Here is a 72,089-nt window from a genome sequence, read left to right as displayed (position 1 = left end):
AAATTAGCCCTGGCTGATGATAGCTTTTTCAGAGAAGGGACACAAAATTACTAAATTTTCATGGTTAAGGGCAGCTGGTCCAGAAAGGCAGGACACAGGGAGCCCTGGATGCCAGCGGTCTCCTGGGACCCCTGTGCAGGAGCAGGAGACCCTGAAGAGGAGTGTTCTGTGGGGAGGGGTCCAGCTGTGTCTTCATTTGGCGTGTGGCCTTGTCCACTGACTCTTCTCACCTCGAGCCACGCTGTCTCCAGGACCCCTCAGCCAAATATTCCAGCCTGTCTTGAAATGCAAATGTAGAGCAAGGTTCAGTGAGGAGTAGCTTTGGGTAAATAGCTTCAAATAAAATAAAGGTGGGGCTGCCAGAAGGAGGAAAATGAAAGGTCAAGTTTTGATTGATGAGGCAAATAATGCAACTGAAATAGGCCAGTTTAGTAAGGGAGCAGGGCTGCTCTACACTTCTGGGCATCCCCCAGCTGAATAACCTCAGACAGGCAAGGAATGAGGCCAACTGACATGTGTACTGATCCTAAACCAGAGATGAGAAGTGACTCTGGGTTTTAGTCTTTTATCACATACAAGGTAATAAATTTCAGGTATAAAGACCCTTCTGACTGTAAAATCTGATCTTGGGTCTTACATTAAATGCAATATTTAGACACATTTTTCTTAGTATATGAAAAACTTGGGATTAGGTACAGCTTTTGCACTGGGTGTATATCAAACAACTGGGGGTGAATATTATGCCTTTAGGAAATACCATCATCAGGCTGAAGTCTTTCACTTTGAGGTCAAAGTGATCTTTTCCAGAAGAGTGGTGAAAAAGAGGGTAAATTACTTTCTCTCTTAATATCACATTGAGTTAATAACTTTTTGTTATAAATTATACATGGTTTTATTTCAGTTCTTCTTTGAAATTGTTTTTGTATGTGCAATGCAGTTCAAATGACAAACAGTTTTGTTTTATATAGTGCTAGAGTGCCTTTCAGAACCATTGATACCATCACTAGGGTACAAGATCTTTCCTCCATGTTCACTAACATTTTATTTTATTATTCTACTTTATAGTCACCAGTTTGGGGAATCATCCATGGCAGCTTGCAGTTGACCTAGTCTATTTTTTTATTGCTCCCTACAAAGGCTGTGGACTTGGGGCTCCAGCTGGGGAGTACACTAATTTCCCTGCCTTGGTGGAAGGACTGATCTTCTGTAACCAGGAAGGCTGTCCACCTTAAAGGAGTCCGCAGCTCCCAGAATGGTCCTGGACCTTGTGGATGACCACGGATCATGCTTTGATTGGGATATTCTTGGTTCAAACCCGTCATCCCAGGATGGTTATTAATCACATCCCAGGATGGTTATTAATCATCTCCCCTGCTGTTTAAAATTTATGAACATGAAAATCATATGTCAGACTCTTGTGGTTGAATGTTCCAAAACACTTATATCAGCAAAATCCAGACAATATTATTAGATCTGGAGATCATTACCAAAGAGGTCTTAATAGTTCTCGACATATATTGTCTTACTTTTTAATAAGTCTTTAAAATAACAGTCTTGTGGTTCAAAGGTGATGCATATTAAAGACAGAAAAGTTGGAGAATAGAGGTAAGTATAAGGGAATAAAAAACCAACTCTTACCCCTATTGTCTCTAAATTCAACTATAGTTATTATAAACACTATTGCACTTCTTGCCAATCTTCATTCTATAGCAATTTCTGTTTCAAAGCAAAGTGTGTGTATGTTCATAGCTGATATCGGATTGTTTATCATTTTTCATGTTGTGTCATGATAGTTACACACCTCCAATTAGATTATAACCCCTATTTATAATTTGAGTGAATTACTGTGTGTGCTAGGTAGACATCTTGTAGACCGTGTGTTTCAATATTTTGGGTATATGTCTCTCTTCATAGATAAGCAAAGCAATAACTACCTACGTCTTATTACATCTAGGTTTTTATGTGTTGAGAAGTGATATTACTTTGAAGATGGAGACAACCTTTTTTTCCATTTCCTCTGAAATAGAGCATCTCAGAAAGCCTCAAAAATTATGAATAAAGCTTGGTGAAAGTTAGAATGATGGATGGAAGCAGGCACTTGTGATGGCATCTGACTCCCGGTCAGAGATGTTCCATGAGGAAGATGCAGGGCATTTGGTTCAACAAGTTTTAATGGGGGGCTTTTCAGACATCATTCATTCATCCCTCGGATTATCATTATACCATCTACATATTTACACAAATTTTGATTTGTGAATAAAATGAGTGAAACCATGCTTGAAAAACTAAAGTAAAAATTACATTAATAATGAAAATTCTTTTTAAATGTGCAGATTTTAATTACATAAGTGCATTTGAACCTCTTCTTTATTCACAAGTGGGATACAGCAGTTTCCCTTCCAAACAGGTTGCTCGAAATGTGTGAATTGGTGTCTTTTTATGATAACCATTTTTACAAGTAAATTCAATAATATCTTTTGTTTTACTATAAAGTTTCTTCTGGGAACTCCATCTTAACTGTATGTTATGCTTTTCCATAATTTCTTCTGATATTACACATGCCTCTGAAGGTAAAACATGAACATAAGACATTAAATAGTATACAAATATTTTCCACAGAATTTCCCACTTTCAAGTAAATCTACTCTGGCCCAGGGCTTCATTCTCAAAACCTTTTCCAAATCAACTAATTGCAAGTGCATCATGTAGATTTAAATCATTTTAAACAGTCAGTGATGTAAAAATGAGATACTACATTTAATGTGTGATAATTAAAGGTTATAATTAGAAAAGCATAATGCCAATTTTATAAACAGTTTTCATTAAAGAATCTTTTGTTGCTGTTGTTTGAACAATTATTTTCAAACTTTACTTCCTCATGTGTTAATAATTTGTAGTCAAGTACTCAACAGAATGTTTGCTTGTTAATCCTTGAAATTTCTATTATAAATAGCAAAACATCATGCCCATTACACTGATTTTCCCAGAATCCATGAGAATATTAAAATATTTACCTAAACACTTTGGTGGTTCTGACCACTGTCCATTGCTACATATTATATTCCTGTTTCCCAGAAGTTCATAGAAGGATTGGCATTGATACTCAACTGACGATCCTGGAGCATACACTCGTAGTGGGAATGAGGTGATGTCTCCATTGTTAACAGTTGGAGGGGGCCCACATTTTCCTGCAGAGTCTAAAAACAATTTTGATTTATTGCAAGACCAAAGAAAAACACAGATTAAAAATAAAGCAAATAAAAATATAACATGCTATGTAATATCAAGATTTGTTATTTCTATTGACAGAAATGATCCCTTAGGAACAACAAAATTAAAATTTATTTAGTCACTTAAACTAGAGTCACATTTTTAAGTCCTTCCTTTCTCCTCATATGAAAGCATATGTTAAATATTAACAAATATGTCTGCTTTGCAGTATTCTGTAATTAAAAAATGGTTTTCTCAGTGAATATATGAAAGATGGATAACTAATTATACAGAGAAAAATTTTTATTCTTATATGCAACAAACTATGGTGTCTATTAGATCTTCAGTCATTTTAATTGACTTTTGTTTTTATTATAAAAGAAACATCAACTCCTGTAACAAAATTTAAAGAACTACAAATTTGTATAATATGAAAGGGAATTGCTGGCTTCTTATTTGGAAAAGGAGAAGTAGAAACACTTCTGCTTATTCCTTCTACTAAGTGTAAAAATCCTGAACACATTATACAAACCAACATAAAAGATGTATGAGGATGTAGAGAAGATATTGATCTGGTTAGACTTTGTGATTCATGGAATTACACTGCAATGAGTTGTATGGGTTTTCATTTTGCTTCCTATGTATCCTGGACAGGGCATTGAAGAAAACTGTAACTCAGGAGTGATATTATATTCAAACAAAGAAACAGACCCAAGAGCCTGCTCTCTTTAGCCAAAGGCCCAGGAGAGGAGCAGCCTCACAATACCCAAATTACTCTAGAAACACCAAAAAAAAAAAAGCGAGACCAATCTTCTCACCATTTAGATTGACAGGGTTTAAGTTAGGAGCCTAGACTTCTACTCACTCTCTGAAAGAACAAGACACCTCTCTCTTTCCTGTGATTTCAGTGGAAGCCGAGTGAGAAACCTGGACTTCTACCCTGCATGGAAGTAGTGGAGGCATCATAAATAAAAGATTTCAATAAAATCCAGTCTTAAAACATAACTTAATTTCAATCCCTAATTTTTCAAAATTTTCAAGTTAGAAATTTCCCCAAATTTTCAGGATATATTTGAAAGTGACTCATCATACCAAGAACCTGGAAAATCTCAAAAGACAAGAAAATCAATAGAAGATGGTACAGGGATGGCCCAGACATTGGAATTATTTGACAGTGGATTTTAAAAATCCATTAGGAATCCATGCTCATGGATAGGAAGAATTAATATTGTCAAAACAGCCATCTTGCCTAAAACAATCTACACATTAAATGCAATCCCTATCAAAATACCAATAGCATTCTTCAATGAATTAGAGCACATAGTTCTAGAATTCATATGGAACCACAAAAGACCCCGAATAGCCAGAGCAATTCTGAGAAGGAAGAATAAAGCAGGGGGATTATGCTCCCCAACTTCAAGCTCTACTACAAAGCCGCAGTAATCAAGACAATTTGGTATTGGCACAAGAACAGACCCATAGACCAATGGAACAGACTAGAGAGCCCAGATATAAACCCAAGCATATGTGGTCAGTTAATATACCATAAAGTATCCATGGACATACAATGGGGAAATAACAGCCTCTTCAAAAGCTGGTGTTGGCAAACTGGACAGCTACATGCAAGAGAATGAAACTGGATTATTGTCTAACCCTATACACAAAAGTGAACTCAAAATGGATCAAAGACCTGAATGTAAGTCATGAAACCATAAAACTCTTAGAAGAAAACATAGGCAAAAATCTCCTGAATATAAACATGAGCAACTTTTTCCTGAATGCATCTCCTCAGGCAAGGGAAACAAAAGCAAAAATGAACAAATGGGACTACATCATGCTGAAAAGCTTCTGTACAGCAAAGGACACCATCAGCAGAACAAAAAGGCATCATACAGAATGAGAGAATATATTTGTAAGTGACATATCCAACAGGGGATTAATATCCAAATATAAACAGAAATCACCTGCCTCAACACCCAAAAATCAAATAACCTTATTATAAAATGGGTGGAGGTTATGAACAGACACTTCTCCAAAGAAGAAATTCAGATAGCCAACAGGCACATGAAAAGATGCTACACATGGCTAATTATCAGATAAATGCAAATTAAACCACAATGAGATATCGTTTCACACCAGTTAGGATGGCCAACATAAAAAAGACTGGGAACAACAAATGCTGGTGAGGATGCAGAGAAAGGGAAACTCTCCTACACTGCTGGTGGGAATGTAAACTAGTTCAACCATTGTGGAAAGCAGTATGGAGGTTTCTCAAAAAACTCAAAATAGAAATACCAATTGACCCAGGAATTCCACTCCTAGGAATTTACGCTAAGAATGCAGGAGCCCAGTTTGAAGAAGACATATGCAGCCCTATGTTTATCGCAGCACTATTTACAGTAGCCAAGAAATGGAAGCAACCTAAGTGTCCACCAGTAGGTGAATGCAAAAGAAGATGTGGTACATATACACAATGGAATATTATTCAACCATGAGAAGAAAACAAATCCTACCATTTGCAACAACATGGATGGAGCTAGAGGGTATTATGCTCAGTGAAATAAGCCGGGTGGAGAAAGACAAGTACCAAATGATTTCACTCATCTACAGAGTATAAGAACAAAGCAAAAACTGAAGGAACAAAACAGCAGCAGACTCACAGAACCCAAGAATGGACTAACAGTTGCCAAAGGGAAAGTGACTGAGGAGGGTGGGTGGGAAGGGAGGGAGAAGGGGAATAAGGGGCATTACAATTATCACACATAATATGGAGGGGCATGGGGAAGGCAGTATAGCACAGATAAGACAAGTAGTGACTCTATACCATCTTTCTACGCTGATGGACAGTGACTGTAATGGGGTATGTGGTGGGGACTTGATAATGGGGGGAGTCTAGTAATCACAATGTTGCTCATGTGATTGTATATTAATGATACAAAAAAATTAAAAATTAAAAAAAAGACTTTAAAACATTGGTTGAGTAATACCAAGCTTTAGTCTTTCAACAAATATTTTGTGCCTATTACCAGACCCCATATCCAGATCCTGCTCTTAATTTCCTCCACTTGCTAGATGGAAGACTTGGTGATCATGAAAGGAAGAAAACAGGGTGGTTGAGAATCCTGGTTTTCAAATAAAGAGTGCCTGAGACTAAACTTCAGCTCTGTCATTTTCTAGTTCCATGACTTAACTAATTTCTGTGAACCTCTGTGTCCTCATCTCTAAGTTGGGGTTAATAATATCATCCCCTCTTACAGTCATTGTGAGGATTAAGTGTAATAATGCATGCAAAACACTTAATAAGTTGCCTGGAACATAAAGAGAGTTCAATAAATGTCATTTGCTGTTTGTAAAAAAAAATCCATTGGGAATTCAGAACTAAAAAATATGACTTACAGAATTAAAAAACTCATTAGGTGGGCTCAGTAATAGATTGCAGATGACAGGTAAATAAACATGAAGATAAGCAACACAAATTATTCACTTTGAAAATAGACTGAAACTCCAAAAATGGATAGAGCTTAATGGACCTGTGGAAAGACAAAAAAAGACTGGATACCCACAAAGAGAAGAAGGGGTTGAAGATTTTTTTTAATTCAAAAAAAAAAGGCCAAAAAGCCCCCAAATGTATCAGACATAAACCTACATATTAAAAGAGCTGGGTGAGCTCCAAGCAGGATAAACCCAAATAAATTAATGCCTAAGATACATAGTATTCAAACTGCCAAAAGCTAATGAAAGATAAATTCTCAAAAGCATCTAGGTAGAAATTGTGCAAGCCTGCTTGGGAAAAAGTATTCAAACTTCAGTAGAGTTCTCATCTGTGATCATGCAGCCAGAAAAGACTGACAACCTCTAATTCTATACCCAATGACACTATCTTTTAGGATTTAAAGGAGAAATAAGATATCCTAAGGCAAAGGAAAACTGAGAGATTTGTCTACACAAAAACTATCCTTAAAGAACTTCTAATGAATTATTCAAATAGAGAGGAAAAGACAACAGAAGGAGGATAGAGACTTCAGAATGGAAGAAAAAACATTGCAAATAATAGAAATGGGGTAAAATAGATTGTCTTTTTAAAAATTTTTTTATTAAGGTATGATTGATATACACTCTTATGAAGGTTTCACGTGAAAAAACAATGTGGTTACTACATTTACCCATATTATCAAGTCCCCACTCATACCCCAATGCAGTATAATAGATTGTCTTTTTCCTAATTCGTTTTCTATGTTTGATGTTTGAACAAAATGTTATCATTTGATATGGTTTGATGTCTGAGCAAAAGCATGTATCTTCATATATAGCAAAATAATATCATATTATACTGTATGTAGAGGACATATTAAGACTTCTATGTTAAAAATATGGGGAGAGTAAATGGATCTAAATGGAAGTTAAGTTTCTGCATTTCATCTGATGTACTTGATGTGATAAATGTCAATACCAGGAGGCAGTGATAGGCGGTAAATGTATATCTTAGTACTTAGAGCAACCACTAACAAAACTATGCAAATGACAATGTATATTTATCAAAATAAAATCACTGTAAAGTGTTCAAGAAACCCAGAATTAAGTCAAGGAAAGTAAACAGGAATGAGAAGCAGAGGAAACACACACGACACAAATGATAACATGGCTGAGAGAGCCTCTAACACAGCACGATCACTTTCAACATAAAGGGTCTACGTACTTCAGCAGAAAGACTGAAGATGGCAAGTGGACACATAAGACCCAACTCTATGCTGTCTACAAGAAATGCACTAAAAACATGAAAACATAGGTGAGTTGAAAGTAAAAAAAGAACAGAAAAATATATACCACGCAAATGTTAGTTTGAACAGCCGGAAGTGATCAGTGCAATATCTCCTTTGTTGGCTCCCCTTATTTCCTGAGCTCTAAACACTGGAATGTCCTGTACCCAAGTTCTCAGGCTTATTTCTTTCTATATAGATACTCCATGGATGATCCAGCCAATCTAGTAACATACATTTAAGTGTAATCTATATGCGGAAGAAACCCAAATTTGTCACATTCTATGATCTCACCCCATTGCCTAGTACATGTCACAAAGTAGAATTTTTTGGACTGTAAAATATACTTGGAGTACCTATAATACATTTATTTCTCAGGAAATAACTGAGTGTATTTAATGTTTAAAATAGGAAATTTTCCATGATCACAACTGAACTGTTCTCCTAATTTGGCCAAATCTTTCATAAAACAAATATACCATATTACTTTGTTCATTTCAGAAAAAAGAACTGATCTTTGTACCATCATTTTATTTGCATTAAGAAATTATTCCATAAGAACTAATTCATTAAATATTTATATCAACATGCTTAATCTCAAACATATTCTCTAAAACTTTGGGATATGAGGTAATCTATCTTTGCATTGAGGTGGTTGTGGCCAGGCTCCATTTAAGCATCACTTCTACTTCCCCAAACAGATCAAAAGGTTTGATACATTTATAATGTGATAGTTTTATTTGAGCCAAATTGAGGTCTTAAAAGCACAGAAATGTTGATTGCCTTGGGAAGGTGGGAAAAGAAATGTTCCAAGGGCCCCACGTCTTACAAAGGTTTTATATCCTCAAAGACACACAAGAAAGAGAACTTCAAAGGCGTACATGGCACTTACATAAGATACGCCGCGTAAAGGATAGAGTCGGGGGCAACATACGTGCTGGCACCAAGGGAACTGAAGGAAAGGCAAACGTTTTCCTTGCCGTTTAGCAGGAATGTGGGTGCCAATTGTTTAGCGTTCAACTTAATTAATGGTGGTATTTAGTTTTCATGGGTGGTGATTTTGAGACTCCCAGATTTAGTGAAAACTTCAATATTTAGGCCTTAGAAATCTTTTTGGTGGTCCCTGGAATAGTACTCAGCTTTTCTTTATTCCACAGTTGTGAGATTGCAACTTACAATAAGTAATATACACTTTGCTGTTGTCATCTTTTCTTGCACAAGCCCCTAAAGACTTGGGATTTCCTAGGAAAGTGATAAAGGTGCCTTTACTTATGCTAATGGCGTGAATTTTGGAAAGTAGCTAAGGAAGGTGCTGGTTGCACAAGGAATCAACCGTGTCTTAAGAAATTGGAATTCTTAGCCTCACTCGTTGACCTCCAGGGAGTGCGGAGGGATGGAGGCTGAGCCAGCTGCCAGTGTCCGGCTATCATGCCATGTTATGGAGCCTCCACAGCCTGAAAGGATGAGGTTCCAAGAGCTCCTGGGGTGGGGAGCACTTGGGGGTGCTGAGAGAGGCACATACTCAGAGGGTGTGGGAGCTCCCGCCCCTCCCACCACCTTGCCCTGTCCAACTCTTGCATCTGAGTTATATCCTTTCATAATTAACTGGTATGAAGTAAATAGAATGCTTCCTTGAGTTCTGTTATCTGCTCTAGCAAATTAACCAACCCAAGGAGAAGGTCGTGGGAACCTCTGGTCTATAGCCAGATGGTCAGAAACACAGATGACAAACTGCACTTGAGATTGGCTCCTGAAGGGGGTGGCGGCAGTCCTGCAGACCGAGCCCCTGACCCGTGGGATCTCATGCTTTCTCCAGGTAGATCGTGTCAGAATCGAGTTGAACTGTAGGGCGCCCAGCTGGTGTAGGAGAACTGCCTGGTCATGTGGGAAAACACACACATCACAATAGGGAAGATCATCAAACCAGTTAAATAGCATATTTCAGTCAGGGTTAGAAAAAGACTTATCCTCCACGGGAGTAAAGTAAAAGCTGTAGGTGGTAAGTGAAAAACTTTCCATTTCATAGAGTTTGCACAATTAAAATAAAGCTAGTTTCCTCCCCTCCCTTGTTTCCTCCCTTTATGCCATCAACAAACTGACAACTGGCCTTGTCAGAGTCATCAAACTGTGCCATCTTTTACAAGTATTATGACAGAATCACATTTTGACCTGCTTCTTTAATATATTGTTATATTACATGAAATTATTAGGAATTCTATATAAAACATCTGTATATTCAAGAAGCAACACAATATATAATATTAAGCTGTGTGAATCTGAGGAAAGAAATGAATTGTTAGAGAATCTGTAATCATATAAAGTGAGAATTACAACATTTTATAGTACTTCCATTCATGTCACATTAAAGCACACATAAGCCAGAAATAAAATGTGTGCTTTGCCATATTCCAGTATAAAATGGTTTTTGTAATGACTGAAGCTGGGAAGATGCATAATCATCATAGAAAGCTCCTTGTAGTCTTACACAACCTATTGCAGTGTCTCACTGGACTTTAGTTATTTAAAAATTTTTTCATTTTTACTTAAAAAAAGAACTTATTGCAAAAATTAAAGAAATGAATTGGTAGAAGGTATAACAGGTATATTAACTTCCTATTTCAGAAAGATGTAGTAGGTGAATTTCTTTCTACTCCTTTGCTAAGTACAACTAAAAATTCTAGATATATCATGTAAAACAAACATAAGACTCTGAATGATGTATAGAAAAAGTAAAACTGACTAGGTGTTAGGCAGGAGAATAGGTATGAGCTATGTGGAAAGAGAATAAAGCCAGTAAAGCATACTAGAAAGGATTCAAAGAGTTAACCAGTTAAAAATAAAAAGCTCAGAAGACCAGGAGCAACATGACCTAGAATGTTCAATACTCCCCAGATAAAGAAAAGTATCTCAGCATAGCCTATGTTTTCACTGTGTCAGTTAGAACATACCATTGTAAGATTTACTTTAGAATCTGCTAAAAGGTCCAGCTTATTCAGGGAGAATTCTATCTTAAAGCTAAGATTGCATTTTCATCAAACGGACAGTGGCTCAGCCCACTTTGGAGGCAGGGCAGACAGTCTTGATTGATATGTTTCCAAGCAGAAGCTGATATCTTGGAAAGGAATCAAAGCAGTATATGTCTTGTGTTAAGTTAAAGAAAATAGAAGAAGAAACTTAATGTCTTAACAAAGATTAACATTCTGGGTCAATTTGACCAGTCTGCACCTGGCCCTTTGTCGCATTCCTGAAAATCCTCAACCGCCTATAAAACCCCATACCCTAAAACCTTAGGGGCACACCTCTCTCTGAGGTTGCCTGTACTAAGTACATAGCCTTTTTCCAATCTTTCAGCCCCTACTCTTTGAGGTAGCCCACACTCCCCTTTCTCCAAGTGTGCATTTTTTTGCTTTAAATAAACATCTCACTGCTCAACTTATAAAGTTTTGTCTCTGCCCTTTTCCGGTGGTAAGTGTCTTTGTTACTTTTCTTTGTCATTCTAATTCTCCAAATTTAAGCTCAAATCTTCACTCTGTCCTATTTAAGGTAAGTAAGGATGGGCTGCTAAGAGCTCAGATCTGGGCTTGCAAATTACAGTTGCCTGGGTGCCCCAGAGAGAACTGCACCTTACAGTCATACTCTATAGTAGCCTGCCTAAAAGTCCCCTTTTTTGGTCTCTAGGAAGTTTGAAGAATACAATCTCACTCCATCCAGGGCTCTGAGGCTCCCCCAAATCCTGGGGTGGTAGGGACTCAGTTCCCACACCATGCAGATCCAAGTGGACACTGGACGCCAGGTGAAGCTGGCTTAAGGAGTTAGCAGGGGATGTGGTCCATGTTGAGTCGCAGTTCAATGAACCTCCTCTACGATTCTAAACTGTCCTTCCCTGACACTCTCGCTTTAATAAACTCCTTCCTCGCCTTGTCCTCTGACTTCCCTGCGTCTCTGAACCAACCTCTTCCCCCAGCGTAGGGATGTAGGAACTGAAGGAGTAACATGGATGTGAATTACTTGGGTTTCTCTTCACCACTTGTATATCCCAGACATGAAATGAGAGAAACTTTCCACATGAAAGAGCCATGAGATTCGCACACACACAAAGCCTCAAGAACTCGTTCTTTCTCCAGCCAAAGGCCCAGGATAGAAGCTTACAAACCTCTTCCTTCTTTTAAAAAATGTATCTGACCTATTCTAGAGAAACACACCATAGGGATTGTGCAGACTGCCTGCTGACAAGCCAAGGCTAAGTGGGTGCCCTGTATGTGTGGCCTGACCTCAGCACCGGGGCTCCTTCCCTTTGTCAGGATGTCATTTCAATAAGTATATTGGAGACTTTTTTAGAAATTTTTGATAATTTGAAATTATTTCTTTTCTCTGCTTTTTATTGTTTAAATACAATATGTAATACCTACAACATACAAAATCAACTAATTATCAGTAAGGCTTCTGGTCAACAGAAGACTATTAGTAAGACTATTAGTTAAGTTTTTTGTGGGTCAAAAGTTGAGTGTTTATTTTTGACCTTGCTATAGTGGAGAGTGGGCACACTTAATCCCTGGTTATTCAAGGATCAACTGTATATATATTATATACATATACACACACAGACATATACTTTACATATATATATATCTGTATACACACATATGCATTATACATACACACACACACATACACACACATACACATATATACGCAGATATATCTCAACTGGAGCTTAAGATTCTTCTTGATTTCTTTTGTTCTCCATTTAATTAAAAGTATACTTGACATGCAGTAATATTCACCCTATATCAAGCAATCCAGTTCTCTCACTACCCACATTGCAAAATACAAAAACTAAAATTTGAAAAAATACTTATGTTCTCATTTTATTCTATCCCCAAATGTGCCACATCTGAATTATGGCGATGTTCTCCTCTTGGGCCCTCCCTTTTTCTCTTCTTGGACACTCTTGGTCCATCTTCTAATTAGGAGCCATAGTTTTCTTTCACACTCATTTTGCATCCTTTTCCTCCTTAAGACCTCCCAGAGGTTTCTAATCTCACATGGACTAAAATCCTAAGTATTTATCATGGCCTATCACTCCAAAATTACTTAAATCAGCACTGCTTCACCATGAGCCACACTGGCCTCCTTGTTTATCCTCAAAGAATCCAAGCCTCTTGATGTCTTAAGACCATTATTCTGATTCTTTCCAGAATCCATCCTTAAGGTTAGGGAAGATTTGAAAAATATCTTACATGAAATATACCCTTCCTCCAATTACTTTCTTAATGTTATCTGCTATAATGTGCATGACTCATGATCTTTAACTTTATATTTTCTTTCTAAAAGTTTATTTTTATTTTTACTGTAAGTAAAAATAATCTGTGAATAAAGAGACACCTGACTCTTGCAGAGCATTCATCTCCAACATATGTAGTAGTGCTTGGCATATAAATGATACACAGAAAGTGGCAGTTATATGTATTCATAATAAGTAGGAAGATGCAGAGGACTGGAATGGAGATTATTTTCTTAGAAATTTTGACTGTGTTGTATTAATCTTCCTCTCAGGGTTCCCAAGTACCTTGTTCAAATTCAGCAACTGTTTTGTTTCTACATAAAGGCATGAGAAATGCCAACTCACCTTCAGCTCTGATACACTCCTGTTTTTCAGTATGGTTACGTATGAAAAGTTTTCCAATTTATAAATTATATATCATAGAAACCTAAATTTCAGAAGTACAAAGCTCTAATGATATGGACATTATCCATACTTTTATGTCAGCCTTTAGATGATATAAATTTAAGATATTCCATAAAAGATAAATACCAGGTAAATATGTTTGCTAGCCATATGATTTACAAATGTGATATTTTAACCATTATTCTATTTAAAATTTAATTTATTCTCATGTTTTATCAACTGATCTTGCATAATTTCATTACAAACATTAAATTTGTGTTACTTTAACATAAGTATCTTTCAAAATTTTTCACTGTTTTTGACTACTACTTTCTAATATTTCCTATATTTAATTTACTTAAGTAGACAATGATTTTCTCATGTTTATCCAGTGATTTTCATATCTACTTGGAAATAACTGGAATCCTGAAACTAAAAAGTTGATGTTAGCAATGACATAAATACTGTACATATTTAATATTGTTGTTTCTTTATAAAATAAAGAAGAATACAAGGTCCCAAAGGACAGTATTTTACTTACATATACGATTGCATTTAGGGGGGGTGGACCAGCCACTTTCTGCACATGTAACAATGCTCTGATTATTTGGAAGGCTGTAGTCTGCATCACAGACAATTTGTACAGTGTTACCTTCCTGGTGTGTCTGTCCTGAAGATGCAGAATGACCATTTTCCACCCAAGGGAAAAAGCACTGTCCTAAAAACCAAAAGATGACTATTTTAAGATGACAATTTTAAAATGCCTGTTTAAATGAATTATTAAACCTTGTCATTAAAAAGTATTGCATTTGTGAACTTCAAAAGAGAAATCAGGCACAAGTTAATTTGCTAAGAATTAGTTCATGAATGTTAAAAAGAAAAAAGTAGTATGTGATGTCATTAATCATTGTTTCTTCATATAAAACATTATATTCCTTTAGCTATAAAAAGGTCAATGTTTTATTTCTCATTTGATTGTCTAATTTCTAGAGAAAGAGGAAATGACTTTGATCTCCTTTGCCTGACTCTTGTTTTTCTCTTTCATTATTCTGTCTTCACTTCTCTGCTTTTTCTCCGTACTTATTGAAAGAGTAAGACAGACATAATTTTAAAGAACAAATACATGATTCATAAAAAATACAAAAGTAAAAAATAGCAAAAAATGCTTCTTGAATACTAAAAGAATGGCACACTTTGAATCAGAAATTACACATAAAAATAAACTCTACAGAAAATATATTTATACAATTTTAAAATGCCTGTTTAAATGAATTACTAGAAGTTAAAATTGACAGTAGTGTTTGAAATGAAAAGATGTAGATATTCCACAGAAGTTTGTAGCTTCTTTTTTCTGATTTGTTTTCCACAAACAGCTTCTTGCAGAAGAATAGTTTATCTTTGCCGGCTCCTCCAGTTCCCGCAGCTATGACTGTCAGAACTCTGTGACCCCTTCCGGCACCCCTCTCCATGCACTGAATACACTGATAATTCATCCAGATTATGATCAGGGGATTTACTCACGGATACACTTTGGTGTTGGTGACCATCCTTCCTCTGTACAGGTTATTTTACTCCAGAGTGATTGTGAAGGAGACATAAAGCTATGATCACAGGAGTAATAGAAATATTTTCCCACAGCAACTGGGAAGGTTTGTCTATATCTGTTTTCATCGTATATGCTTCCATGTTTTATTTCTGGAAACTCACAAGTTCTTCCTTAAGAAAAAAAAATATCCTACATTAATGAATAATTATATTTAATTGTAATAATTTTATTGATGAATTTATTATTATTTTGAGCATAATTATTCCACTTCTGTTAGTGATCTGAGATCTGGAACAATGTGTGAGCACAAAGGTATTTGAGGACCTCATGATGTTTAAGTTCCTTAGAAGTATTTCCAAGATCAAAATCACACACGAACAAAGAGAAGAGAATAGGTTTTTCCATCCAGTAAACCTCATAGACCTAAGAATTTGCTTCTGGTGGGAAGGCAGGACTGTTCCTAGTTCTCCACTCCCTTCTGCGCCTCCTCCTCCTGTGTCTTCTGCAGATATTCCCTCAGATGCCTTAGCACTTTCTCTCCCTCTTCTTCCAGCCAAGACAGCATATTCCAGAGGATGTATGTATGAACAAATATACCCACAATATGAATATATATAACTATGTGTAACATTTTCAGTGCACCAGTTTATTGAATTAGGCTTACTATAATAACCTCATTCTACTTAATTACCTCCTGAAAGGCCCTATTTCCATACATAGACCCATTCCAAGGTCCTGAGACACAGTTCAACCTATGCTCACTAAATACACAATGATGTTTCTGTCTACACAGAAATGTTCTTCCATTAAGTGCGCGGGCTCCTTTCCCCTCGAGAAATATTGGTGAGACTCAGACTTACAGAGCATTCAGCTCAAAGGCTACTTTTAGAAAGAGTCCCTGGAAGAGAATAGTTTGACCTGGACAGGAAGGTTTGTTGTGTTGTTATTATTGTTGATAGTGAAGGAAATTGCCCAAATATAGACATGTATCATAAAAAAAACCAGCATGTAGCAAATTGTTAGAGTGAATTCTTCTTGTAAATTCAGGAGTAAAGCATAGTGATTCACATTTTATAGTTCAATGACATATCCTAAAGCAGTTAGCGGGTTCCTTTACAATACCTTGAAAATAAGAGTATTTGATTTTAAAAGAAATAACAGACTTTAAAAAGATATCACAATGAAGAATTTATGAAGATATTAAGGAAAGACAAAAAATGTAATTCTGTAAATAAGATCTTAAGGATTCTATATATGCACAAAAGGTATTAGAGCTAATACACACAAAAATTATTTTCAATGTAAAAATAAGTTAAAGAATGTACCAAGTATATCTGTTGTAAGATATAATTCTTTAGTATACAAGGATTGTATTCAGAGTAAATTAATATAGAAAATATATTACTATAAATGTGAAAACAAATCAGTGAACAATGTGCTAGAGTTAATGATCTGAAAATTTACTTGATTAATTTACCCAACATTTATCAGAGAATTCAGAAATGCAAATTAAAATTTACTGTCATTTCACAAAGCAAAAACTGAAGGAACAAAACAGCAGCAGACGCACAGAACCCAAGAATCGACTAACAGTTGCCAAAGGGAAAGGGACTGAGGAGGGTGGGTGGGAAGGGAGGGAGAAGGGGAATAAGGGGCATCACAATTAGCACACATACGTAGCAGGGGACACAGGGAAGGCAGTATAGCACAGAGAAGAGAAGTAGTGACTCTATAGCATCTTACTACGCTGATGGACAGTGACTGTAATGGGGTATGTGGTGGGGACTTGATAATGGGGAGAATCTAATAATCACAATGTTGCTCATGTGATTGTATATTAATGATACCAAAATAAAAAAATTACGGTCATTTCATTGGAAATTAAGAATTATTCTTTTTGTTGAAATAGGTGCTTTTTTACCTGCTGCTAATTTTGTTGAAATATAAAATTGACCATGGTGTTAATGACTTTTAACAGCTTTATTAAGGTAGAATTGAACTATAGTAGGCTGCACATACTTGAAATTCCTGATTTAGAGTTTTGACATATAAATCCATACAACCATCAACCAATGCAAGATTATGAAGAGATTCATTGTTACCAAAGTTTTCCATGCATTAAAATAAGAAACCCCCATATATTTTGAAGTTAGAATCTATCTTTTCTTATAACATTTTTCCTAAAGTTGTGTGAGCATATTCATGTATCTCCATAATTAGCACTGAAATCCTTGCACTGTGGAACTCAGAAAACAGAAAACATAATTTATTTAAATTTTCCCTTAGATGAGTATGAAGTAATTGCCTGTGAATTTATTCTCTACTATGTCAAATGCAGACTATTCCTACTAGCCAATTTACTAAAAATACAGACACATGAAAGAAGAAATGACACAAGGGGAGCTGAGTGTTCAGATGTTCTCAACTTACCTTCTCCATGAGCATAGGAAACCCACAAGATGAGAATAACATTGATTAGTAACAGCATGTTAGCTATTCCCAATGGCATGTTGATATAAATATTCCTACTGAGCTGTCTGGGACTTTTAATCTGCTTCATTAGCAGTTTTCAAGCATGCCCCTGAATTTAAATGCACTATCCTGAAGCTAGCAAAATGAGGTCACTTAGTAAATATCAAAGTTCAAGGAACTTTTCAAAATCCCTCAATTTCTATTAGTAGTTGCACAATAATTTCTTGAATTCATTCCCTGATATGTACTTGTACAAGTTTCTTTAGGGACAATAATAGACTGGCTCTGAAAGTGATATAAAACACTAATTCTTAAATTAAGAACTTCAAGGAAATCAGTGAGGTGCTTTCTGAACCTGGTGAATTACATGTGAATAATTCTGAGTCCATGTCACTATAACTTTCTCTTGTCCTTTACTTCCTTTCACACAACATCATTACTTAAGGGTCTGTGAAACCAACCAGTGTATTTGGACCCTATTCCACCATCTGCATTTTGTTGTATATAGGGAAGCACTAATTTTTTTAAACTCACATTAGATCACACTGAGTACCAGAGTTTCAGCATGTTCTTGGCTTTTAAATATTCTTTAAACATTGTACTTTGAGGCACTTTTCATTTTAGAGTATGATATATTCAGATGCACACAATTGTTTTATCTGATGGAATATAACCAATCCTTACCTCTCCTTTTGCTCGCTTGTATTCACATTTATTTATTTTCTTTATACATGTATACTTACAAACCTGTAGCCAGTTATATTTGTCATCTTTGAAGATACAATTCTTTAATATAAGAAAATTGTTTTCAGGCAAATAACATGGGAAATAGAAGCCACTGATGTTATAGAGTTAATGCACTGAAATGTATTTATTTCCTTACTATAACTACAGTAGTTTCAAAAAATTAAATAATTCAGTAATGTATATAATTAAGACTTCCAGGGAAGCAAAATAGTTTATATCAGACTAAAATTCTACAAATAACAATTATAAACTCAACGCCAATTATAAAAATGATCTGCATGTGTGAGTAAATGCAAGCAGAAAATGGAAGGCAACCAGCCTTTGAAAGAATGGAGTCAAATGTTGAGATTCATATTTTTCCATTTTATGAACTTGGGACACACCCACATCCACAGGGTGCATGGGTGCTAGAGCTCAAGCTGACAGCAAAGTCTTCTCTCTGTGACAGTTTAGAGAATGCATGTGGGTCTGGCAGAACATCTGGGCCCACCAGTGGAATCTCCAGTAATCTTTGTATTTCTTCCTAAATTATTTTTAAATCTGCATGAGCATGCATGGGGTCAAACTCAAAGCAGCCCAACCGAGAGAAATTGCAGCAAGGCTGAAAACTGATTCAGTTAATAACCAGCGTGATGAAGAGGAGCTGGAGTCCAACACCAGCATAGTTGACTAGATTCCTCACACTGTTTTGGAACCCAGATGGATACGTCCTAGGAGTGGATACTGTGTCCCAGGAGTTGACTAAGGTCTGTATACTTGTTTTAAGGCAGCACTGAAATAGACCAACCTTAAAAATCTTAAAACCAAGACCTCACAGGATAATAGTGCTCCAATGGGAAGTTCTGTTTTTTGTTCTTTTTTGAGAGAGCCAGATGTGGCCATAAGAGGAGAGCAAGGATAAGGAAAAAACAAAGTTTATAATACTCACATGTCCTGCACATAGAGGCAAAAGATAGGAATGAAGGGAAGGTTTAGGCCCCAGACTTTATTGAGGTTTCCTCAGAAAAGACAAGGCGGGGTCGAGTGAACAGGTCTGGACTGGCTAGTTTGAATAGTTTTGGCAGGCTTTGGGTTCTAGCTGCCTGGCACCTGGCACAGGGATGATCAAGTGTGAGGACTAGCATGTCCTGTGCTGTAGGTTCCGAATAGAAAAGGCATGGCCCTGGGTTGGTTGGTTTGCTTACCGAAGATGTGCTCCTGGCGGGCCCTGTGTTAGCTCTGAGGCTGGCAGTCTCTGCCCAACCAGAAGAGTATGCATATATGTATAAAATCTATATATCAAACCATCATGATATACAGAAAATAAAAAATATTTGCAATAGTATTTCCTACTAGAAGAAAGATCTATTTTATTCAGAGGAAAATATCAGAATCCATAAACTCTACAATATGCTATTGGTGATGTTCAGTGTAGAGTAAAAATTTACTAGACATGCAAAGAAGCAGAAAATATGAACCATTTTAGAAAAGATCTATCAAAAGAAACAAGCCTAAAGACAAACAATATGCTGAAATGGTCAGATAAATGTAACTTAAATTACTATGAATTATAAGTTAAAGAATCTATAGGAAAAGTTATATATTGTGGGCTAAGAGTTGTGGAATTTCAGAATAATTTTGGCAGGCTTTGGCTTATAGGGATGGCTTCTAAACAGTCGCTATACAGAGGCATACAGTTTCTAAGAAAGAATCAAATGCGAATCCTAGAACTAAAATATACTATCTATAAAAACTGGAGAAAATAATAACAATGAGCAAGGTAAAAGAAGAAATAAATACACTTGAAGACAGATAACAGAAATTACCTGAAGTAAATCTTAAATGAAAAGAATTAAAAAACTGAAGACTCAGTAACTTGTGGGGCAGTATCATATGGTCAAATAAGAAAAGAAAGAAAGTTTGGGGCAGAAGACCAATTTTAAAAATCATGAATAGCAATCTTTTAAATGTTATTACAGATATGAAGCCACAAAACCAAGAAGCTGTGAAAACATCAGGATAATAAATACAAAGAAAACCATAACTAGGAAAAGAAAAACAAAACTGTTGAAAACTAACATTAAAAAGAAAGATTATAAGGTAATATAGAAAGGGATTGGAGGAAGAAGACATACTCAGTAGAAACACTAATACACAGACAAGGCTAAAACTGAGAGGAGACTTGTCAAAAACAGTGGGGCCAAAAAACTATAGAATGACATTCTTAGAGTCTTAAAATAAAAGAAAAACCCTGCTAAATGAGAATACTAAACAGATTAAAAATATTCAGATACAAAAGTGAAATAAATATATTTTCAGATTAACCGAAGCTCAGAGAATTTGTTGCAAATAATCTATGACAAAAGCACTGTGAAAAGAAATCACCCCATAGAAAGAAAATTGATAATGGCTGGAAATGTGGATCCCAGAAAAGAATGAAGAGCTGAGGAAATGATGAAATTTAAATGATAAACACATTTCTATTCTTAAATTTGTTGAACAATGAAGAGTTTAAAACAAAAACTGAAAGAAAAAAATACAATAAAAATACAAAAGAAAATACATGATTGCAAGATTCTTACATTTTACATAAAGTGGTAGAAAATTAATTACATTTTATAAGCCTTAGATGAACTACTAAAAAAATAATAATAATACCTAACAAATTATATAAAATAAAATGCTAAAAGCATGAAACTAATCTAACAGAATGCAGGAAAAAATTCTAAAGAATACTACAGAATACATGGGGAAATAGAAGCAATTGGAAGTGGTAAAAATAAACCCACCAATATTAAATATTGAGATTAAATTAAAATTAACTAGGACAGTGCAAAAGAAGATAAAGTAGGATTGGATAGAAATAGAAAACCCAATTATATGCTGTTTCCAAAAAGAGAACTTAAATATAAGGACACTAACAGGTGAAAGCAAAGGGTTGAAAAATGTACACCTTGATAAACTGAGCATGTGAAAGGTGGTGTGGCCATGGTAATTTCAGATAAAGTAAAATTCAAAAGAGAATTACCAGAGAATAGGAGTATCTCATAATAATAAAATTATCCATTCAGGTAATGTCAATTTCACCAGGGCCAGGGGGAAAAAAGACATGAAAATCATAAGGAAAAATTCACCAAGGCAAGAGGAAAAAAGCCATGAAAATTAAAAAGGAAAGAAAGAAAACTGGAAGAAAAGACATGAAAAATTATAAAGAAAAACATAATCACAAATTTAAAATTTTAAGGATTCCATGGAAAAGAGCTTTTTTTGAGGAACCTCCATACTGCTTCCACAATGGTTGAACTAGTTTACATTCCCACCAGCAGTGTAGGAGGGTTCCCTTTTCTCCACATCCTCGCCAGCATTTCTTGTTGTTTGTCTTTTGGATGGTGGCCATCCTTACTGGTGTGAGGTGATATCTCATTGTGGTTTGAATTTTCATTTCCCTGATAGTCAGCAATGTGGAGCATCTTTTCATGTGCCTGTTAGCCATCTGAATTTCTTCTTTGGAGAAGTGTCTGTTCATATCCTCCGCCCATTTTTTAATAAGGTTATTTGCTTTTTGAGTGTTGAACTGTGTGAGTTCTTTATATATTTTGGATGTTAACTCCTTGTCGGATATGTCATTTAAAAATATATTCTCCCATACTGTAGGATGCTTTTTGTTCTGCTGATGGTGTCCTTTGCTGTACAGAAGCTTTTCAGCATGATATGTAGTCCCATTTGTTCATTTTTGCTTTTATTTCCCTTGCTAGAGGAGATGCGTTCAGGAAGAAGTTGCTCATGTTCATATTCAAGAGATTTTTGCCTATGTTATCCATTTCTAAGTCTTTATAAAAATCAATGGATAAAGAAGAGGTGATACATATACATAGTGGAACTGTATTAGGCATGTGACCCTGAAGTTGACAGAAGGGCCAGTACTGATAGTCAGCTGGTGACCCCAGAGCACATACAGATACCTGGGGTGAGGTGAGGTCTCCACTGTCAATAGCTGGAGGGCCTGCACTTCACTCATAACCCAGAAATATTACTTGTTTTGTTGAGACAAATCATCATACAGAAAATGGAGGAAAATGCAAATAAGACACTGTATGTGATATATCTGGAGCATGTAGACCATTTGCAATTAATCATGGCGGTGTTAGGGTATGCGTCAGGCATTTTGTATTACTTTGTGTTTTGCAATCTTGTTTCCTTTTATTGCCTTTCTCATGGGTTTCTTCAACAATTTAAAATAATTTTATTTTGATGTCTTCATTGTTGTTGAGTATATCCCTTTGCATAGGTTTGTTAGTGGTTGTTCCGGGCTTTAAGATATTCATTTATAGCTTATCACTCTCTCCCGGTATCAATATTTTATCACTTCAAATGAAATATGGAAACCTTATGTCTGTTTAGGTCCATCTGCTCTCCCTACATTTGAAACCTTGTACACAATAAAAATGGCTTTTCTGTCATCACTTATAGCATTAGTTACATTCGGTCAGGGAACAGAAGCCAATCTTACCATATCACCAGCAAGAATTAACTGTAGGTAATTAGTTGCAAAGGTGAAGGAGCTGGAAGACCTTGCATGCCCCAGTGGGAGGACATAAAGACAGTAAGTATGACATCCAGAAGTGGGGTCTGTTGCTTTCAAGGTGGCTCCTAAGGCTAATACCTGCTCTGTTGCTGAGACATGGTTTTGCAGTTAGTTCTGGGTCTGGTGAAGAAGGGAAACAGACCAGCAGAAATTCCATAAATGGCATCCCCTCAGGATCACCCAGTGTCCACCTGAGTGAATCTGTATCTCACCGCCATCTGGAACCATCACACAGGTAGAGCCAGAATGATCTTCCTTGTTTCTCATTTCCCACTACAACTTCTATGGGCAAAACTCAGTGAAAGTCAACAAAACAAGAAGAGTAGGAAATGAAGTTTATACGCTCTGACTCTTAAGAGTGCAGAGCAGTGTTTAAAGGTGGGGTTTGGTGTTTGATGACATCAACTACATGATCAGTAGAGTCCACCCACAACAATAAGGATGGTTCCACAGCATAGGATTTACCTTCCTGTGATGAAATGCCTTTGTTCTCTTCCTATAAGTGGGAGTCAAAATGTCCAAGAGTCATGATACTGATACTTCGTGATATTATTAACTTTCTTAATTTGGTCACAATTCCAAAGAGGTGTGTAACTTGAAAGCTAAATCATTCCCTGTTACAAAGCATAAAGCTGAGGAACAAAAACAATAGTTAATACAAATATATATATACAAATAAAAACAAAGTATACTACAGCATCTTAATTTAGGTTTATGATCGTTAGGCTGTGGTTGATATGGTAAATTCTTTTTCTACATCGCATTATATCTTTCCTTCCTCTTTTAGCACCTAAAGTAGCTCGGGTCCCTTGCCTGATAGGATTAACCAACGCTTCACTCCACACTGTCAGAGTCCACAGCAGTCTTACATTAAGTAGGCTGCTGATGGCTTTTATTATCCTTTATTGGTACACAGATAAATATAAAGGAGACATCTCAGAGAATCTTCTGTATTCACATATTATTTTCCTTCTCTCATCATACAGCAATAAACAAAGACGTTGGCAACTGAGGTCAATGTCCTCAGCCAGTGTCCACAGTCCACTTCGATGCCTGCTTGTTCAATGACACGAGTAGGCCTAAGAGGACAGAGAGTTACTGGAAACTTTCAGTAGGTGGAAGTATTGATTTGTCCCCTGGTGAAAGCATATCTTATGGCCTAATCCTGCTGAACCAGCAGAGTACAAACTGAGCCTGAAAGAAGAATGTTTTTTATTTATGAATTTGTTACAGATTGAACATTTTAACAGATACAGATGAAATAATAACTCAACACATTTCCACACAGGTATTTGAGCAAAAAAGAAAATACAATATAAAAAACAAAATTCTTGCAAAGAAAAAAAGAAGAAAATTTCTTCAAGCAAAAATAAACAAAAATAAAAACCAGCAGGGGCCTTACTATGCTGCCAGCATACTACAGTCCTAGCTAACTCACAACAGTGTTAATGCCTTTGTAGTAAAAATCCATTAAAATCACCTTGAAATAAAGATGGTTTTATTTGAGCCAAACTGAGGTCTTAAAAGCACAGAAATGTTGATTGCCTTGGGAAGGTGGGAAAAGAAATGTTCCAAGGGCCCCACGTCTTACAAAGGTTTTATATCCTCAAAGACACACAAGAAAGAGAACTTCAAAGGCGTACATGGCACTTACATAAGATACGCCGCGTAAAGGATAGAGTCGGGGGCAACATACGTGCTGGCACCAAGGGAACTGAAGGAAAGGCAAACGTTTTCCTTGCCGTTTAGCAGGAATGTGGGTGCCAATTGTTTAGCGTTCAACTTAATTAATGGTGGTATTTAGTTTTCATGGGTGGTGATTTTGAGACTCCCAGATTTAGTGAAAACTTCAATATTTAGGCCTTAGAAATCTTTTTGGTGGTCCCTGGAATAGTACTCAGCTTTTCTTTATTCCACAGTTGTGAGATTGCAACTTATAATAAGTAATATACACTTTGCTGTTGTCATCTTTTCTTGCACAAGCCCCTAAAGACTTGGGATTTCCTAGGAAAGTGATAAAGGTGCCTTTACTTATGCTAATGGCGTGAATTTTGGAAAGTAGCTAAGGAAGGTGCTGGTTCCACAAGGAATCAACCGTGTCTTAAGAAATTGGAATTCTTAGCCTCACTCGTTGACCTCCAGGGAGTGCGGAGGGATGGAGGCTGAGCCAGCTGCCAGTGTCCGGCTATCATGCCATGTTATGGAGCCTCCACAGCCCGAAAGGATGAGGTTCCAAGAGCTCCTGGGGTGGGGAGCACTTGGGGGTGCTGAGAGAGGCACATACTCAGAGGGTGTGGGAGCTCCCGCCCCTCCCACCACCTTGCCCTGTCCAACTCTTGCATCTGAGTTATATCCTTTCATAATTAACTGGTATGAAGTAAATAGAATGCTTCCTTGAGTTCTGTTATCTGCTCTAGCAAATTAACCAACCCAAGGAGAAGGTCGTGGGAACCTCTGGTCTATAGCCAGATGGTCAGAAACACAGATGACAAACTGCACTTGAGATTGGCTCCTGAAGGGGGTGGCGGCAGTCCTGCAGACCGAGCCCCTGACCCGTGGGATCTCATGCTTTCTCCAGGTAGATCGTGTCAGAATCGAGTTGAACTGTAGGGCGCCCAGCTGGTGTAGGAGAACTGCCTGGTCATGTGGGAAAACACACACATCACAATAGGGAAGATCATCAAACCAGTTAAATAGCATATTTCAGTCAGGGTTAGAAAAAGACTTATCCTCCACGGGAGTAAAGTAAAAGCTGTAGGTGGTAAGTGAAAAACTTTCCATTTCATAGAGTTTGCACAATTAAAATAAAGCTAGTTTCCTCCCCTCCCTTGTTTCCTCCCTTTATGCCATCAACAAACTGACAACTGGCCTTGTCAGAGTCATCAAACTGTGCCATCTTTTACAAGTATTATGACAGAATCACATTTTGACCTGCTTCTTTAATATATTGTTATATTACATGAAATTATTAGGAATTCTATATAAAACATCTGTATATTCAAGAAGCAACACAATATATAATATTAAGCTGTGTGAATCTGAGGAAAGAAATGAATTGTTAGAGAATCTGTAATCATATAAAGTGAGAATTACAACATTTTATAGTCCTTCTATTCATGTCACATTAAAGCACACATAAGCCAGACAAAAAAATGTGTGCTTTGCCATATTCCAGTATAAAAATGTTATTTGTAATGACTAATGCTGGGCAGGTTCTCCTTCAATAGACAGTTGGAGGGACACACCGGGACCCCAGGATGCAGCCAGTCCAGATGTGGACTGTCATCCCTTTAAAGCTCCCACCTCGGAAACATTTTGGGGATGTACCCCATCTGCCCAAAAGTCTGTGCAGGTGGTTGGGGATAGGCCCATGCTCCAGAGGCCTGGAGGGCTCCGGCTTCCCAAGGTTGGCTCCTGTGTGTACTGTGTATGCCCAAACCCTGCAGGTTATGTTTGCCAGGGACCTGTTCCAAGGCAAGTGTCGGGGAGAGTGCTAGTCACAGGAGCACACTGTTGGGAGTCTAAGGCATTTGCCTAATTCTGTGCTTTAATATATGCACCTGTGCATATTGCCCCAAAGGTACAACTGGAGAAGTCTGGACTGTCTGGACAGAAATGCACCTCTCCAACTGTTGGTTACCCTTCAATCAGAAACACTCAGGAACCTTGTTCACCAGAAGCCTGGAAACTCATCAAGCCAAAAGGAAAAGAGCTTCTCCTCAGCCCTACAGCCCCACACACAGGCTTGTTGATCATCAAAAGGAATTTTTCAAAAAGAATCATCACAGTTTGAGATTTCTGCAAATAACCCCGTACCCAAAGCTTGCCTCCTCCAGGAGATAGGGAATTATGTATGAAAATGATGATCGTCCTGTCAAAGATACATAAGAACATTGTGACCAGACGTATGTCGACGACTCCTCGGACCCTCTGGGGCCTAGACGCCTGCAGCCTGCAGTGACCCCCTAAGCTGCTCCACCTCCTGCCCCCCTTTCCCTAGCATAAAAGAAACCCTGAGTTAAGGTGGTTCTTTAGGACATGAGTCTGCCATCTGCTAGGTCTGCTGGATTTCCAAATAAAGTTGCTTTCCTCACCCCAACACCTTCATATTGGCCTGTCCTGTGGCAAGTGGCAACATTGCAGTTAATTTTAAAAGTCCTTTACATTTAGAAAGTCTGAAGGGCATCTTAATTACATTAATACTGTATGCAATGAAGAAGTTTCTCCTCTACTTAATAAAGTAGATCCTCTAATGTATAGTTCCTTATCTCTAGTGTGTTTGGTTCATTAATATTGACATGAAGATTTAATTAAAAGTAATAGAAAACCTAATATTAATGAAGATGATAAAGACAAATATGAATTTTTTGCATATATTAAAGATAATATTATAGTGAAGTGAATGAACTTAAGAAAGTAGAAATATTTTGACATGTAGATCATATTTTTTAACAGGTGGAAGACATGCAATAAAAATTAGGTTATATGTGAAATCAGCCAAGCTAAAAATGAAACTGTTACCAGACCTTTAACTTCACCTGGCCTCCTTGGAACCAGAAATAAGAGACAATAATTAGCTGCTAGTTCTACATGCAGCGAACTCCTATTTCCAGCAGCTAAGACAACACTTTCTATTCACCCTTTAAAAGCCCCTCCCCATGACCCGCATTTTGAAGATGGTCCTGGGAGGCTAGTCTGCTACCTTCTTTCCTAGTCCCTGGCTTCCTGAATACAGCACCATCTCCTTTCCACCGACACTGCCACTAGCCTCTTGTGTGGCCTTTTCAGTGAAGAAAGCAGAGCATGGGTTTGGGACCAAGCTCCAGCCTGGGTTACAAAACATGTGCTGGCTTTGATTTATAAATAAAGAAAATATTCAGCATACACAATTTAGAGTCAAATCTTCAAGCAAGCAAATCTTCTAAAAACTTACAGGCTTTTAATTCAACATTTTTCTTTAAAAATGATGTTTTACAAAGGATTTTATGATGTGTTGGACTACTATTCTTCTTTCTGCCATTCATTTCTTTGTCCTTAAAGGTTCTTGATAAGACAGTGTCCTTGATGAGAGAGAGGGAGAGATGTTTTTACAATAAACATAATTTCTAATCAAGTGTTTACTACAATCTGAGCTGTTCAGCATCTCATATAATTATTGTTTCAACTATGTATTGATAAAAGCAAGTAACTGTACTTGGTAAATCACACCACTGATTCCTTTTTTAAAAACTCAATGCCATTTTACACTAACACTATTTGTTTTATAATTTTTTTCTAAGTTACTTTCTTCTTCCTTGGAAATGAGAAATCCAATTCACACTAAAATATTTAAATAGCATGTGAAATTTTCTATGCCGACTTTAACCAGTTATAAAATAAAAATATTTTCCACCTGTGTGTGTCTTATGGATGCTTCTTTTAGAGTGTTCAAAATATCTAAAAAGCTGTCCTATGGACTGCATATATCTTACTGTTTACAATTAGTACAACAGTACCACATACACTTTGCCATAAGTTATTTTTGTAATACTGTTAGTTGAACATAAAATTTAATTTTTATTTTATATTATATCTTCAAGAGGATCAAACTGGAACCTATAAAATTACTTACATTATTTTATTGCATTTAAAAAATATATTTTTAAGAAAGAACAGGATTATTTTCCATTTATCAAGAAATAGAAAATATATATTTTTAAATGCCATATGAGGAAACACTTCAGTAAGTCATTCCAAATTCTTACATAGAAATGTGTTCCTGAAAATAAATACCATAATTTAAATTACTGTTATTAACACCTTGTCTACCAGTAGAAAGATTTGTACAACTGTGTTTCCAATCTTTTTTGTTACATTAACCTACACTGGGAAGAGGGAAAGTTATGATTTTCTATCTCAGGACACATATAGGCTGATTTTTCCACATTTAAATATTACACAAATAAATTGACTTATTTACCAAATTGTCAGAGTATCACAAATAATTAATAGCAAACAATGCTTTGACTTCAGACACTGGAGAAAGCTGTTGAATTAATTAATACTGCTAAGAGTTTGTTTGGTTTAAAAAGAAGAAAGAAAATTATTTTTTTCCTTTATAATGACCATAAAGTGGGAATGTTGCAGAGCATAATGCTTCTGAAATACATAACATAATAAATCTCTTGAATACAATCTGACCAGAAAACAGTTGTAGGCACAGGCATCTTCTTACCTTTTTATTTGGACACATCTTGGGTATTTCAACTGCCCTCTGTCACACTGCACTCTAACTTCAGATCCAATAGATGACTCAGCTATATAAGTATCTCTTCTACAAAGAAATTCAACATACTCGCCATGGAAAATTGATGGTCTATTGTCAAAATTCCATTTCAGGAGTAAATTATTCTTTTCCATTTCAATAAAAGATAATGTGCATGGCTCTGAAAAATAAAAAAAAGAGAAAATTATCTTGATACATCTTGGTACTAACAGGAAGCATTGTGTTGCTTACTCACAATAATCTTAAAATTCCCAGGCATTAGAGTAGCAGACAAGTTGGTTAGAATTAATAGTTGAGTCAGAAAACATGTCCAAAGCTCACAGAAAGAAATGTGCCATTTATCTCTGTGGTCCTGGACTTGGCAAAAGGGTATGCCCTGCCAGTCACAGATAGCAAACAAAAAAGGTGGGGAATTTTTAGAGCACTGACGATCACTAACAGTCACTGAAATAATGTTCTTCATCCTTTTCTTCTTCAGAAAGTTCAAATAAAATACCCATGAGTCAGATTATTTGTTTGATATTTGAATAGACAAAATGCTATGGAGATGTAGAAATAAGCTGGATTTTCAACCATGACTCAAACTTTATGACTTTATGGCATCCAAAGCAGTTGGCATGGTGGACAGTTTCATATCTTTTAAATTTCCAGTTACTAAGGAATATCAAGTTTGGTTTAAGATGTTTTAAATTCTAAGCATCAAAATGTTATTAGGTCCTTCCACTTCATGCATTAAAACAAAACAAAAATTTAAGTATTAAGATATCCAACAGACTTCTTAATTTTTTTCCATGATAAAAACTGTGATATTTTCAAAATATCAAATAATTTCAGAAAATGGGCTGTTTGTGCCCTTATTTACATCCTGGATGACCTAACACTAAGCAGTAGCTTCTGACATAGTTAAAAAGATACAGAGTTGCTAAACAGCTGTGAGTCATGTAACTGTAATACATTAAGAAACTTCTTTATTCGATTGATTATTTAAAATAGGTACTTGGAAATGTCTATGTGTCAGATGTTATGTTAGAAATGCTATAGACAGAATAAAATGGACAAGAATTATTTTAAAATAGGATTTTTAGAATCACTAATAGTCTCATAGTTTTTATAGTCATTGCAAAATGACTTTGAAAATGAGGTCAAATGGTAGTATAAATTAGAATGTCAAGTCAGACAGAGAAAGACAAATACCATATGATTTCACTTACATGTGGAATCTAAAAAGAAAAATGAACAAATAAACAAAATACACAACACAGAAACAGACTCATAAATACAGAGAACAAACTAGTAGTTGCCACACGGGTAAAATAGGTGAAAGAGATTGAGAGGTACAAATGTCCATTTAGAAAATACATAAGTCAAGGAGATGAAAGTATATGAGAGGAAATATAGTCAATAATATTGTGATGACTTCATGTGGTGACAGATGGCAGCTACAATTATCACTGTGGGCATTTGTAATCTACATGATTATCAAATCACAATGCTATACACCAGAAACTACTGTATTATGTCAACTTTACTTCAAAAATAATTCAAGAAGATGGTGGTGTGAGAGGTGAGAAGAAGAATTCCTCCCAAAACCACAGACAGTATGAAAATGCAGTTAATTGATACAACTAACCCTAAAACAACAAGAAAGAAGGCTAAACCAGACTGCACACAGACCTCACAAACAGAGCAGACCTCACGAAACAGGGTAACTTATGAAAGCCTTGATCCAGCGGGACCCAAGCCCTTTCCCCACCACAGCTCACCTGTGGGAGGAAGAGAAACGGAACAGGGAGGGGGTGGAAGCCTGGGACTGCTGAACACCCAGCCCTGAAGGTCTGCTTTGGGAGCAGAAACCTACATTGCATGGTGCTCTGGACATTGGGGAGCTCAGACAGGCGGAGTGCCTGACAGACAGATTCCGGCCATTTGTGGAGGATAGGATCCACACCCAGCCGCTCTGGGACAAAGGAAAGGCAGGCAGTCTGAGAGGCTTCCTAGTAGCAAGAGGGCTGCTGAAGGGGTGGGGTTGGCTCGGAGCTTGCTGCATGGGGGAGAGCTGGGTGAGGTTTTCTGGGCGCACTCTGCCCAGCAGGTTGGAAACTTAAAGGAGCTTCGGGTGTCCCATCCTCCTGCCTGGTTGCTCAGCTCCGAGACCCCCACTCTGATATGCAACCTGCCGAGTCTTCCTCCTGACCTGCCAACACTGGTTCACAAACCTGCAGTTACTGTGCTGGTATCAAGCCAGCCAGAAGGAGTCTAAGCCTACAACAGCTAGAGATGCCAAGCACAGAGGCTTACACCTGTGTGCTCGGCCCACTGGCTCTGACACCGGAGACAGGCACCACAGACAGGAATCAGAAAACAGATCTTTCCTCTCCCCAGGCACCAGTGCAGCTCCCCTATGACCTCCAACCTCACTCTAGGGGCTGAGCAGATCCAGAGACTGGAGCTTCTGGGCACTAGTGGGCACCACACAGAAATATGAAACATCAAAAGAACATGGTTCAGACCAAAATCTCACAAACCCCTGAAAAAGGGTCAAATGAAACTGAACTCACCAATCTTCCTGAAAGAGATTTCAAAATAAAAATCATAAACATGATTATGGAGGTACAGAAAAATATTCAAGAACTTAGGAACGAATTTAAGTTGGAGATTCAATCATTAAGAAATTCCATATCTGAAATGAAACATACAATGAAGGGATTTAAAAGCAGATTAGATGTAGTAGAAGAGACGGTAAATGGAATAGAAATTAGAGAAGAGGAATACAAAGAAGCTGAGGCACAAAGAGAAAAAATAAGAATGAAAGAATATTGAGAGAATTATGTGATGAATCCAAAAGGAACAATATTCATATTATAGGGGTACCAGAAGAAGAAGAGAGAGAAAAGGGGATACAAAGTGTCTTTGAGAAGGTAACTGCTGAAAACTTCCCCAATCTGGGGAAGGAGATAGTCTCTCAGGCCACGGAGGTACACAGATCTCCCAACACAAGGGACCCAAGGAAGACAATATCAAGACATATAATAAATAAAATGGCAAAGATCAAGGATAAAGAAAGACTTTTAAAAGCAGCTAGAGAGAGAACAAAGATCACATATAAAGGAAAACCCATCAGGCTATCATCAGACTTCTCAACAGAAACCTTACAGGCCAGAAGGGAGTGGCAAGATATATTTTATGCAATGAAGCAGAAGGGCCTTGAACCAAGAATACTCTACCCGACAAGGTTATCATTTAAATTTGAATGAGGGATTAAACAATTTTCAGATAAGAAAAAGTTGAGAGAATTTACCTCCCACAAACCACCTCTACAGTATATTTTGGAGGGACTCCTATAGACGGGAGTGTTCTTAAAGCTAAATAGATGTCACCCAAGAGATAGGCAGAGTACAGAATATGATTCATAACATACAAAGAATGGAAGAGAAAGAAAAAAGGGCAGGGGGAAGAACCTTTAGGTTGTGTTTGTAATAACACACAAAGTGAGTTAAATTAGACTGTTAGATAGTAAGGGAATTACCCTTGAACCTTTGGTAACCACAAATCTAAAGGCTACAATGGCAATAAGTACACACCTATTGATAATCACCCTAAAAGTAAATGGTCTTAATGCACCAATCAAAAGACATACAGTCACTGAATGGATTAAAAAACAAGACCAATCTATATGCTGCCTACAAGAGACTCACTTCAAACCCAAAGACATACACAGACTGAAAGTAAAGGGATGGAAAAAGATATTTCATGCAATTAACAGGGAGAAAAAAGCAGGAGTTGCAGTACTTGTATCAGACAAAATAGACTTCAAAACAAAGAAAGTAACAAGAGATAAAGAAGGACATTACATAATGATAAAGGGCTCAGTCCAACAGGAGGATATAACTGTTATAAATATCTATGTACCCAACACAGGAGCACCTACATATGTGAAACAAATACTAACAGAATTAAAGGGGGAAATAGAATGCAATGCATTCATTTTAGGAGACTTCAACACACCACTCACTCCAAAGGACAGATCAACCAGAAAGAAAATAAGTAAAGAGACAGAGGCACTGAACAATGTATTAGAACAGATGGACCTAACAGACATCCACAGAACACTCCATCCAAAAGCAACAGGATACACATTCTTCTCAAGTGCACATGGAACATTTTCAAGAATTGATCATATACTAGGCCACAAAAAGAACCTCAGTAAATTCAAAAAGATTGAAATTGTACCAACCAGCTTCTTAGATCACAAAGGTATGAAACTAGAAATAAATTTCACAAAGAAAATGAAAAAGCCCACAAACACATGGAGGCTTAATAACATGCTCCTAAATAATCAATGGATCAATGACCCAATAAAAACAGAGATCAAGCAATATATGGAGACATATGACAACAATGATTCAGCAACACAAAAATCTGTGGGACGCAGTGAAGGCCATGCTAAGAGGGAAATATATTGTAATACTGGCCTACCTCAGGAAAGAAGAACAATCCCAAATGAACAGTCTAAACTCACAATTAATGAAACCAGAAAAGGAAGAAAAAATGAGGCCCAAAGTCAGTAGAAGGAGGGACATAATAAAGATTAAAGTAGAAATAAATAAAATTGAGAAGAATAAGACAATAGAAAGAATTAATGAAAGCAGAAGCTGGTTCGTCAGTAAAACAAACAAAATAGATAAACCCCTAGCCAGACTTATCAAGGAAAAAAGAGAGTCTACACACATAAACAGAATCAGAAATGAGAAAGGAAAAATCACTACAGACACCACAGTAATACAAAGAATTATGAGAGAATACTATGAAAAATTATATGGTAACAAACTGGATAACCTAGAAGAAATGGACAACTTTCTAGAAAAATACAACCTTCCAAGGCTGACCAAGGAAGAAACAGAAAATCTTTCTTTACCAGCAAATAAATTGAATTGGTAATCAAAAAACTACATATGAACAAAACCTCTGGGCCAGATGGTTTCACTGCTGAATTTTATCAAACATTTAGTGAAGACCTAATAACATTTAGTGAAGACCTAATACCCATCATCCTTAAAGTTTTCCAGAAAGTAGAAGAGGAGAGAATACTCCCAAACTCATTCTATGAGGCCAACATCACTCTAATACCAAAACCAGGCAAAGACACCACAAAAAAAGAAAATTACAGACCAATATCCCTGATGAACATAGTTGCAAAAATACTCAACAAAATACTAGCAAACCAAATTCAAAAATACATCAAAAAGATCATCCTTCATGATCAAGTGGGATTCATCCCAGGGATGCAAGGATGGTACAACATTCAAAAATCCATCAACATCAACCACTACAGAAAGAAGGACAAAAAACACATGATCATCTCCATAGATGGTGAAAAAGCATTTGCCAAAATTCAACATCTATTCATGATAAAAACTCTCAGTAAAAAGGGTATAGAGGGTAAGTACCTCAACATAATAAAGGCCATATATGACAAATCCACAGCGAACACTATACTTACCAGCAAGAAGATGAAAGCTTTTCCTTTAAGATTGGGAACAAGACAAGGATTCCCACTCTCCCCACTTTTATTCAATATAGCTCTGGAGGTCCTAGCCACAGCAATCAGAAAACACAAAGAAATAGAAGGCATCCAGATTGGCAAGGAAGAAGTTAAACTGTCCCTGTTTGCAGCTGACATGATATTGTACATAAAAAACCCTAAAGAATCCACTCCAAAACTACTAGATCTAATATCTGAATTCAGCAAATTTGTGGGATACAAAATTAATACACAGAAATCTGTTGCATTCCTATACACTAACAATGAACTAGCAGAAAGAGAAATCAGGGAAACAATTTCATTCACAATTGCACCAAAAAGAATAAAATACCTAGAAATAAACCTAACCAAGGAAGCGAAAGATTTATACTCTGAAAAGTACAAGACACTCATGAGAGAAATTAAAGAAGAAACCAATAAATGGAAACACATCTAGTGCTCATGGATAGGAAGAATTAATATTGTCAAAATGGCCATCCTGCCTAAAGCAATCTACAAATTAAATGCAATCCCTATCAAAATACCAACAGCACTCTTCAATGAACAAGAGCAAATAGTTCTAAAATTCACATTTGACCCCAAATAGCCAAAGCAATCCTAAGAAGGAAGAACAAACCAGGGGGAATTACGCTCCTTGACTTCAAGCTCAACTACAAAGCCACAGTAATTGAGACAATTCGGTACTTGCACAAGAACAGACCCATAGACCAATGCAACAGACTAGAAAGCCCAGATATAAGCTGAAGCATATATGGTCAATTAATATACGATAAAGGAGCCATGGATATACAATGGGGAAATGACAGCCTCTTCAACAGTTGGTGTTGACAAAACTGGACAGCTACATGTAAGAGAATGAAACTGGATTATTGTCTAACCCCATATACAAATGCAAACTCAAAAAGGATAAAAGACCTGAATATAAGTCATGAAACCGCAAAACTCTTAGAAAAAACATAGGCAAAAATCTCTTGGACATAAACATGAGCAACTTCTTCATGAACATATCTCCCCGGGCAAGGGAAACAAAAGCAAAAATGAACAAGTGGGACTATATCAAACTAAAAAGCTTCTGTACAGCAAAGGACACCATCAGTAAACAAAAAGACATCCTATAGTATGGGAGAATATATTCATAAATGATATATCTGATAAGGGGTTGACATCCAAATTATATAAAGAGCTCATGCACCTCAACAAACAAAAAGCAAATAAGCCAATTAAAAAATGGGCAGAGGAGCTGAACAGACAGTTCTCCAAAGAAGAAATTCAGATGGCCAACAAGCACATGAAAAGATGCTCCACATCCCTAATCATGAGAGAAATGCAAATTAAAACCACAATGAGATATCACCTCACACCAGTTTGGATGGCCAACATCCAAAAGACAAACACCAAGAAATGTTGGCGAGGATGTGGAGAAAGGGGAACCCTCCTACACTGCTGGTGGGAATGTAAACTAGTTCGACCATTGTTGAAAGCAGCATGGAGGTTCCTCAAAAAACTAAAAATAGAAATACCATTTGATGGAGGAATTCTACTCCTAGGAATTTAGCCTAAGAATGCAGGAGCTCAGTTTGTAAAAGACATATGCACCCCTATGTTTATCGCAGCACTATTTACAATAGCCAAGAAATGGAAGCAACCTAAGTGTCCATAAGTAGATGAATGGATAAAGAAGAGGTGGTACATATACACAGTGGAATATTATTCAGCCATAAGAAGAAAACAAATCCTACCATTTGCAACAGCATGGATGGAGCTAGAGGGTATTATGCTCAGTGAAATAATCCAGGCAGAGAAAGACAAGTATCAAATGATTTCACTCATCTGTGGAGTATAAGAACAAAGGAAAAACTGAAGGAACAAAACAGCAGCAGACTCACAGAACCAAGAATGGACTAACAGTTACCAAAGGGAAAGGGATTGGGGAGAATGGGTGGGAAGGGAGGGATAAGGGGGAAAAAGGGTCATTATGATTAGCACACATAATGTGGGGGGGGGGCACAGGGAAGTCAGTAAAATACAGAGAAGACAAGTAGTGATTCTATAGCATCTTACTATGCTGATGGCCAGTGACTGTAATGGGGTATGTGGGGGGGACTTGGTGATGGGGGGAGTCTACTAACCATAATGTTGTTCATGTAATTGTACATTAATGATAGCCAAAAAACAAACAAACATATCCATAGTTGTGACCAGCAATTTGTGACATCTGTAACACAGAGCCTTGGGAAAGATGGTATCTAACCATGGTCCACTGGTCCAGATTATGCAATGAATAAATGTTTGCTGACTGACAAAAACAAAACAAAACAATACAAAAAAAACTTCTAAATGACTCAGAGTGTACAAACAATATCAACATGGATATTGTATTTTTTAACTGAAAGATAAAATACAAAAATGCAAAGATGTGTGGGATGAAGCTAAAGTTGTGGTCAGTGGAATTTATATCATTAAATCCATAGAAATTAATATTAGGAGTTAAATAATTTTTCCTGAGATATTAGACAAAACACAAAAGCTGAAAATCAATCATCAAACTATCTATCAAAAAGCTAGCAAAAAAAGATTAAAAATTAAATTCAAGAAATTATGAGAGAAGAAATAATAAGGATGAGAATCTAAATTAATAAAATGTAAGTAACATTTGATGAAAGGATCAACAAATGTAAATATTAATTGTCTGAAAGGCTTATTAAAATGTACTGATGTTTAGCAAGACATGTTACCACAAGAATATGTAAACAGCAGTAATGACAGGGGACACACCACTAAAGGCATTAAAGGGTGTAAAAGGATGTCATGAATGCTTTGTGAACAAATTTGACAATTTAGATTTGAAGAACAAATTACCAGAAACCACTCCCTACAAAACTGATAGGAGAGATAATAATCTAGCAACTATTAACCAAATTGAAGCTGTAGCCATCTTTCCTCAAAGAAAGCTCAAAGCCCAAATGGCATGTTTAGTGAATTCTTACAATTATTAAGAAAGAAATAGTACTAATCCTATGCAAATTCCAGATAACTGAAAAAGAGGGACTACTTCCCAACTCACTGTATAATGTTAGCAGAAACTTGACACCAGACCTGAAAGGCTAAACACTCTCATGAAAATCTATGTGAAACTTCTAAGTAAAATATTGTAAATAAAAAATCCAACAACATATAAAAAGCAAAATTCATTGCAACCATGTGGGATTTATTGTAGGAATGCAGTCATGCTTTAAAATTCAAAAAGAAGCAATACAATTTCAGGGGTAAAACAAAATAATAATCACATTATTTCAATAGATCAGGCTAAAATTAAGTACTTAGTGAAGATTTTTTCAAACTTAGAAAACATAAATTAAAGGTTTCTATGTTTGTAATTCGATTTTTTAAGTATTTATAACACTGCGTTTGAATATGAATTACATAGATCCTCACTTATAAGATTGAGAAACAAAGAATACCACCACCTCTTCTGCCCAGCATTGTAATGAAGTCCGAGCCAGTAAGATAAGAAAACTAAAGTCAGATGTGGAAACAGAGAAATATTTTCTTTTCATTTGAAGATATGCTATTTTACGTCTCCTGAGAATCTTGGTGACTAACTGTCACTTTTATTAGGATGCCTTGCTAGTAAGGCATTACTTGCTTCATCTTTCTAGAGTGAGGTGTCCGTTCCTGTCTTTGTTTCTCTATTGAACTTATTCTTTCTTTTTAGTACCACCAGTCACACTGAATGATGACTGTTATGTTTACTCACACCACTATGGATTGATTATTCATCTTATCCATATCAGACCAGTACCTGATGTATGCTTTGTACTTAAAAAGTTCTGGGTAGAGCGAGTTGGACTATAGTTATTTTTTATCTACAGGAAAAAAGTGGAAAATAGTGATTAAATAGGCTCACTAATAAAATAACATAAATGTAGTAAACTAAGCATTGATTTAGTGTTATATTAACTAAAGGGAACAGAAGTGACAAAACGTGAAGTTATTTCATCAAATAGAGACATATTTAGTAGTACATACCCAAACACAATTGTGGGGTGGTCCACACTCCCTCCACACAATAGGACTCCTTAGATCCTTGAAGGAAATGGTGTTCAAAACATCTGTATTCCACTGAGGAACCATTTTCATAGGTGTCTACTGTTGAACTAATAATGACTCCATTTTTAATAAGTGGAGGAGATGCACACATTCCTACAGATTCTGTGAAAATAATTTGTAAAGTATAAAATTCCTATAATAAACATCCAGTGCTTTTATTATTGCTATAGAAATCAAATTAGATGTTTCACATAAAAGCGCTTTTAAGACGGTTTTCAAATAATTTTTAAATATTGAAAGCATTTCTGTAAAACTTCATACTATAAAATTATTGCACTTTGAGTCTCAAAATATTTAAATACACATTTATAACTAGCAAGATGTCAACAATCATGACTTTGTGTGTCCCTGTGTAGCTGGCCAAGTGAAGTGTATGACTGCAGCCGTGATTTCTGTCTGTGTTCTCTTCCTTTGTTCCCTATTAAATGTGATGGTCCTGTGTACACGGAGAATACAAATCTCTCGCTGCACATTAAGCCCCTTCCTGAGATGATGCCACCCAGCAAACCCTGAGAGCAATGTTATCCAGAATTGTTCATTGCTCACATGAGTGTTATCAATCCTCTGATAGTCTGGCAATATTTATAAGATCTCTCGTTTCTCCCTTTTTGGATTAAAAGATGTCAGCATAGTCATCTTATTTAAGTGTTTATGTTGACTTGAAATTCTTCAGTTTTATAGATTAGAAGTTGGTGGGGAATTGCTTAGGGTCTTATACTTAAACCCAAGTGGCTACATTGATCAACTGAGAAATTGTCAGAAAGCACTATCATTTTACCTTTTCTAATACATACAGGATATTTCACTTCTCCTCTATTGCACTGCACAGACAGCTCAGACAGTGGGGTCGATGGAGACAAGTCATACCCCTGTTTACATGCAAAATCTACCAAATCTCCATGTAAGATCTTTCCTGCATACTTCCACTTCATCTCTATGTTATTCCTGTTCATGAAATCCACATTAACAGCACATGGCTCTGTAAGACAAAATACTCTTTTAAATTCTTTACTCACTAACAAATATGAAAGTGATATATTTTTAAAAATAAAAATCATAACAGGCATCAAAAGCAATATTTTACCACACATATATGTAATAAACATATATATACACATGATGAAATAATTTATTATCATCAAACAAACTTATACACTTCTTACAATATTCATTATATCAAAAATGTAAGTCACTTAGTTTGAAACATTGAGAATATTGTTGAAGGCCATCAACCACTTAGGTTAATCATGATTTCCTCCCTATAAAAGAAAAATCTTGAAATAGAAAGTGTACTTACTGCATAAGGGACACCTACCACCTCACATACATCAATGAATAAAACAAAGATTCTTGCCCTGGTGGAGTTTAACTTGACTGGGAGAAACACACACAATAAGCAATAAATATGTGGATTTTATAATTTGTGGCTGTCTTTAAACATGTGGTAGATGAGGTGGGAACATGAGTATGGAGAGAAGGGGTTCTCAAAGGGCTGGGGGCAGGAGTTGCACTTTGAAGTAAGGGGTTGGGATCAGCTGACATAAGCAGCAATACTTGCACAGGCTTGAAGAAGTTTAGGCAGTGAACCATGTGATTTTCTGAAGAAAGGGTATTCCAGGCAGAGAGAATAGCCTGAGATGAGAGAGTACTTTACTTGGTTGAGGAATAGAAAGGAGATAAGAGGGGCTGGAGCAGGGTGAGGGTCAGAAGGACACCTAGGGGATGCCTGCAGCGGCTGGTCGTCCGTAATCACAATCCACTGATGAGAAATTCTGCTCCTTGGCACCTCCATCTTCCCACTGGTGGCAAGAGTGCATCCAGTTTCGAGGACAGATCAAATGTAGCTCTCCCCTCTTGCTACAATAAATGATCTTCACTCAGTATTTGATTCATTAGCACTAAGCCCACATGTATGAGGCAGTTGTTCCAGATATAGAAGGAGAGATTTCTTCAAACCTTGTCATTCCCCATGAGGTTGTTCCCTTATGAACTTTGCTATTACTATTTCAATCCAGTCTCTGTCTTCAGAGATGACCATGTTTCCATTCAATGTCTTACCAAGAAACTTTATAAAAACACGAGAGCCAGAAAACCTACAGGTGATTGTTTATCTGAATTTGAGTGGGAACAGCAGCTTAAGAATGACTTGAGAGAGAGGAGACCACAATGGAGATGTTGAAAGAGTTCTGGACTGAAAATCTAAACTTATGCATATTAAAAATATTATAAGTAAAATAAAAAATAGCTGAAATATGCATGATTGCCAAATGGATAATATAATTTATATGAAGAAAACTCTTACTATGAGGATAGACAAATCACTAAACTATGAACAATCAGTTCATTGGAAATAAAACAAGAAAATGGAAAAGTGTACAATTAATATTTAAATCAAATTAAAATAATTTTAATTGAATTAACAAAATGCAAAGATTAAAATATTTAAGTTTACAAAAGGTAAGAAAATCACTACTTTAATTCACTGATAGTGGGGTTATAAACTTTCTTAAAGATAATTTGGCAATTAACAGAAAAGTAATTAAAATTCCTTTTAAATTACTCAGTTCTCATTAAAATTGATCCAGACATTCCTCTTCAGAAAAGCTGAAAAAATAAAATAAAACATGTTAAATAAATACGGTTCATTAAAAAATTATAAAGTTCTTTTAAGTATACAAACATTTAGTACAAAATATACTACTGGGAATATAAAAATGTTGAAAACACACTAAACTTCCATCAAAAAGTGATTAATTGAGGAGGGGCGGAAGATGGCGGCGTGAGTAGAGCAGCGGAAATCTCCTCCCAAAACAACATATATCTATGAAAATATAACAAAGACAACCCTTCCTAGAATAAAGACCAGAGGACACAGGACAATATCCAGACCACATCCGCACCTGAGAGAACCCAGCGCCTCGCAAAGGGGGTAAGATACAAGCCCCGGCCCCGCGGGAGCCGAGCGCCCCTCCCCCCAGCTCCTGGCGGGAGAAGAGCAGGCAGAGCGGGAGGGAGACGGAGCCCAGGGCTGCCGAACACCCAGCCCCCGCCATCCGGGCCAGAGTGCAGGGCGCTCAATACTAGGAAAACAGGGCAGCAAGAACAGTGAGCAGGCACTGGAGGCTGGGCGACAGAGGACATAAGAAAAGCGCGCGACCATTTTTTTTTTTTTTGCTTTTTTGCTGTTTTGTTTTGGCGAGCACTTTTTGGAAGTCTTAAAGGGACAGGGACCCCAATACTAGGGAAACAGGGCAGAAAGACGAGTGAGCAGAGGCCAGAGGCTGGCACCGGAGAATAAAGAAAAACGAATGACCACCTTTTTTTTTTTTTAATTAAAAACTTTTTTTTTTCTTTTTTTTTTTTTTGGTGGTCACTGTTTTCTTTTGGCGGGTGCTTTTTGGGGTCACTTAATCCAGAGGTAGGAAATCCGGGATCTCTGGGCACCCTAACCCCTGGGCTGCAGGGAGCAGGGAGGCCCCTTACGGAGATAAATAGCCTCCCAGCAGCTCCTGCTCCAACGCGACTCCACCACTTTGGAGCAGCTGCCCGAGCCAGGCCACGCCCACAGCAACAGCGGAGATTAACTCCATAGCAGCCGGGCAGGAAGCAGAAGCCCTGTCTGCGCGCAGCTGCCCAGCACAAGCCACTAGAGGTCACTGTTCTCCCAGGAGAGGAGGGCCACAAACCAACAAGAAAGGAAGTCCTTCCAGCCGTCACTCATCCCAGTTCTGCAGACTATTCCTATCACCATGAAAAGGCAAAGCTACAGACAGACAAAGATCACAGAGACAACACCAGAGAAGGAGACAGACCTAACCAGTCTTCCTGAAAAAGAATTCAAAATAAGAATCATAAACATGCTGACAGAGATGCAGAGAAATACGCAAGAGAAATGGGATGAAGTCCGGAAGGAGATCACAGATGCCAGAAAGGAGATCGCAGAAATGAAACAAACTCTGGAAGGGTTTATAAGCAGAATGGATAGAATGCAAGAGGCCATTGATGGAATTGAAATCAGAGAACAGGAACGCATAGAAGCTGACATAGAGAGAGACAAAAGGATCTCCAGGAATGAAACAATATTAAGAGAACTGTGTGACCAATCCAAAAGGAACAATATCCGTATTATAGGTGTCCCAGAAGAAGAAGAGAGAGGAAAAGAGATGGAAAGTATCTTAGAAGAAATAATTGCTGAAAACTTCCCCACACTGGGGGAGGAAGTAATCGAACAGACCACGGAAATACACAGAACCCCCAACAGAAAGGATCCAAGAAGGGCAACACCAAGACACATAATAATTTAAACGGCAAAGATCAAGGACAAGGAAAGAGTGTTAAAGGCAGATAGAGAGAAAAAGGTCACCTATAAAGGGAAAACCATCAGGCTAATGTCAGATTTCTCAGCAGAAACCCTACAGGCCAGAAGAGAACGGCATGATATATTTAATACAATGAAACAGAAGGGCCTTGAACCAAGGATACTGTATCCAGCACGACTATCATTCAAATATGACGGTGGGTTTAAACAATTCCCAGACAAACAAAAGCTGAGGGAATTTGCTTTCCACAAACCACCTCTACAGAACATCTTACAGGGACTGCTCTAGATGGGAGCACTCCTAGAAAGAGCACAGCACAAAACACCCAACATATGAAGAATCGAGGAGGAGGAACAAGAAGGGAGAGAAGAAAAGAATCTCCAGACAGTGTATATAACAGCTCAATAAGCGAGCTAAGTTAGGCAGTAAGATACTAAAGAGGCTAACCTTGAACCTTTGGTAACCACGAATTTAAAGCCTGCAATGGCAATCAGTACATATCTTTCAACAGTCACCCTAAATGTTAATGGGTTGAATGCACCAATCAAAAGACACAGAGTAACAGAATGGATAAAAAAAGCAAGACCCATCTATATGCTGCTTACAAGAAACTCACCTCAAACCCAAAGACATGTACAGACTAAAAGTCAAGGGATGGAAAAACATATTTCAAGCAAACAACAGTGAGAAGAAAGCAGGGGTTGCAGTACTAATATCAGACAAAATAGACTTCAAAACAAAGAAAGTAACAAGAGATAAAGAAGGACACTACATAATGATAAAGGGCTCAGTCAAACAAGAGGATATAACCATTCTAAATATATATGCACCCAACACAGGAGCACCAGCATATGTGAAACAAATACTAACAGAACTAAAGGGGGATATAGACTGCAATGCATTCATTCTAGGAGACTTCAACACACCACTCACCCCAAAGGATAGATCCACTGGGCAGAAAATAAGTAAGGATACGGAAGCACTGAACAACACAGTAGAGCAGATGGACCTAATAGACATCTATAGAACTCTACATCCAAAAGCAGCAGGATATACATTCTTCTCAAGGGCACATGGAACATTCTCCAGAATAGACCACATACTAGGCCACAAAAAGAGCCTCAGAAAATTCCAAAAGATTGAAATCCTACCAACCAACTTTTCAGACCACAAAGGCATAAAACTAGAAATAAACTGTACAAAGAAAGCAAAGAGGCTCACAAACACATGGAGGCTTAACAACACGCTCCTAAATAATCAATGGATCAATGACCAAATCAAAATGGAGATCCAGCAATATATGGAAACAAATGACAACAACAACACTAAGCCCCAACTTCTGTGGGACGCAGCAAAAGCAGTCTTAAGAGGAAAGTATATAGCAATCCAAGCGGATTTAAAAAAGGAAGAGCAATCCCAAATGAATGGTCTAATGTCACAATTATCGAAATTGGAAAAAGAAGAACAGATGAGGCCTAAGGTCAGCAGAAGGAGGGACATAATAAAGATCAGAGAAGAAATAAATAAAATTGAGAAGAATAAAACAATAGCAAAAATCAATGAAACCAAGAGCTGGTTCTTCGAGAAAATAAACAAAATAGATAAGCCTCTAGCCAGACTTATTAAGAAGAAAAGAGAGTCAACACAAATCAACAGTATCAGAAACGAGAAAGGAAAAATCACGATGGACCCCACGGAAATGCAAAGAATTATTGGAGAATACTATGAAAACCTATATGCTAACAAGCTGGGAAACCTAGGAGAAATGGAGAACTTCCTAGAAAAATATAACCTTCCAAGATTGACCCAGGAAGAAACAGAAAATCTAAACAGACCAATTACCAGCAACGAAATTGAAGCGGTAATCAAAAAACTACCAAAGAACAAAACCCCCGGGCCAGATGGATTTACCTCGGAATTTTATCAGACATACAGGGAAGACATAATACCCATTCTCCTTAAAGTTTTCCAAAAAATAGAGGAGGAGGGGATACTCCCAAACTCATTCTATGAAGCTAATATCACCCTAATACCAAAACCAGGCAAAGACCCCACCAAAAAAGAAAACTACAGACCAATATCCCTGATGAACGTAGATGCAAAAATGCTCAACAAAATATTAGCAAACCGAATTCAAAAATATATAAAAAGGATCATACACCATGACCAAGTGGGATTCATCCCAGGGATGCAAGGATGGTACAACATTCGAAAGTCCAACAACATCATACACCACATCAACAAAAAGAAAGACAAAAACCACATGATCATCTCCATAGATGCTGAAAAAGCATTTGACAAAGTTCAACATCCATTCATGTTAAAAACTCTCAGCAAAATGGGAATAGAGGGCAAGTACCTCAACATAATAAAGGCCATCTATGAAAAACCCACAGCCAACACTATATTGAACAGCGAGAAGCTGAAAGCATTTCCTCTGAGATCGGGAACTAGACAGGGATGCCCACTCTCTCCACTGCCATTTAACATAGTACTGGAGGTCCTAGCCATGGCAATCAGACAAAATAAAGAAATACAAGGAATCCAGATAGGTAAAGAAGAAGTTAAACTGTCACTATTTGCAGATGACATGATACTGTACATAAAAAACCCTAAAGACTCCACCCCAAAACTACTAGAACTGATATCGGAATACAGCAAAGTTGCAGGATACAAAATCAACACACAGAAATCTGTGGCTTTCCTATATACTAACAATGAACCAACAGAAAGAGAAATCAGGAAAACAACTCCATTCACAATTGCATCAAAAAAAATAAAATACCTAGGAATAAACCTAAGCAAAGAAGTGAAAGACTTATACTCTGAAAACTACAAGTCACTCTTAAGAGAAATTAAAGGGGACACTAACAGATGGAAACTCATCCCATGCTCTTGGCTAGGAAGAATTAATATCGTCAAAATGGCCATCCTACCCAAAGCAATATACAGATTTGATGCAATCCCTATGAAACTACCAGCAACATTCTTCAATGAACTGGAACAAATAATTCAAAAATTCATATGGAAACACCAAAGACCCCGAATAGCCAAAGCAATCCTGAGAAAGAAGAATAAAGTAGGGGGGATCTCACTCCCCAACTTCAAGCTCTACTATAAAGCCATAGTAATCAAGACAATTTGGTACTGGCACAAGAACAGAGCCACAGACCAGTGGAACAGACTAGAGAATCCAGACATTAACCCAGACATATATGGTCAATTAATATTTGATAAAGGAGCCATGGACATACAATGGCGAAATGACAGTCTCTTCAACAGGTGGTGCTGGCAAAACTGGACAGCTACATGTAGGAGATTGAAACTGGACCTTTGTCTAACCCCATATACAAAAGTAAACTCAAAATGGATCAAAGACCTGAATGGAGGCCATGAAACCATTAAACTCTTGGAAGAAAACATAGGCAAAAACCTCTTAGACATAAACATGAGTGACCTCTTCTTGAACATATCTCCCCGGGCAAGGAAAACAACAGCAAAAATGAGTAAGTGGGACTATATTAAGCTGAAAAGCTTCTGTACAGCAAAAGACACCATCAATAGAACAAGAAGGATCCCTACAGTATGGGAGAATATATTTGAAAATGACACATCCGATAAAGGCTTGACGTCCAGAATATATAAGGAGCTCACACGCCTCAACAAACAAAAAACAAATAACCCAATTAAAAAATGGGCAGAGGAACTGAACAGACAGTTCTCCAAAAAAGAAATACACATGGCCAACAGACACATGAAAAGATGCTCCACATCGCTAAATATCAGAGAAATGCAAATAAAACTACAATGAGGTATCACCTCACACCAGTAAGGATGGCTGCCATCCAAAAGACAAACAACAACAAATGTTGGCGAGGCTGTGGAGAAAGGGGAACCCTCCTATACTGCTGGTGGGAATGTAAGTTAGTTCAACCATTGTGAAAAGCAGTATGGAGGTACATCAAAATGCTCAAAACAGACTTACCATTTGACCCAGGAATTCCACTCCTAGGAATTTACCCTAAGAATGCAGCAATCAAGTTTGAGAAAGACAGATGCACCCCTATGTTTATTGCAGCACTATTTACAATAGCCAAGAATTGGAAGCAACCTAAATGTCCATCAATAGATGAATGGATAAAGAAGATGTGGTACATATACACAATGGAATACTACTCAGCCATAAGAAAAGGGCAAATCCAATCATTTGCAGCAACATGGATGGAGCTGGAGGGTATTATGCTCAGTGAAACAAGCCAAGTGGAGAAAGAGAAATACCAAATGATTTCACTTATCTGTGGAATATAAGAACAAAGGAAAAACTGAAGGAACAAAACAGCAGCAGAATCACAGAACTCAAGAATGGACTAACAGGTACCAAAGGGAAAGGGACTGGGGAGGATGGGTGGGTAGGGAAGGATAAGGGGGGGAGAAGTAGGGGGGTATTAAGATTAACATGCATAGGGGGGTAGGAGAAAAGGGAGGGCTGTACAACACAGAGAAGGCAAGTAGTGATTCTACAACATTTTGCTATGCTGATGGACAGTGACTCTAAAGGGGTTTATAGGGGAGACCTGGTATAGGGGAGAGCCTAGTAAACATAATATTCGTCATGTAAGTGTAGATTAGTGATACCAAAAACAAAGCAAAAAAAAAAGGGCAGTTCCTGTGTGGTAACCTCCAACGAGTTCTACACAAGGGTATAAAGGGCATATAAAAGTGTAGGCAAAGGGTCTGTTTGTGTTTATACAGAGGATCAAAGCCTAATTGGGCTACCCCGAAAATGAACTAAGATACGATATGAAAAAGAACTTCCAACATCTGCACTCTCTGGAAGACTCATGCCAGAAGATGATCATCAAAAAACCCCAACAAAGATCCACGCACTGCTACAGCTGTAGATGCACTCATCCCACCAGTTCCTGGACTTGCCATGGGAATGAGGAAGGAGATACCTAAGCTGGCCTGTGCATACAGTAAAACAACAAATTTGACTGGATCTATACTGTTGGAACTCAACCAAGAATTTGGAGAAGTGCAAATTGTAGCGCTCCAAAGTCTTACAACTACAGACTATTTACTGTTAAAAGAACATATGGCATGTGAACAGTCCCCAGGAATGGGTTGTTTTAATTTGTCTGATTTCTCTCAGACTGTTCAAGTTCAGTTGGACAATATCCACCATATCATAGATAAGTTTTCACAAATGCCTAAGGTGCCTAACTGGTTTTCTTGGTTTCACTGGAGATGGCTGGTAATTACAGATATGCTTTGGTTATGTAACTATACTCCTATTATGTTAATGTGTGTGCGCAGTTTAAGTAGTAGCTTAAAACCTATACATGCTGAAGTTACTCTACAAGAAGATATGTCAAAGAAATAATCAATCTTCCCATGTTTTCTTCCGCCTGCTACTTCTATAGCTTTTCTTCTTCCTTCCTAATTACAACCCTTAAATAGAATTCGTGCCTCATATCAAATTTACCGAGTATCATAATTCTTCCAAGTGGTAAAGATACCTCAAGACAAATGCTGGGCATAGAAGCCACAGGGCATAAATATGCAAAGAAGTAAAAAGCTAACCTTTTCAAACAATAAGGCTTCCCTCTCACTTACCAACTTCACATTTCCCTGTATGGCCCCGGAAGATGATTGGTTAGCCAGAGACGGGTAAGATTCCTCAAGGGAGGAACAACCTAAGACAGGCACAGTCGCAGGGGTGCCATCAGGTGAGAAATTGGGGATCAACAGAGGTGAGGCTTAGAACCTCACCCCCCCTGTTCTGAGAGAAATCTTCTGCATACGTGGATGTTTTATTGCCCTTGTCTAGCTTGGATTAACACATAGTCTACAGGCACACACCTGATCATCTACATTTGCTCTCTTACAACACTAAACTATGTTTTCTACCTTTATCTTGTATCTACCTACCACTTCAGCATTTTATTAAAAATCATAATAATAAAGAGAGAAATGTGGTATCCACATATAAATCAAGTATAAAAACCAAATGAGTATTCATATTTGAACTGACTGTTTAGAGTTCATAATGCATGAGCAAAACCGAAAGTTTCTGTGATGACTGCCCTTGTACTGTTCACTATGTAACTTATTCATTATGTAAGAATTTGGTCTACATGTAAGAACTCGTTTGTTATGCCTCAGAAGATTGGAGACTGACGAAAATTAGGCTTGGGGTGGATTAATGATTGTGCATTGAGCATTGACTCCCCTATACAGAATTTTATTGTCGTTAACAACCATTTGATCAATAAATATGAGAGATGCCCTCACAAAAAAAAAAAAAAAAAAAAAAAAAGGACAGACTTCCAATGGTAAAATAAATAAGTAACCGGGATGTAATGTATAGCATAAGGAATATAGTCAAGATATTGTAACAGCTTGGTAGGGTGATAGCTGGAACCTAGAATTATGTATATAAATGTTCTACCACTGTGTTGTACACTTGAAACTAATGTAATGTAATACTGTGCGTCAACTACCCTTCAATAAAAAATAATTATTTTTTTAAAAAAAAGTGATTAATTGTGGCATATCTGCATTGTGGAATACTACGCAGATACTAAAATATATACTGTGGGAAAATGTTGAACCATGTTCGTGATGTAGTTTGTGAAAAAAAGAAACGTTACACAGACTGTCATGATAAAACATATTTTTATGAATGTGTGTGTGTGTGTGTGTGTGTGTGTGTGTGTGTGTGTAGAAAAGGGTTTAGAAGACCATTAACTAATCATTAACAGCATTTCTTTCAGACTGGATTACTGATACTTTGTTTTCTTTTACTTGCTTCTATATATTTATAAATATTTTGATAAATAATGATAATTTACTTTTGTAGTTTGAAACACTATTATTTTCAATTAAATGACTATTTTACCTTAATTTATAGGAAACTTATACCATTCTCTACTTTCAAAAGTCAAAGCTTAACAAGTTCATTGCAATTGTAGTGACCAGTTACATTACTTTTAAGTGTCACTGACTAACAAAGTTAAGAAATGAGGCCAACCTATCAGTTTGTAATGAGAACTGAGTATTTTTTTCTCACAGTTATCTCAGTTTTGGTACTTAAATAGGGTGCTGCTTCAGACCACTTAAAACATTAATGTTAACCACACCTTAACCCAAAATATGTTTAGAGTAACTACAAACATGTTTTTATTTGCCCAAAAAGCTATAACTAAGGTGAGCATTCAAGTAAGGAATTGGTGGCAAAGAAAGCCATTAACAATATGCTCTATCATGGAAAAACTTGGGTTAATTATTCTTTCCAAATGACATTCTGAAGACAGCCAGGCAGAGGCAGGAGGACTACAGAGGGCAAGTTTCAGTTAGGAGAACCATGCAAAAAGAAATCGGTCATAAAAATGTGAATATACTTAAAGTTATTGAAATGCATATTTTAAAATGGTTAAAATGGTAAAGTTTTGTTTTGTATCTCACCACAATTTTTAAAAAGGAGGGAGGTGAGAACTGATGTAGTCTTGGACCCAAAGATATCTAGAATTTCTGCTTAGAGAAATGAGAAAGGAAAACATTGGGGAAAAAAGATTTAGACAAAATCATCATTTCTGTGCTATAAAACATTGTATGAAAATCACATACACATATAAACACAATGGTAAAAGCAATTCAGTGTATTCTGTTATAAAGGGAATAAGTTTCCAGGGATCTGATGCACAGCATGGTGACCACAGTTAACAAATTTTTGCACACTTGAAAGGTGCCAGGAGAGTGTACCCTATGTGCTTTAATCATAACAACAGAAAAGGTAATTGTGGGAGGTGAAGGATGTACTAACTAACCATATTGTGGTGATTGTCTCACGGTATATACATGTATCAAATTATCACAGTGTATACCTTATATTTACACAATGATATGTATCAGTTGTGTCTCAACAAAACTGAGAAAAAGACTTTTTAAATTCAATGTGTTCTCTGTCTTACCTAAGCAAACGGGTGGGGGTGACCATTTTCCTTGTTCACAATGAGATATTTTTGCTCCCTTCAATAAGTAATATTCATCACATCTATATTCCACTGAGGATCCTGTCGTGTAGCTTGTGAGTAACCCATCAACAACAGCCCCATTTATTACATCAGGTGGAGGCTTACAATTCTCATTATTTTCTGAAAAAATGTTATTTAAAATTAATATGAACTTATAACAACATAATGATATAGCTACCCATTCTATTGTACCTCAATATATGTATTATATAATTTAACATAATTTTATTTCTAAATTCAGCAGGAATGAGAGAAATGTTATTCAGTTCAAATATTTTTTAAATTTACTAAGCAAGAATAAATAGCAAATGTCTTACCTAAGAACAAGTATGCACATTTTCAGTTTTCTTGCTTGTGAAGGAATCATGATATAGGTATTCTTAAAATGTGAAGAAAGGTAAACAATGGTCTTTCACCTAAAAAGATTATGGTCAGTTCTAAAACTGTCCTTTGTCATTATCCACTTTTATTTTTTTCCTCCTTACTCTACTTCATCTCAGATCTCAGTCAACCCATGGATGCAAATTTCCACTTTCTCTCTCTCTTTAGAGTCTTTCTCTCACTCTGCTAATTTCATTTGCATCTAAATTTTCTCTTATGCAATAAATATCTTAGGAAAACATGTTTGTGGAGACTTCTCCAGGACCTGAACCAGGTGTAATAACGCAGCCTGCTGGTGCCCTTCAGGAAAACAAAAGACCAGGGACAGGTCTCAGAACCTGGAGGGCCTGGAATGCCCAGACGCAGAAGCGATGTGAGCGGGACCGGCCCAACACCAGAACTAAGGGCTCTGCCCTAACCTGGTAGGACGGACGCGCGGGGAGCAGGGAGGTGGTGGTCATGCAGACGCCTGATCCAACGCACCCTTGTGCACTTCTTGAAGCACATCCTCATTCATGTGCGGTCATAAAGCTCAGAAGTCACAGTGCCAAACAAGTCAGGTAGCAGTGACTGGCACTAAGGTACATTCAAGAAATTGTCTTAGTTTCCCAATTCTTTATGTTGACTTAAATCCTACAGATCACCTCGTGCACACTAAAAGCAGCCGAGTAGGTGTGGCACCAATATGTTTCTAGCTCTGCTAAGCAGTGGTCTCTTGCTGTAGGTATGTGGATACAAGAAAAGTGGAAATCGCATATAATAGGTTTAGCTACCGATTCTAAGGTAGCATACATACCGACACACTCAGGGGGGAGTGTCCATTTTCCACGTGTGCAAGTGATTTCTTCAGATCCACGGAGATGATAGCCACTTCCACACCCATATGCCACTTTATCCCCACTGTAATGAATGGTAGCAGATGACGTTGGGGCACCGTTCTCAACCAAGGGTGGGTCCTCACAGGCTATCTTATCCTTTTCTTCTGGAAAAGGACAATTTAAAGACAAAAGACCATTTAGCCACACATACAGATTTTATTTCAGGTAAAACTTACTCGAGGCGTTGCTAACCAATGCATTTCGGAGGCTCTGTCCATTTTCCATTTTCACAACGTATTTCTTCTGATCCCTGTATTTCAAAATTAAGTCCACATTCTATGTGAATGATTTCTCCATGGCGATATGCTGTCGAGTACGTTTGAGTTTTGGAGTTTGGAGGCAGAGGTGGAGAAGGACATCGATTTCTTCTTCCTTAAGAAAAAATGTCAGCATATTCGGTCACGTTTAGGGAAGGTTTGATGAGCATGTTTGTTGTGCTGAGCCCTCGTCCCCATCTCCTGATCCGCTGCCTATGAGCACTCCTGTGTGACTTGCTTCTGACCACAGAACACAGCAGAGATGCTGGGACTAGGAGGTTATGTGCACAGGATTATGCCACGTGCTGTCAGCAGGCCATTCGTGCTGAGGCTCTCTTCAAGAGAGTCTGATTTTGAAAAAAGCAAGCTGCCATACTGTGAGCTTCCACACGGCGAGGGGCAGAGGGCTGCCTATAGCTGATGGCCAGGGAAAAGCTGTGGCCCTCAGGTGAGCGGCCGGCAAAGTCCTAAAGGCTGCCAACCCCCACATATGTCTGCAAGCAGGTCTGTCCCCGCTGAGACAGTCCCGCTGGGACCTGGATGGCAGCGTAGTTAGACTGGGGTGCAGAGGGCCCAGTAAGCCGCACCCAGACACAGACCTGCAGAAACCGTGCAATCATACAAGTGTGCTGTTCCCAGCTGCTTGGTTTGGAGCAGCATTGTTATGCACCAAAGAAAACTGAAACAGCAGCACAAACAGCATTCACGATCTCCTTTAATCCTAAAATGACTTTATAACGTTGGGGTTATTATTTCTCCCATGTTATAGATAAGGAAGCTGAAACTTCCAAAATAAGCAAATTATAAAGTAAGTGGCAAATCTGGTCTTGAACCCATGTCCCTCTGAATTAAATAAAGTATTCTCCTCCTAACTACTCTAAAATTTTGATGCAGTAATTTCCTGTTGCTGTTGTGACAAATCATCACATTTAGTAGCTTAAAATAGCACACATCTATTCTCTTAGAATTCTGGAAGCCAGAGGTTCAGAATCAGTTTCACTGGGCTAAAATAAGGATGTCAGGAATCTGCATCCTTCTGGTGGCCTTAGGAGAGAACAGGCTTCTTTGCCTTTTCAAGCTCTGGGGGCTGCCTGCATTCTTTGGCATGTAACCCCTTCAAATCTCCCTCTGCCTCCCATTACAAGGATGCCTGTGGTGACACTTAGGGCCTGCACGGATAATCCCAGGCATTATTCCTACATCAAATCCTTCAAGGTCACATCCGCAAGGCCCCTCTTGCTACTTAAGGTAACAGTTTCTGCCTCCAGGGGTTAGGGAATGGACATATTTGGGGGCAGAGGGAGCCATTATTCAGCCTGCAGCACCGCCTATCTAGCATAATGACTACTTACTAGAGAAAATCACAGGCGCACTGGCAGGCTGACTACTTTGGATGGGTGGGGTGTGGAATAACAGTAACTAGGTCTGCTATTTGTTTTTGAAATAACTTGTTACAGACAATTGGCTAATAATCTTCCGCTTTACTGTTAGACCCAGGGCTCTTGAGCATGACTGGAAAATCAGGGAAACATTGTAACTGATGTTCAGTGACTTTAAAGGATGACGGCAGTGCCAGGCAGGCCCATTGCACACTCCTGGTCAATTCCTGCTTTGATTCCCCTCAGAGCTTATTTCAAATGTTCACCACGCTCTCCCAAATTCCACTTTCCTGTCTTTCTCCTGCGTGTCACTAATGACATTATTTTCTGTGTTACAGAAAACAAAGAGGCTGTCAAACCCATAAAACTCTCCGCTTCCAATCCTCAGACTCCTGTTTTCTTTTAGAGCCTCGTCCAGATGCTGCCCCTCACCTCTTTGAGCATTACCTGCCTCCACACCAATCCAAGCCTTTAATGTTTGCTCGAACACCGGACTTTGTTATGCCCTTTGTCAGGTTGAATCAATTACTTCTTTAAATCTATCTCCTCTGCTAGACTAGGACTCCTTCGTATCTCACTGTAAGGATATTTGAATGACTGTGGAATCAGCGTCTTCTACAGGCCATCATACTACCGGTGTGAACACACTCAGGATAGGCACTTAACCACACCCAGCTCGTAGGAGATGAACTCGGTCTTCATTTTCACTCTGGGTAATAGTCTGTTGGGGTTTCTGCTCTTTACTCCACTATTTTGAAGATTGTATTTTCACATTAGGAAATATGTGGCCAAATATGAAAGTACCCTCACAAAGCTGGATCTAGTAATTTCCCAATAAGAAGTTATTTGTTATAGTAAGAGTTAAATTTACAATAAGACAGTTTAAAAGATATATCCACTCTACAAATTAATGCAAAACTTAATCTTTCTTCAGGTTACATGTATTAAAGATAGCTGAAAACAGCATTGACTTAAAAGACAATATTTCTTTAAAAAAATATTACTCAGGCCAAGAATTAGGTATCATCAGGGAAATTTTTTTCATTGGAATTAATTAAGACATGATACGTTATTTGTATGAACGTGAAATTTCTAAAATTACCTTCACATATAGGAGATTCTGGGTACCAGCCGAAGTCATAGCACTGAATTAAATCAGATCCACTTAGATAATAATTTTCATGACAGAAAAACTGAACTACATCTCCTTCTTCATAGGTTTGCTTTATAGGATGAAAATAACCATTTTCTATTAATCTTAAAGAAGAGCAAGTTAATTCTAAAAATGAAAGAAAAAATAAAAGTACAAGGAAGTGTTATTTTTCCTGTTAGGACAAAATTCAGCTACTACTGACATGCCATCCATATCTGAACAGAAATTAGTAAATTTGCCTTATTTTGTTAAACATAACAAAAAGTGTCCATTTATATATTCATTAAATGCAATTAGGCTTATTTTAATTTAATTGAGCTAAAAGGAATTTTTCCTGTTTGAAGGCTTTAAGTGATCAAAGCCTACTAGTGACATAATTAAAACCAGAAGCAAAAAGGTGCAGAAACTGGAGCATAATGACTTATACACATTCCGTAAGAGAAGTTTTCAGAGTGGAAACATCGTCTTTCGAATGAGAACCTACTGGCACACTTGGGCGTGAGGGACCATCCAAACGGGAGGCACTCAGCCTCCTCCGCCGTCTGCCCTCCGGCCGTGTAATAGCCTGTAGCACATTCATATCGCACCTTGTCCTTCACTCTGAATATTTTCTCTGTTGTGGAATAATTTCCGTGATATAATTCAGGTGCCAGGCACGTTTCTAAAAAAATTGACAATATTTACTTTATGAACTTACCACGGAACCTCAAATATTCAAAAGAAATCTCAAATGTATTTTTACAAACTCCTAAGAATATATTGTGGCATCAACCCTGCCAAAACAGAGAGGCAGTCATTAGCCCTTGTGCCTCCGGTCCCTTCATATATGCCTCTATCTTAACTCCACCAGTTTTCTGTTCTAAAAGTCTAGTCTAGTGTAAACTTGACTAAAGGCATAATTCAGCTGAAGGTTGTGTAGTAACATTTTTTTGTTACGCTCCGTCCATGGATTTGTATAAGTTAAACAGCTAACAATGCACTAACAAAGCATGTATTTCAAATTATTGGATTATTTTAAGTATATCTGGGACTGTTTTACAATATAGAATAATGTGCCTTATCTTGAATTCTTCCCTAATAAAGGAAATAGTAGTTTACATATATTGCAAGAAACAGGTTTATTAAGGCTCTTCCATTTCATTCCACTCCAGTTCTTTTCTCTGTTAGTATAAAGTAGGAACTGCTAGAGTAGGTTTGTTGTGGGAGCTGAGAATCCTTTGGGTTAAGGAAACACTTAGCATTTAAGAAAAAATATATAATGATCACTTCCTGCCTTTGCAGACACACTGCAACTAATTCTATTAAATAAAAACACCTACCAGTATAAGTGTAAACCTCACAAGTCCTAATCTTCAGTTTTATGACCTGATTTTTAAACACATACCTTGTTCCTTCCTGCAGGTTGGCTGAGAGGACCACCCATTCGCGAGACACCGCCCCACCTCTTCATCCTTCCCACTCGTGGTTTTGTGTCCTGAAGCACAACTGTAATTCATGCTCTCTTGAATTTTGTACAGTATTTTTACATCAGAGATGTAACCATTTATCAGATCAGGCTTGGTGCATTTTCCTAGGGGAAAAATATTTCTTTGCTTACCTTGATAAAATTAAGTTTGTGTTTTACTAAGTTATAAAACTAAGGCAAATATTTATTATTCTTGGAATTTGAAAGAAAGATAGAAAAAATTTCACTCCACAATTCCTTAATTTAGTTTGGTTTTGGAAATATCCTAGATGTTCTGCACCAAGTTTCTTTTAAAAATTGATTCAACACTGACATTCTTTGTATTTACTAATTTTATTTTAGTCATTCCTAACCCTACCACATCTACTTTTAGAAAATATACCCAGAACTCTTCTACTAACTAAGTGTCATTAATAGCAAATAGAAGGAATTTCTTTTGGATTCACTTCCTAATATAAGTCTACTGTGTTTGGTAATTTTTAACATCATGTAGCAAAAGTACGTACCGACTTTATGGAGCTTTAAATATTTCTGTAGACATCTTGATGTGTAAACTTTGTTCATTTATTTTTTTCAGCAAATGACTATCTACTGCACAGTAAGACTTCACAGCCAGTCCATGTGGACTGTGATGGAATCACAGACATGTTACTCAAAATCTTTGAGTTTACAGAGTGGGATAATATATAAATTTATCATAACATTATATACAGTTCAATTATTCTTTAAGCCCTATTATTAGATTCTCCCAAAAAACCAATTCAGAAAGGTTAAGAGACTTGCCCAAGATTAACAGCAGTTTAAATATATTTATTACTTGCTGTATGGCAAGCAGTTTGTAAGGATTATCTCACTGATGCAGCATTTTCCCCTTTCATAAAGGAGGAAGTTAGGCTCTGAAGGTTTAAGTCACTGCCAGGGGCAGAGCAGGATTCACACGTGGGCAGTTTGACTGCAGAGGCTGTACCCTAACCATTGTGTGGCACTTCCTGGGCTCTCTTCTAGCTCCCATTTCAATGCTCTTACCTCCAATCTACCAGAGTAAATAAATCTGAGGTGTTTATTTTTTATCCTCTAGTTATGAGATTTATTTACTAGAATCAATCTATGATCTGTGTTAATACTTAAAGTACAATACTTACATTTATGGTCTGTCCTTAAGTCATGGAAGGGATAATTATCCCAAATGAATATGTTTACTAGATACACCATTGCAACAACCATACCCATTTCCTCTTCTAAATGAACCTGAGTCAACCAAAGCCCCTTACTCTGCAAAACAGAGCTTAGGGAATTCTTCACTCAGAGGTCATCTGACCCAGTGGAAGCCAATAAATAGTCTATGGTGTGGCCTGATGTGAAATAATGAGATGGGCCTATCAGACTTCTTTTTCACAAATTTAAACTAAAAATTCAGAGAAAACACATTTTCAGCAGATATTATGAGAGAATTTGGCATACAGACAAGAGAAGAATCTTTCAGATGATAAAACAGAGTAACAATCTTATTCTTCCTAAGGCCAGTGTCAAGCATTCTTCCGGATTCTTGTGTGGAATTACCTGAATCAGTTCCTTATTCCTTTAAGTAACTCAATTACATCTTTGTTCCTTGCAACTGATAATAACAATTTCAGTGATTATCATTTATCCTTTTCATGGGTTATTGTTGAAAACATTTTAATGAGAAACTTTATAGAATTTAGGATTATGCATTCATTTTGTAAAAAAGATAGTGGGCCAGTAATTTTGTTCTTAGCTACTAAAAGGTTTAACCACCTGCCACACTTTTACAATCGAATCTATTTGAGTGCCACACACACCATTCTGGCACCTCCCGCCGACTTACTGAAGCACCTCGGCTCTGGGGACCAGCCTCCCGCAGCACATGTGGTCTGCTCCTCTTGTCTCCCAGTTTCAGTTGTGTAGCCAGGCAAGCAGGAAAATGACAATTTTTTGTGTATGCTCATTGGAAAGTAGTAACTTTTAAAAGAATAGTAATATTGGGCAATCCTTCCATTTTCCACATTAGGAAGACCACAAGGTTTCTCTGAAATGAGTAAATATCAAGCTGAAAATTGAAAAACATACCTAAAACCAAGAAATTTGTGATCAAGCAATAATACATTTTTAAATCAAAGTACTTGCTATCTGCTAGCAACTCCAACACCCAATGGTCAGATAATAAAAAGGGGCAGGCCATTGACTCAGGGAAGCTTTCTCTAACTTTGTAAGACAGCCCTCACTAATAGAAATACAATGCAAGCCACATATGTAATTAGCCACATATAGTAGCCACAAAAAAGGAATAGTTGAAGTTAATTTTAATAGTAGGTTTTATTTGACCCAATGTATTAAAAGCATTTTTCATTATTTTTTTCTTACTGAGTCTGAACTTACATGTGCTTACACTTCCAGCACATGCTAGTTTGGACAAGCCATATTTCAATAGCCACATGTGGCTATGGCCACCATACTGAACAGCAGAGTTCTTGAAATAGATGATGCTCTCCTAAGATATGCAAACCTATGAAATTTCAAAATGAATGGCCTTCTTAAAGAAAAAGACAACCAATTAAAAAAAACAAATAAAACCTTGAATAAGACCTTTACAGAAGAGGACATTAAAATGGTCAGAGACCTAGTAAAAAGTACTCAGTTTATTAGTCAACAGGAAAATGCAAATTTAAACCACCATGAGATGGTACCACATATTCACTAGAATGACTGAAATAGGAAAGACAATCTCACTGATTGTTGAAGATGTGGAGAAAATGGAACATGTACAAGTGAGAGTGTAAGTTAGCACAACCCCTTATGAGAAAATAGTTCAGTGATATTTCACAAGGCAGAATATGCACAAACCCCATTAAAAAGCATACACCTGTGCACCTCCAAGACATGTAAGAGAATATTCATAGCAGTCCTGTTCACACAGTTCCAAATGGAAATGATTCACATGCCCATAAATGGGGGAGACGGTAAACCCATTTTAGACTATGCTCACAATGGAATATTACACAGTCAGGAAACATGAATGCTGAATGGTGAATCTTACAAACATTGCCAAGTGAAAGAAGCCAGTCACATATGAGTAAATATTGTATTTACTTATAGTATTGCACTTACTCATGAATTCTTTTATTCAGATACAATCTTTGTATGTTAGTTTCAGGTGTACAACATAATGATTCAATATATGTACATATTGGGAAATGATCCCCACAGTGATTCTAGCTGACATCATCACCACACAGCATCTTAATGGTTTTTCTTGTGATGAGAACTTTTAAGACCCACTCTCTCAGCAACCTTCAAGTACAGAACAGCACTGTTCTGTAGCCGCCATGCTGCACAGAACATCTCTGGACCTGCTGTTTCAATACTTGGGAGCCCTGCTCCCCGTCCACCACCAGCGCACACTCGCCCAGCACCTGGGCGGCCAGCTGGGCAGGGGATAGTGTGGGGTCGCAGGAAGGAGGCCAAGGGGCACCTGGTGGCCAGCTTCTCACCACCGTCAAGTGCCCCGCGAGCAGCAGGTCCAGGGCTCCACAGGGCAAAGTGAGGCTGCTCCCAAGAGCGCAGGAACGCCATCTGCCGAAGCACCAACCACCTGGGACCCATGACCTGCCACGGGTGAGTCCACAACCCTCAAAAATCCCCACAGCCTCCAGCAAGGCCTCAGAATGGCCCTGGGTGCCCAAGTCAGAGGGGCGACGCGAGGGACCGCGGTGACACCTGCTGCTTCATCACGGGTGCCCTGGGCCGGTGCAGGGCGGCAGCCGCCCCAGACCTTGTGCACCTCTCTGGGTCTCCTGGCAGCGTCCCTCTGATGGGCCCTCCTTTCTCCAGCCGACCTCCCCCACCTTCGCGTTCCACGTGCTCTGCGCCGTGAGCCTCACTCCTGGCAGGAGCCACCGTTGCCCGCAGGCTTCCCTGCAGGCCCACTCCTCCCCAACTGGCAGCTGATGCATCAGTCGGCAGTCACCCCGTCGCTCCCATGCCGGTGCCAGCCCAGTTCTCGCACCCCTTCCGTAGGCCAGTGAGCATGGCATGCTATAATTAAGTACAATTAACTCCATTCTTGCCCCTAAGCTTCTGGCTGGGGATAAGGGAAAGCACGGTCCCTGTCCTCAGGCAGTGTGATATGAGTTATGAGAAACAGACTTGTTCATTCAATATGACCAAATATATATTTTCCAGGTGTATTTGGTCTTCACCCACAGTTCCTGAAAACACTGCAGTCTTAAACGTGAAATGGGTGTTTTCTCAGATTAATTAGAGACATTGGACCCCACCGAAGGGTAGGGTTTGGAGGCTGAACCCACCAATGGTCTATGATTTAGTCAATCATGACTATGCAATGAAGCCCTCACAGAACCCCTCTCTTCTCTCTTGGATCCTGCTTCTCAGTGGGGTAGAAGCTCCTATGCTTGGGGAACCAGAATGCACAGGGCTTCACGAGGACAGAATCTCCTTTATTTAGGACCCTGCCCTGTGTCTCTTCACCTGGCTGTTAACTTGTGTCCTTTACTAAACTGGTAAATGTGTTTTCCTGAGTTCTGTGAGCCACTCTAGCAAATTAAACCCAAGGGGAGGTCGTGGGAACCTCCGTGTCTGGAGTGGGGGCTGGAGGGCAATCTTGTAGGACGGAGCCCTTAACCTGGGGTATCTTGTGCTGTCTCCAGGCAGATAGCATCAGAATTGAGTTGAGTTCTCCGACACCCTGCTGGTATTTGGGAATTGCTTGGTGGTGGTGTGTGGGAAGAACCCCTTCCACATACTTACACATTGGAATTGGGTCCACAAACCCAAATGGAGTTATACTACTATTGCAGTTGTGTGATATAGTTATTGTTATATATATGTGTAGGAAAACACACCCTCACAGACAGCTTACTTTTTCTGTGTATGTCAAAGATTATAACCATATAATATTTTTAGAAATTAGCTAGGATATTGCAATGTCTTCATGGTGTAGATAATAGACAATTAGATCAGCTGTTTTCCTATTTAGACAGAAAAAATAAAGCTAAGGAGAGCCACAAAAAATTATCTTACTGGAAAATCAAATGCATCAAGTAAGATTAATTCTATTTATTTCACCCTTATAATTCTAACTGCAGAACTCTTTTGGTAGAAAATTCAATTAATTCAACTAAATTCAAGTTGTAAAATTCAACCAAAAGGCAAAATTGTAATCCATGGGATGCTTTATTTCAACAAATTTCCTAAGGTGATTCAGAAAGCCTGGCTGCTGATGCGTCCTACTTTGGCTATTCGCTCTTGCTGACAGCCAATGACCTGCAGGGTTTTTCATCCCCACAGTGATAGTGTGTTACTCCTGAGTAGACCACGTCGCACACTGACTGCTCACTCTCACACTAACCTCACTAGAACACTAGGCACTCTGGCTATAAAGATTTCTAATGATTAGAGACCCACAGGAACTAGTTTGTCTGGACAGTGATGATTTACACCTGGTGTCCCACCTATTATTAATAAAGTCCCCTTCCCCTCTCAAAAGTGCCCTTCTTTGCATTATTACTCATATGGTCCTCCTACTAATCACTACTTAATGACTTCAACCAATGAGTAAATCAGCATAAAAATCAGTGTCAAGAGTTGGAAATCTTGATGATTTATGGTTATTTCTTTTTCAAATATCCCACACTAAGCTCTCCTTTTATGAGCAGAGAATTAAAATTGCACAAGCTTTCCTGTGGTAAGAATGGATTCTAGTATGAAATTAGAATTAAGGTTAACATTCAACTTCTAAATGATGGTTGTTAGCCTGGATACCCTTTAAAATATTTAGATCTAGGTCTCCTATGCCCCAAAACATAAAGATATAAAGGTCTTTTCTTGGCTTGTTTTTATAAATTGTTACAATAAGAATGATTTAATAGTTTTGCCCAAAGGAAAAAAAACCTGTCTAAATATCACAACAAATCATATTGATAAGTATGCTTTCTTTAAAATTGATACATAACAATGAAAGGCTGTATTAAAAGTTTAAGTTAAATGAATGTTAGAATTTCCCTTTATAATTTTTGGAAATCAAGAATATTAAAAATTGATTTTACCTTCTGCATAGAGTTCTCTGGAGATGGCTAATATGACGATAAACACCAAGTCTATTGACCTCATCCTCAGTGGTGTGCTCAGTAAAGATTTTAACAACTCTAAAGCACTAGGGACTCCTCATTAAGTACACAATACTGCTGAGGAAAAAGTTAATTATTCACAACATCCATCTAAACTCCCTTGTAACAAGCCTTACATTTCATTGAAAATATTTTTGACTAATGCTAAAATAAGTTATGTTAATTGACAATACTTTTAATGCCAGAATCCAGTAAGAACATGATAAGGAATAAGGGCAACAATAACAGCACATAAAAAATTAACTCAGACTGCATTAAAAAATGGTGAATTTCAACCCTAATTCCCTTTTGTAAGTCCGTAGGGTAAAGCTCACCTGTGGCCATTGATTTCTTTACACCATTGAGCAACTGAAGAGATGAACTTAGGAACAGGAGATAGAGGATACCTGATGTTAAGCATAGTGTTGTCTGGATTGTCTACATATAGATTAAAGAGAAAAATGACCTTTATTGTCTCAAGAAATGAGAAGGTAATATTATTGATATTAATGTCCTAGTGTGTAGAGTTCATATGCAGTGGCAAGTTAAGGTAAGTACTGTGCTATATTATCACTTATGAAAAGTGTTCTCAGTGTCCAGTTGTGTACCAGGTCATGTTCTAGTCTTGGGTATATGGTTGTGAAAAAATAGATTAACATTACTGTCCTCATGGAGCTTACATTCTAATGGGTTTTAATTTAAAGTACAAAATAATACTAAGAGGTGGGAGCTATTATTTCAATATTGTAACTTTTTATTAGAACAACACATTAAAAGTGCACATCCCATCAGTCAGTGCACAGATAAATGGATTCTCACAAATTAAACATATCCATATGAAAATACAGCACCCCACAATTCCCCTTCCAGGCCACTGCCAAGCCCATCCCCAATCTTAAACACTATCTTGACTTCTAACAGCAGAGACCAGTTTTGCCTGGTTCCGTACTACATAAGTGGAACCATATAGCTGTTGTTTTTTCGTCTGGCTTCTTCTGCTTAACATTTTGCTGGTGAGATTTATCCGCATCTTGGGCTGTAGTATAGTTCCTTCTCTGCATAGTGTTTCATTCTGGCAATGTGCCACACTTTATCTCTCTGTGCTACTGTTCATGGACATTTGGGTGACTTCCAATGTATGGCTTCTGCTTATTTTAATTTGAAAATTTTCAACATGACCTCTATCTGGACTCTACCTACTTTTAAAAATCACATGTAATCCATCCTTTTTTGACACATTTCAAAGTAAATTGCAGGTCTCTGTACAAGCCCCTCTAAATACTTAAGCAAATATATCATTAATTCAAGCACATTATTTTGTATGCATTATTCTTTTGATATGAAATTTACAAAGAAATGCACAACTTTCATGTGTGGATTCTATGGGTCTTGCATAATGCATACGTCTGCACACCTCAGACCCCTCCCAGGTACCATCATCCCAGAAAGTTCCCTTATGCTCCCTTCCCAGGCAGACCCCACCTCCACTCCCCTTAGAGCAGCCACTGTCCCAGCTCTTCCACTAATCATACTGTTATGGAACCTCATATCAATGGGAAAATACAAGCACTCTTTTTTGTAAGGCTTCTCTCATTTAGAGTTCTGTTTTGCTGTTGTGATCATCAGTCCTTCATTCCCTGTCATTGCTCAGTTTCATTCTAAGCTTAGTATTAAAGTTGAAGTGCTTTGTCAAAGATCAAAAAGCTAGTATTAAAGCCAGAATTCAAAGAAAGCCCTTTTTAAAAAATTAAAATACATATTGGGATATAAAAATATCTAAGTTGTTAGACTATCTACTGTTAAAAGAACATATGGGATGTGAACAGTTCCCAGGAATGTGTTGTTTTAATTTGTCTGATTTTTCTCAAACTATTCAAATTCAGTTAGACAATATCCATCGTATCATTGATAAGTTTTCACAAATGCCTAGGGTGCCTAACTGGTTTTCTTGGTTTCACTGGAGATGGCTGGTAATTGTAGGTCTGCTTTTGTTATGTAGCTGTATTCCTATTATGTTAATGTGGGTGCACAATTTAATTAGTAGTTTAAAACCTATAAATGCTTATGTTACTCTACAAGAAGATATGACAAAGAAATAATCAATCTTCCCATGTTTTCTTTCGTCTGCTACTTCTATAGCTTTTCTTCTTCCTTCCTAATTACAACCTTTAGGTAGAATTCGTGCCTCATAACGAAATTACCGAGTATCATAATTCTTTCAAGTGGTAAAGATACCTCAAGACAAATGCTGGGCATAAAAGCCACAGGGCATAAATCTGCAAAGAAGCAAAAAGCTAACCTTTTCAAAGAATATTGCTTCTCTCCCACTTACCAACTTTACATTTCCCTGTATGGCCCCGGAAGATGACTGGTTAGCCAGAGACGGGTAAGATTCCTCAAAGGAGGAACAACCTAAGACAGTCACAGTCGCAGGGGTGCCATCAGGTGAGAAATTGGGGATCAACAGAGGTGAGGCTTAGAACCTCACACACACCCTGTTTTGAGAGAAATCTTCTGCATCCGTGGATGTTTTGTTGCCCTTGTCTAGCTTGGATTAACACATAGTCTACAGGCACACACCTGATCATCTACATTTGCTCTCTTACAGCACTAAACTATGTTTTCTACCTTTATCTTGCATCTACCTACCACTTCAGCATTTTATTAAAAAAATATAATAATAAGGGAGAAATGTGGGATTCACATATAAATCAAGTATAAAAATCAAACAAATATTCATATTTGACCTGATTGTTTATAGTTCATAATGCGTGATCAAAACCGAAAGTTTCTGTGATGGCTGCCCTTGCACTGTTCACCATGTAAGAACTTATTCACTATGTAAGAACTTGTTCACCATGTAAGAACTTGTTCGTTATGCTTCAGAAGATTGGAGACTGTTGAGAATTAGGCTTAGGTTGATTAATGATTGTGCATTGAGTCCCCTATACAGGATTTTATTGTTGTTAACATCCATTTGATCAATAAATATGAGAGATGCCCTCTCAAAAAAAAAAATTAAATGTATCTGGGCTATGCATGGACAATGTTAGGATTCTCATAACTGCTTTTTATATTAAATATAACATCTAATAAAAAATATCTAAGTTGTTAATCAATTAAAAGGTACAATCATCTAGTAATATATGGTATATATATTACACCTAAAATTCAAACTAAATGAGGAAGTGTATTCATGAGAAAGTATATTTAATATTTCAAAAACATTAAACAAGTTTGGAAGAAATATTTTTGACTCCAGGTAAGAACAAAGTTAAACAAGATAATTTAAAAATATTTAGTTTTTGAAATAGTCAATGTATTCACATGGTACAAACTTCAAAGGATATAAACTGAAAAGTCTCTGTCCCCCATTTGTCCCTCAGCCACCCAGTCCTCCTTTCTGAAAGGTAAACAATGCTCACAGTGACTTTTGCATTTTTCCAGTTATCCTGTGCATATACAAGTAAATATGTGCTTTCTAACTCATTTCTTTCTCACTTAACATTATATATTGAAGATTGCTCCACAGCAGGGCACAATGGCTTTCTTATTTGTTTTTAGATCAGTCTAGTTTTATAGTACAGGGACATATAATTTAAATCAAATTCAGTATTGTTGGGTAATAAAATTGCTTACAATATTTTATTATTGCTAAAATTTCGAGTATTGTACATGTCATTTTTCACCTGTGGATATATAAGTAGAATGAATTCCAGAAGTGAAATATGAATTTATAATACAGATAAAATATTGCTAAATTTTTCTAATAGAAATATTGCCAATCAACTCTCCCTGTAGCAATGCACTAGAGTGCATTCTCCACAGTGCCGACATGGTGTTACAGGACGCTTGACGCTTGCAACACGATGTGCACAATCGTAATCAGTGATTTGATATGCATCTCTTCCTGCGAGACTGGAGGCTTTTACATCTCCTTGGAAGCAGTTTTCATTTTATTTCTGTGAACTGTGCATGTTCCTTGCTCATTTTTCTACTGAACTATTGGTCTTTTTCTTGTGGACTCATAGGAACCATTTAAATATTAAGGAAAATGGAATTGGTTTGTGATTTTGAGTTGTATATACTTTTCCTAGTATGCTATTTATCTTTTAAATTTGTTATGGATTTTTTTAAGTTAATCTTTTCCTTCAGGATTTGGGGATTTGTGTTATAATTAGAATTATCGCAATTTTTAAAAATATTACCATAGCTTCTTATAGTCTTTCTTTGATTTAATTTTTAATTAATGAATATAAAATAAATCTTTGTGGATGGTGTCAGGTAAGTACACAACCTTATTTTCTTTCCAGAGTTGCCATGCTGCTCCAATTACTTATCAAATAATTTATCTTTTTGCCACTGACCTGTATTTCTACCTTTCTCACATGCTGAACTCCTGTATATAGGTTAGGTCTTCTGGATTCTCTATCCGGCTTCATTGTTTACTGTAGCCCTGTTCTTTGGCACCATGCATTTAGTTCCCCAGCTGTAGAACATAATGAACTCTAATGTGTCTGATCTCACATTGTCTTCTCTCAGAAATTTTCTGTCTAGTTTTGCTTGCTTATTTACTGTTGACATACTATGATTTGGAATAAAGACTTCGGACTTTTTAAAATGTTTAATAACTTAAAAGGGATAAATGTAACCACAAAAAACATGTGATTATTCTAAATAAAGACAATGTAGAAAGAAAGGGACAAAACCAGACCAAAAATGGTGAGTCATCTGCTTATGACCAGAACTGGATTTACCCTCCCACTTACAATAACTTAAAAAATTTTAAGACAAAATATAAAAAACAGTAATTTTCAGGACACTGTACATGAGGCAGTGAGATGAGCCCTATTACTGCCCCCACCTGCTGCTGAGAGTTTCCAGAGCAGCACTTCCTGAGGTGAGGACACAAAAACAAGAGTCATGATGGAAGCATGAAGTGCTCAGGGTGCAAATACAGGCTGGAGGAGAGATGCCAGAGCGCTCTGGACATGTGCAGAGGACCACCTCACCTCTCTTGCTGACACCGACCTGAGCATGCGAGGGACGACATACAAGATGCCGAAGAGGGCACCACCTGAGCGGGTGAAGCCCGCTGGAGCCCCCTGGGGCTGGGGAGGGTGCCCACCCTCAGGTCACAGTGCAAACACGATCTGTAAGAACACAGATCAAAGGTGATCAACACCAACAATTAACATGAAGAAAACTACAGTTAGGCATGACATAATCACATTGCTTAAAACTAGTGACAGAAAAATCTAAAAGCACTCAGAGGAAGGAGAACAAGGAAGCTAGCTGACTTTTCGTCAGAAACATGGCAAGCCAGAAAACACTGGAAGCAATATCTTTAAAGCACAATGAAAAAACCCTGCAATTAGAACTCTGTACCCAGTAAAAATACTTTTCAAAAATAAGAGAGAAGAAAGAGATAAAAAGACTTTCTCCAGGTGTATGTAAATGGGAATTCTTCACCAGCAAGCCTGCACTATGAATCTTAATAAAGGAAGCCTTTCAGACACAGGAAAATGATGCCAGGTGGAAATGTGGATCTACGTGAAGATTGGAGAACACCCCACAACTGTGCCTATGTGAACAAATACAAAGATTTCTAAATTATCTAGTCACTTTAAAAGATAACTGATGGTTTAAAGCAAAAATGATGAAATGATACAATTTATTGTGGGTTTATAACATATGAAAATTAAAATGCTGACATAGTACAAAGGCTGGGAAGGCAGAAATGTAGTATATGGTAAGGTCTTTATACTATATATGTGAATTGGTATAATATCACTTACAGAAGATGGCTTGTGGTAAGTTAAAGACACCTGAAAGTGAACAATTGAATAACATAACAAAGAGTTATAGGTAATAGCCAACAAGGTGGGTAAGTTGGAATCCTTTAAAAAAAAACAAAACAAAAACCAAAAAAATTATTTGATTAAGCCAAATAAGGTCAGAAAAAAAAAAGAGAAAAAAGCAGATGGAATGAATGGAAACATCAAGAGGACAGAACTAAACTTAGTCATATCAATCATCACCTTAATTGCAAAGCATCTCAACACCTCAAGTAAAAGGCAGACCTCTACACTGGATTGAAAAATAAAGGCCCAGCTATTTGCATTCCATCAGGTACCCATCTTACACAAATACAAAATTAGGTTAAAAGTAAAATATGGATAGGTATGCTATGCCATATGGGTTGATTAGCGTCCCCCAAATGTGTCCATGTTCTAATCCCCAGAACCTGTGAATGTGACCCTTTTGGAGAGAGGGTCTTTGCAGACATAATTAACTTGACAATGTTGAGTAAAGAGATCAACCTGGATTATCACAGTGGGCCCTAAACGCAAACACAAATGTCCTATAAGAGTAAGGCAGAAGGAAATCACATGAAGAAAAGAGAAGGCAGTATGGCTACTAAAGCAGAGGTTACGGTGATGGGCCAGAAACCGGGAACATCTGGGGCTCCCAGAGGCTGGGGAGGCAAGGAACAGATTCTCCCAGGGCTTTGAAGAGGGGGTACGGCCCCACCAACACCTGTTTCAGACAAATGGTCCCCAGAACTGTGAAAGTATAAATTTCTGTTGTTTGAAGTCAAGAAGTTTGTGGTAATTTGTTACAGGAGCCCTGGGAAATTAATACACGAGATAACAATAATCAGAAGAGAAGTAGGGCACACAACAATGTGAATGTAATTAATGACAACATTCACTTAAAATGCTAACTTTCATATGTATACATATGTTTTATCACAATTAAAAAAATTTAAATGCACAGACAAAGAGAACAGAGTTGCTATGTTAAATCAAACAAAATGGATTTTAGGACAAAGAATATTACCAAAGATAAAGGTCATTCCCTAATTGGAGAGTGGTCAGTTTATCAGGACAGTATAATAATCTTCAAGAACTATACAACTACCCACAGAGCTTCAAAATACATATAGCTTAATCAGTTTTGGATTCAAGGATAGACAAATACACAATTACAGTCCAAGGTTTTAACAACTATCCCTCAATAACTGATGGAAGTAGACAGAAAATCAGTAAGCATACAAAACACTAGAACAATATTATTACATAATTTGACTTACTTGATGTTTGTAGAACACTCTCCATGGTATCAGGATAGACATTCTCTTCATGTGTACATGGGACATTTATCAAACAGACCATATTCTGGGCCATAAATAAGTCTCAATAAGCTTATTGAGATGGCAAATCACACACACACAAAATGCCAGAGTGAAATTAAATTATTAATCTATAACAATGATATATGGAATATCTGCAAGTATTTGCAAACTAAATAACACATCTATAAATAATCCATGGGTCAAAGACAAGATTAAAAGAGAAAGTATTTTGAATTGAATATAAATGAAAAACATCAAAGTTTGTGGAGTACAGCTAAAGTAGTTCTCAGAGTTAAATCTATAGCACTGATTATCTATCTTAGAGAAAAAACCTCAAATCAATGAAAGCAGTTTCCACTTAAAAGATCTAGAAAATGAGGGCCAAATAAAAGTCCAAGAACTTATGGTCTAAATTTCAAATGAAGATGCAGAGGACCTAGAATAATCAAAGCAACTTGGAGAAAGAACAAGATTAGAAGACTTATAATATCTGATTACAAACTCTATTATAAAGCTACAGTGATGAAGACAGCATGATATTGGCATAAAAATAAATAAGGATCAGTGCAAGAGTTCAGAAAGAGACCAATACTTAACATGGACATCTGGAGTTTAAGAAATGCGCAAGTGTGATTGGTGGAAAGAGGATGGTTTTTTCACTAAGTGATGGTAGAACTGGCTATCCATATGCAAAAAAATAAGCTTTTCTACATTCCTTATACCATATACAAAAATTGACCTGAAATGGCTTACCAAGAAAGTAAACAAATTATAATAATACAACTTCTAGTAGAAAAACACAGTAGAAAATCTTTGTGATGTTGGGTTAAGCAATGAGTTTTTAGATACAACACCGACAGTATAATGAACAAGAGAAAAAAACTGATTAATGTGATCTCATCAAAATAAAAAAGTTTTCCACTCTTCAAAAGGCGCTATTATGAGAATGAAAAACAGAAGATGATAAAATATCTGCAAATCACTTACCTGATAAGGAACTTGGATCAGAATATCGAAGATTTCTCAGAACTTTCACAACCTAATTTTTAAAAGTGGGCAAAGACTTGAACAGACTCTGCATCAAAGACATTCAACATTAGTATTAGGGAAATCAAACCATAGCCCGCCTGTACAGAACTTTTATAATTATGTTTGACCATGACAAGTCTTCCTGAGGATGTTATATCAGTGTATAAAGATGCAAAGAAACTTGTTAGGTAAACATATGATGTGGCTTGACACCCTGAGGGCAGTGGTCTCATTGAAAAATGCAGTGGGCAACTTCTCCAGGCGGGGAAGGGTGTTGCCAGCAGGCTAAGTCAGTTATATGAACATGGTCACACATTCACAGATGAAAGGAAAAGGAGGCTTTACACAAAAGCATCCAGGACTGGGAAGTAAAAATAAGACTGAGGATGGTGCACACACTACTTCTGTTTTGCCTGATCCAGTTGCCCCAGGCCTGGAACTGCACTCCTCCTCCAGGGGAGCATGATTTCAGGGCACAGAACACACACTCACACATTAAATCTGACAGTGTGTGTCCTTAAAGTTGCTGCTGGGCCACCACAACTGCACCCTATGCAGTCAGACTAGGGCTGTGTGTGCGGTGCCACTAAGCAGCACAGACAGTCCCATCACTACTGCCAAATGGAGCACATCTCCCTGGGAAGGGGAACAGGGGAGGCCAGGTGCGGGGTAAGACCGTATGCATGTGGCAAACAAGAGGGTTGTACCTGAAAATAATACTCTAAGCTATCTCTCTCAGATCAGGTGCTAACAGCTAATGCTAGGAGCCAGCTGACCCATTTCTTCCAGAGAAGGAAAATCAGACTCTAAAGGAAAATTTATGAGCTCTGTTTAGTCTCCACCTGGAAAAACACAGAAAGACGCGATACAACACCCCTAATGATTCAAGTTACCAGTATCTGCCAGGAGCCACCTGGTTTCACAATTTGTAGTGTTTCCAGTATTGGTTATTTTTCAGGAAACTGAAAAAAAGAATATGTGCAAACTGCGCAGGGTGGACATCGTTAGCAAACATCTGCATGCCGACAGT

At 37.5% G+C, this 72,089-nt stretch overlaps 2 protein-coding genes across 3 annotated transcripts; both read right to left on the bottom strand.

The window, feature by feature from the left end:
- Nucleotides 1–2,315: 2,315 nt before the first annotated feature.
- LOC130679905 (complement factor H-related protein 2-like) lies at nt 2,316–17,769 on the bottom strand. 2 transcript variants are annotated; one of them, XM_057489503.1, is made up of 5 exons: nt 17,612–17,769; nt 15,157–15,351; nt 14,177–14,353; nt 3,015–3,197; nt 2,316–2,564 (listed from the first exon to the last, which is right to left on the bottom strand). In XM_057489503.1, the coding sequence occupies exons 1-5, from the start codon at nt 17,739–17,741 to the stop codon at nt 2,368–2,370; spliced, it is 882 nt and encodes a 293-aa protein (XP_057345486.1). In that variant the 5' UTR covers nt 17,742–17,769; the 3' UTR covers nt 2,316–2,367. The 2 variants fall into 2 exon arrangements, with proteins under 2 accessions (XP_057345486.1, XP_057345488.1); XM_057489505.1 differs by lacking the exons at nt 2,316–2,564; nt 3,015–3,197 and adding an exon at nt 9,534–9,842.
- A 7,358-nt stretch (nt 17,770–25,127) lies between these two features.
- LOC130679907 (coagulation factor XIII B chain-like) lies at nt 25,128–62,939 on the bottom strand. Its single transcript, XM_057489507.1, has 13 exons — nt 62,833–62,939; nt 58,596–58,796; nt 56,669–56,854; nt 55,769–55,945; nt 55,234–55,410; nt 52,688–52,867; nt 52,414–52,599; nt 51,174–51,356; nt 39,660–39,860; nt 38,801–38,983; nt 29,179–29,389; nt 27,898–28,024; nt 25,128–25,601 (listed from the first exon to the last, which is right to left on the bottom strand). The coding sequence occupies exons 1-12, from the start codon at nt 62,894–62,896 to the stop codon at nt 27,985–27,987; spliced, it is 1,989 nt and encodes a 662-aa protein (XP_057345490.1). The 5' UTR covers nt 62,897–62,939; the 3' UTR covers nt 25,128–25,601; nt 27,898–27,984.
- Between the last annotated feature and the right edge of the window lie 9,150 nt (nt 62,940–72,089).

The sequence above is a fragment of the Manis pentadactyla genome, chromosome 12 (genome assembly GCF_030020395.1).
Source record: "Manis pentadactyla isolate mManPen7 chromosome 12, mManPen7.hap1, whole genome shotgun sequence".
NCBI lineage: Eukaryota > Metazoa > Chordata > Mammalia > Pholidota > Manidae > Manis > Manis pentadactyla.
This window is presented reverse-complemented; position numbering and strand designations above follow the sequence as displayed.

What these genes read in the sequence shown, in the direction of transcription:
- LOC130679905 (XM_057489503.1), bottom strand. Translation starts at nt 17,741, where the DNA reads ATGAAGCAGATTAAAAGTCCCAGACAGCTCAGTAGGAATATTTATATC. An exon ending in TTCCTATGCTCATGGAGAAG is followed by an intron (nt 15,352 to 17,611) that starts GTAAGTTGAGAA and finishes TTTTTTCTTAAG; the next exon opens with GAAGAACTTGTGAGTTTCCA. An exon ending in ACCAACACCAAAGTGTATCC is followed by an intron (nt 14,354 to 15,156) that starts GTGAGTAAATCC and finishes TTTGGTTTTTAG; the next exon opens with GACAGTGCTTTTTCCCTTGG.
- LOC130679907 (XM_057489507.1), bottom strand. Translation starts at nt 62,896, where the DNA reads ATGAGGTCAATAGACTTGGTGTTTATCGTCATATTAGCCATCTCCAGA. An exon ending in AACCTGCAGGAAGGAACAAG is followed by an intron (nt 55,946 to 56,668) that starts GTATGTGTTTAA and finishes CAATTTTTTTAG; the next exon opens with AAACGTGCCTGGCACCTGAA. An exon ending in CACCCCACAATTGTGTTTGG is followed by an intron (nt 29,390 to 38,800) that starts GTATGTACTACT and finishes TTTATTTTTCAG; the next exon opens with AGCCATGCACATTATCTTTT.